This window comes from Ixodes scapularis, unplaced genomic scaffold (assembly GCF_016920785.2).
Source record: "Ixodes scapularis isolate PalLabHiFi unplaced genomic scaffold, ASM1692078v2 PGA_scaffold10__122_contigs__length_95168666, whole genome shotgun sequence".
Taxonomy (NCBI): domain Eukaryota; kingdom Metazoa; phylum Arthropoda; class Arachnida; order Ixodida; family Ixodidae; genus Ixodes; species Ixodes scapularis.
In genome coordinates, this window is record NW_024609836.1 from 13,896,403 (window position 1) to 13,968,491 (window position 72,089).

The 72,089-nt window shown below is 46.4% G+C and overlaps 3 protein-coding genes across 3 annotated transcripts; all 3 read left to right on the forward strand.

Annotated features, from left to right (window-relative positions):
* Nucleotides 1-3,611: 3,611 nt before the first annotated feature.
* On the forward strand, nt 3,612-5,141 carry LOC121834733. Its single transcript, XM_042288487.1, has one exon. It carries the CDS (start codon nt 3,612-3,614, stop codon nt 5,139-5,141), a length of 1,530 nt encoding a protein of 509 aa, XP_042144421.1.
* A 2,119-nt stretch (nt 5,142-7,260) lies between these two features.
* Nucleotides 7,261-42,277, forward strand: LOC121834734. Its single transcript, XM_042288488.1, has 2 exons — nt 7,261-7,398; nt 41,726-42,277. Exons 1-2 carry the CDS (start codon nt 7,261-7,263, stop codon nt 42,275-42,277), a joined length of 690 nt encoding a protein of 229 aa, XP_042144422.1.
* A 257-nt stretch (nt 42,278-42,534) lies between these two features.
* On the forward strand, nt 42,535-43,053 carry LOC120841655. Its single transcript, XM_040212592.1, has one exon. The coding sequence runs from the start codon at nt 42,535-42,537 to the stop codon at nt 43,051-43,053; it is 519 nt and encodes a 172-aa protein (XP_040068526.1).
* Nucleotides 43,054-72,089: the final 29,036 nt, after the last annotated feature.

The window sequence follows — 72,089 nt, forward strand, 5'->3', positions numbered from 1 at the left end:
ATCGTCCCATCGCACTCACAAGTTGCTTAAGGAAGACTTATGAGCGGCTTGTGAATCGTCGTCTTGTCCATTTCTTAGAGACTGAGAATTTTTTTTAATGTAAATTAGTGCGGCTTTCGGGAAGGACGAGCGACCACCGATCATTTGGTTCGCCTAGAGACCGCTATACGTGAGGCATTTGTACACCGGCAGCATTGTATCTCGGTGCTTTTTGATTTACACAAAGCATATGATACCACATGGAGGTATGGAATACTTCGTGACTTGTACAACTGTGGTGTACGGGGCCGCATGCTTCAGTGCATACAAAGCTTTCTCAGCGAAAGAACCTTTCAAGTCCGATTGGGCTCCATACTTTCAGATGTTTTTTCTCAAGAAAATGGTGTTCCTCAAGGAGGAGTGTTGAGCGTTACCCTCTTTGCTGTAAAGATTAACAGTCTAGCTAAGGTTATGCCATCATCAGCAACTTACTCTCTATATGTGGATGATGTGCAAATCTCTGTGTCTTCCTGTAACCTCTCCAGTTGTGAACGACAATTGCAGCTTACAATCAATAGAATGTGTAAGTGGGCAGACGAAAACGGCTTCAAATTTTCTCCTGAAAAAACAGTCTGTGTTCCTTTTTCATTACGCCGTGGATTGTCTCTTGTTCCTTCCTTGCATCTTAATAGCATTGAGATATCAGTCCAACAAGAACACAAATTTTTGGGTGTTATTTTTGACAAGAAACTTACCTTTGTACCCCATCTGAAGTATTTGAAACGGAAATGCTTGATGTCATCAAGCATCCTAAAAGTGCTATCGCATATGTCGTGGGGTGCTGATAGGCGCTGTCTTCTACGACTGTATAACTCCTTAGTTCGATCCCGCCTCGACTATGGTGCAGTAGTATATAGGTCAGCGCGGCCATCCGGTCTTAAGATGCTTGACCCAGTACACCACCTTGGACTACGACTTTCTACAGGTGCATTTCGCACATCTCCTGTGAAGAGTTTGTATGCTGATACGCATCAAATGTCCCTTGAGAAACGGAGGCAGTACCTCAGCGTCTTTTATGCTTACAAAGTATTTTCAAATCCAAAGCATCCCTCCTACAGTGCCCTTCATGCTTGCAGAAGTTCACAGCTTTTCGAAAACATGCCGAGCATTGTTAGACCATTAAGCCTCCGTTTGCAAAGTACTTGTCAATCCCTTAATATCCCCCTCCATGAGATTCCCTTGCTTAAAAACACTCATAGGGTTGCTCCATGGGATGTTCTGCCGATTTTCTGTGACTGGTCACTTGCAAAATACAGTAAGAGGGTCATTTCACCACAAATCCTCCGGCAGGAGTTTCTCTCCTTGCAACAAAAATATGCAGACTACCTGGAGTTTTATACTGATGGGTCCAAATCGTCGTCTTTTGTAGGGTGTGCTTTCTATTCCGCCTCCTACAGCAAAGCCACACAAGTTGACTCTAGGGCAAGCATTTTCACTGCAGAGCTTTATGCTATTTTACTAGCGGTCGAACATATACTCGACAATAGTATTTTGAAAGCTGTAATTTTTGTCGACTCACAAAGTGCCTTATTGGCTGTGTCCTCCCTGATGCCCACAAAGCACCGCCTTGCACAACATCTACATGGTAAGATCAATAGCGCCCTGTGACGCGGTCGGGACATTAAATTCTGCTGGGTGCCAAGCCACGTTGGGATTTTGGGCAATGAAGAGGCGGATAAATTGGCCGTGTCTGCCCAATGCTCGTCTATAACATTCAATTGCTTACCTTACCAAGACTTGAAACCACTTCTGAGGAAATCTATTTTTCTCAAATGGCAGCTGGAATGGGATACAGAGAGCAACAACAAACTTCACATTATCAAGCAAGTTCTGGGCGTTTGGGAGAGCTCTTACAACAGGGAACGTCGTGTGGAGGTTCTTCTATGCCGTCTAAGAATAGGTCACTCCTGTGTGACACATCAGTATCTGCTTCGTAGTGAGGATGTTGCACTATGTGAACATTGTGGAGAGCTTCTGACCGTGTTGCACATTTTGTGGCATTGTTCGTCCCATCAACCACTCCGTCAATCATGTTTTCTCGAACTTCTTAGGGATCATCTCCCATTTCATCCCTCTTTTTTGCCTGGTGATAAACCTTTAGTTCCATTCAGCCGTGTCTTAGACTTTTTAAAACAAACTGGATATTTATACCATTTGTAAATATGTAGCCTCAAAGTAAACTTTTGTTATAATATGCTCGAAATACGTTAAGTTTGGCGCATTATGGCCCTCGTTGCTGCTGCGCCCTCGCGCTGCAGAACCCAGGGATCCTGGGTTCGAGCCCCACCCCTGCCCGTTTCGATCTGGATGAGCATCGTACCGGCGTGTGGTCGTGTATCACTACTGCGTAATGCACGTTAAAGACCCCAGGGTAGCGGTTGTACGGCACTGGCTAAATTTCTCATCTACAGCTGAGAGACTCGTCGCCCCTCTGCGCCAATAAACTCCTAATCATCATCATCATCACCTTAGTCTTAACGTATTCAAACAACACGCCTAACATTAACAACATTCTAAAAAAAACATTTTAATATTATCTAACAAAGAAAAAGGCTGAGCAATATAATCCCTTCTTCACCACGCGTTGTATTCAGACGTCGTAGAAACCAAAAAGATATGATTGTGAGGGCCAGGACCACCCCGGTGGAGAACATTGGGAGCCGACCATGCTTGAGTCCGCGATGTGAGGTTTGCCCACTCGTCTCCCCTACCCGGACAGCTAGGAGCACGGGATGTTATGATCGGCCACCCAGAGAGCAGATTCGGCTTCCTGGCTGCGCCATCGACCACCCGTCGAGTGACCAGAGTCTCGGGCTCGGCATTCTGGCGCCGCCGAACATGCCGACCGACGCGGCGTGGGTGGGGTGCGGCTTCCGGGCGACGCCGAGCGGGCCACCCGGCACAGCGGGAGCTGACCCCCCTGACACCCCGCTGAGAAACGGGGGCCCGCTTCCTCGGCCTTCGGACCGGGTGTTTACGGACGATGGAGACGTTTGGGTCTCGGCGTGTGATCGGGAGAGCTGCCTGTTCCCGCGTTCTTCTGGGAGACGGGACGAGAGGGATGCTTGGTCCGGGGTGTGACCACGTGGGAGGTCCGCGTCCCGGGAGACTGCAGAGACGTCTTGTGGTGGCGAAAGTGCCCTTTCCCCTCGCGGGACCTTGGACAGGGACCCCCTCGCCCCTTCAAGGAGGCTACATTAGCCGGTGCTCGGACTCGTAAAGAGTCCTCCCTTCTCAGACACCAAAACTGAAAGATGACGATGTAAATATTCCTGTATATAAACGTCTTCTCCTCTCAGTGAACGCTCCTCAGTATCTTCGGAGTCCACGATGCTTGGAAGTGGGAGCATGCTCGGCCCGGAATCGTAACAACTGGGTGGCAGCGGTGGAATGGTCTGTGCAGAGTCCTGGTTGCTGTGTTGGTGACTGTTCAGCTTTCTCTTCTGATTTGCCAGGTTTGAGTAGATGGTGAAGTTTGCTTAAACTTGGTGATATAGCTGCCGGGGTAGTTGGCTTTATTCGGGTATTCCCCGGGAGAGAGTAAAGTGAAAGATTGTCACTCGAGAACAGCCATGGATTTGAAGAAGTTGCGCAGACCAGATCTGAATCTTTTGAGTAAAGAATTGGGGCTCGATTTGGGGGGAGTCCAGAGAAAACCTCTCATAATCGAGGCTATTCGGGCGAGTGGTGCCGACGACGTGGAGCTTCGGGAGTGCTGGGAGCTAATCGAGGAAAGGATTAAGAAAGAGGAGGAAAGAGTTAAGAAAGAGGAGGAAAGACAAGAAAGGGAGATCGCAGAAGGAGAGAGAGAGCGTCTTTATTGCAGAGAATCAGAGGAAAGGGAGCTGGAACGGAAAACGTTAGAGCTTCAGATAGCTCACGTGGAGGCAGAGCGTGCAGGCCCAGAGACACAGAGTTTTAGGGTGTGTCAGGCTACACCGCGGCTGAAAATGAAAGATCTCCTACAGCCCTTTAAAGTTAAAGAAGACATTGGCTTGTTTCTTGTAAATTTCGAAAGAACATGTGAGAAGATGGACTATTCGCGCGACACCTGGCCGCTATGGCTCTTGACAGTTCTGCCGTGCGAGGCCGCCGACGCGGTGGCTCGGCTGGAAAGAGCGGAGGCAGACGATTATGACAAGGTCCAATCGGCTCTCCTGAAGAAGTACCGCCTTTCCGCCGACGCCTTCCGTCGCCGATTTCGCACTGAGAGAAAAAAGTCGGATGAGTCCTTCTCCGAATTCGCTTACAACCTGAAATCCAATCTCGTAGAGTGGCTGAAAGGAGAGGAAGCTTTGGGAGACCACGGCAAGGTGGTCGAGTGTATCGGTCTCGAACAGTTTTATAACTGCTTGACGGAGGAAACCCGCCTGTGGGTGCAGGACAGACCAGGGGTTAAAACGTTGGAGCGAGCCGCCGATCTGGCAGAAGAATTCGCTTTAAGGCGCGATGCTGAGAGAAGCCGGGTTTGTCTCGGGGCAAACGCAGGCGGGGAGCCTTCCAAGAAAGTTGGTGCGCACGGAAAAGAAAATGCCCAGTCGCAAGGACAAAAGAGTGAGAAAAGTGGGGAGATGTCCGATAAGAAAGAGAGCGAAGGGAGGACAAATTTTGGGAAAAAGAGGGCGTTCGAAGCAAGAAAACCTTTAGTCTGTTTTTGCTGTCAGGAGCGTGGACATATCAGTGCGGGTTGCCGAAAACCGAAAGTGGTTTTTTCCTTCGTTGATGACGATGACGAGAACGCGCGCCTTCTCGAGCCCTACCTCCATGACTTGCTTGTTAATGTTAAAGCATGCAGAGTTCTCAGAGATTCTGCGGCGACGATGGATACCATTAGATCTGAGTACGTCGGAGAGAATGATTTCACTGGAGAGTGCGCCTGGATTAGTCAGGTCGTGGAGGAGAGCAGTGTCTGCCTGCCTATCGCGCGTGTCAAGGTAGAGGGGGCCGTTCGGGATGTTGTGCACAGAGGCAGCGGTGTCGCAAAACCTTTCCAAGAGGTATCCCTATTTGTTTTCCAACCGGTCAGATCGAATGCTGAGAGACAAGGGTTTGAAATTTTGCGAGGGAACCGTCCATGCACTTACCCGATCCAAGGTTCGTGAACTCGCGGCGCAAAAGACGTGCGCGGACGGAGGTGTTTGTAACGATTCAATAGATAGAGGCACAGTTAAGGCGCAGGACATGGGGGAGCCGGCTGCGCCGGAGCCGCAGTTAAATCTGTGTGCCGTTGGCGAGGCAGAAGAGACTATGCCTAATTGTCCAGATGAAACGCTTGAATCAATGACATCTCTCGTTCCGCCGCACTCGTCTGGTCTTTCAGGCCTGCTGAAAGTGTATGTAGAAACGCTGTTGGCGGAACAGGCACGTGGCCCATCGCTTAAAAGATTTTGAACAATCATATTAAAGAGGGTCTCTCAAGAGAAATGTAGCATTTCAGTGTCGCGCGGGAGCCCTGTATCGGCGGGCCAGAGACTCAAGGGGGTTGCACTTTGATCAGCTGGTAGTGCCGAGCAAGTACCGGGACGAACTGCTTTCTTTGACTCACGGAGGCGGGTGGTCGTGCCATCTGGGCATCAAGAAGACAAAGGACAGGCTTTTGCGCGAGTTTTGCTGGCCCGGCTGTTTCAAGGATGTCGAGCGATTCGTGCGGACCTGCGACACGTGTCAGAGAGTTGAAAAGCCTAAGGATCAGAGGAAGGCCCCTATGAGGCTGGTGCCGCTGATAAGTTAGCCCTTCCGCCGCCTGGTCGTGGACGTTGTGGGACCGCTCCCGGTGACCCAGTTTGGGTATCGGTATATCCTGACAATGATTTGTCCGGCGACAAAATTTCCTGAAGCGGTGCCATTGAAGGAATTGAACTCCGTTGGAATCGTGGATGGATTTTTGTCAGTGTTTTCCCGCCTTGGATTCCCTGCTGAGTTGCAGAGTGACCAGGGAAGTGTTTTTACCAGCGCCTTGACCACGACGTTCCTTCAGAAGTACGGCATTCGTATCGTACACAACTCAGTTCGTCACCCACAGAGCAACAGCGTCGAGGCGTGGCACTCAGTCCTAAAGCGAGTGCTGCGGGCTTTGTGCTACGAGCATAGCAGAGATTGGGAAGCTTGCCTGCCCGCAACTATGCTTGCTTTGCGCTCCGTGCCGCACGAAACCACTGGGTTCAGCCCTGCCGAGCTTGTGTACGGGAGGTCCCTGAGGTCCCCACTTCGAATGTTGCGAGAGGCTTGGGAAGGGCGCGGCGAGGATCCGACTGTTGTCGAGTACGTCTTAGGCTTGCTTGACGGGCTTCAGTGCTGTAGGGGACTTGTGGAGAGAAATATGCAGGCAGCTCAGACCCGAGCTAAGTTGTACTATGACCGGACGGCCCGTCAGCGCACGTTTTCGGCAGGGGACAAGCTAATGCTGCTAGCAGCCTCGAAGAAAAACAAATTGGATATTAGTGGGAGGGGCCTGCAGAGGTTCTCGAGAAGTTGTATGACACCAACTACGCTCTTAAAATGCAGGGAAAGCGCAAGGAGGTGCGAATTTATCATTCTAACTTAATGAAGCCGTATCACGAACGCCAGGCCGTTGTTCATCTCACGTTAAATGCACCGGAGGAAGCTGATATCGAGTTCGTTTTTCCGACAAGCAATCAGGGCAATGGTTCATTGGAGAACGCGCTTGTGCGAATCAGGGCTGACTCGGAACTAAGTCCACAACAAAAACAAGACCTCGAGGCACTTCTGCAGGAGTTTCATGAGAGCTTCGCTGACCGACCTGGCCGAACTAGCCTAATTGAGCACGATATTGAGTTGACTTCGGACGAACCGATCCGTTCCAGGCCGTATCGGGTGTCGCCAAGGCAGAAGGAGATCTTAACCTTCGAGACCAATCGCATGTTAGAGTTGGGTGTCATCGTGCCCACAGAAAGCGAATACACTTCACCCTTGATTCTGGTTTAAGTTCCGGGCAAGGACCCGAGGCCTTGCGTCGACTACCGGAGACTGAATGCAGTTACCCGTGATCAGGCCTACCCTATTCCTAACCTCGAGGAAAGGGTTGAGACAGTGAGTCGTGCCGAGTATGTGTCCACGCTTGACTTGACTCGCGGATATTGGCAAGTCCCAATGACAGAACAGGCGAGCCAATACTCCGCATTTATTTCTCCGCTATGCACTTTTCGCCCGCTAGTTCTCAGTTTTGGCTTGAAGAACGCGTCCTTTTGTTTTTTTCGCTTAATGGATCGCGTGTTGCGTGAAGTGGATCACTTCGCGTTACCCTACTTGGAAGACATTGCCATTTTCTTGGACAGTTGGGAAGAACATCTCAACCATATAAGAGAGGTGTTGACGCGCTTGCGGCACGCGGGGCTGACGGTGAGAGCGGAAAAGTGCCGATTCGGGAAGGCAGAAGTAGATTACCTCGGGCACACACTCGGCCGAGGATGTAGGCGCCCATTGGAGGTAAAGCTCGCAGCGATATCGGAGTACCCTAGGCCGGTCACGAAGACGGACGTTCGCTCATTTCTCGGGCTCACGGGATACTATCAACACTACACTCGGAACTATTCTGAGATTGCTAGTGCGCTAACCGACAGCTCGCGAAAAGGTGAACCAGTTCAACTGGTTTGGGATGAACCGAAGGAAAGGTCGTTTCGCACTCTTAAGGCGGCCCTCACTTCTCAACCAGTTTTGCGTGCGCCTGATTACGCCCGGCCGTTCGTTGTCCAGTGCGACGCTAGCGACCGTGGCCTTGGTGCAGTGTTGAGGCAGGTGGACGAGGGTGGCAATGAGCACCCGGTAGTATTTATCAGCCGAAAGTTAACTACCCGGGAACAGGCATACAGTGTATCCGAAAAGGGGTGCGCTTGCTTGGTCTGGGCAACCCAGAAGCTGCAGTGCTATTTGGCAGGGTCGCACTTTTTGATCGAGACCGATCACTGCCCCTTGACTTGGCTTCGCAATATGTCTTCCAAGAATGGACGACTGCTACGTTGGAGCTTAGCACTCCAGCAGTACAATTTTGAAGTCAGATATAAGAAGGGACAGCTCCATGGAAATGCGGATGGTCTCAGCCGAGGGTTTTCAGCCTAAATGAGCCAGAGGGAGGTCTATTTTATTACTTGTATATTTCTTTTCGGCTTCAGCAGTTTCCGCTGTTTGTGCATGGTCGCGCACACACTTTGGCCGTTTCGTTGGTTATGAGAGATTTCCTGAACCAAAATTAGAAGCCGGGCGCTTCATAAGCAAAGGGTTATGTTTGTGTTCTGTAGAAATTCGATTTCTGTAAAATGTATTCCTTAATTCAGGGTTCTCTTGAGTGACAATGTTTATATTTTAGTTGTCTACTTTAAAAGGACAAAGTTTGTGTCAGTTATATAGTAATCTGGCAGATCCCAAGGTTGGCTGCGCACTTGCGGACCTGCGACCTTGGGCAATGTGCGGCCATACCGCTGTTTGTTTCATCTGGTGCACTGAGGAGCTCCCTTGAGAATGTGACTGCTGCGGTCCCCGAGAGACACTCGGCGAGCGACTACGGGTTCTTCGGGATGCAACGTGGGTTGCAACCCTTTCGACCCCTTTTCCCCGGCGGCGGAGGAGCTGTTATGATCGGCCACCCAGAGAGCAGGTTCGGCTTCCTGGCGGCGCCATCGACCACCCCTCGAGTGACCAGAGTCTCGGGCTCGGCATTCTGGCGCCGCCGAACATGCCGACCGACGCGGCGTGGGTGGGGTGCGGCTTCCGGGCTACGCCGAGCGGGCCACCCGGCACAGCTTGAGCTGACCCCCTGACACCCCGCTGAGAAACGGGGGCCCGCTTCCTCGGCCTTCGGGCCGGGTGTTTACGGACGATGGAGACGTTTGGGTCTCGGCGTGTGATCGGGAGAGCTGCCTGTTCCCGCGTTCTTCTGGGAGACGGGACGAGAGGGATGCTTGGTCCGGGGTGTGACCACGTGGGAGGTCCGCGTCCCGGGAGACTGCAGAGACGTCCCGTGGTGACGAAAGTGCCCTTTCCCCTCGCGGGACCTTGGACAGGGACCCCCTCGCCACTTCAAGGAGGCTACATTAGCCGGTGCTCGGACTCGTAAAGAGTCCTCCCTTGTCAGACACCAAAACGGAAAGATGACGATGCAAATATTCCTGTATATAAACGTCTTCTCCTCTGTGAACGCTCCTCAGTATCTTCGGAGTCCACGACGCTTGGAAGTGGGAGCATGCTCGGCCCGGAATTGTAAATGGGATCAAACTTCGCCTTCCGAATTCGGGGTGATCTGCACTGCTATACCGCCAACGTTGTATATTCACTGGAGTGTGGGAAATGTCACATGCAGTACGTGGGCCAAACAAAATCTCCATTCCGGATGAGGTTCAATAATCATAGATCTGACACCGAAAAAAAAGCCCACTCTCAAAACACCTAAAACTAAAAGACCACTCATTTGATAAGTTAACTGTCACATTTTTAGAATCCGTCTTGGTTCACATCGCGAGCGGGAACAGAAGAAATCATTCCTAATTAGCGAGTTCTACACACTGCGAAGAGGGATTAACGAAGACGCATGACACGCCAAACCGGTTTGGTGGTTAAACATTTCGAAAATAAAAATTTGTAATTAGTTTGCGACAAGTAGAAATCCTTCACCAAGCCGGATAGATTCAAAATTATGTCTGCGTTTGATTGTGGAAAAATAAGCTTCAGTGCCACTGCCGCAGGTCATTCTGAGCTCGGTCAATTAAATATACGTAGCCGCTCGTGTGGCTTCACTATTCCTGCTTCGCACCTAACTAGAGTATCTGGAATGCTCACCTTTGAGAAGAAATGAACTGGTGCTTCTTTGCTTGTAGGCCGTGGAAACTGGAAGAGAGATTTGCGGTTAGTTGCGTTCAAGTAGCAGTTACTTTGAGTAGCCACGTAAAGTACACTAAGTCTGAAAGATTCAAAATTACATTCGCGGGACATAGATATCCTCTTGCGACGTAACTGGGCACGTGTTAATGTCGCCCGCTTGTATTACAGAAAAATAAGCTTCAATGCAGGAGCTGCCAGTCGTTCTGAGCTCCGTCAATTAAAAATGCTGTACCGGTCGTATGGCTTCAGTATTCCTGCTTCGAAAATCTGGAATTCTCACCTTTGAAGAAAAGCAAACTGGGACCTGATGGCTCTCAGGCCTTGGAAACTGCCAGAAAGATTTGTGATTAGCTGCGTCCAAGTGTCAATTTCTTTGACCAGCCACATACAGCACACTAAGCCGGATAAATTCAAAATTACATGTGCGTGATATAATTAGCCTCTTGTGACAAACCTGGGCACACATTTTGTCACCTACAGCAACACTGAAGCCAGACAGACAAGCGGTACGGCACATTAAACTGACGGTGCTCAGAACGAGTAGGGACGCTTTCACTGAAGCTTGTTTTGCTGCAATACACACATGTACTGCAGCAAAACAAGCTTCAGTGAAAGCGTCCCCAGTCGTTCTGTCAATTAAATATGCCGTACCGCTTGTCTGGCTTCAGTATTGCTGCTTCAGAGCAATCCAGAAAATCTAAAATCCTCACCTTTGAATGAGAACGACCTGGCGCCGGCTGGCTTGTGGGCCGTGGAAACTGCAAGAGAGACTTGCGATTAGTTACGTTCAAGTAACAATTTTTTGGGGTAGCCACCTACAGCACACTAAAAATTACATGCACGGGTCACAGATGCCTCATGCGACGGAACTCACTTCGTCCTTGTTTTCTGTTAAATATGCTCACCTCCACCTCACGCCTCCAATTTCTGCGTTACTTCTTCAATCTCAATTCCCTGGTTCCCAAAGGCCATGCCATGGCTTGTGCCAGTCACGGATCTGTGAGCTCTGCGACTGGCGCTATTGTGGCAACGACGCCACAGCACCTGGCGCTTGATGCGTTCTTTCAATATTTTGAGCATGGCTCAAAACAGGTGGATGGGTGTCTGGTATGCCCTTTGCTTATTTGCGGATCGTTCCGAATCAGAGGGTAGGCGCTTCTGCGACCTGGGCGCATACTCGGTATTTTACTATAGTTGAAACCAAACTCTGTAGGAATCTTGAAACATGATAAACATAATGTGCACGCCAAAAGGCATGGCAAATGAAACACCCACCATCTATCTATTTTCGTTTCTTGTCCGCAAGAACCTGTCGTGTATGTGGCCTCCCTTGCTTAAGCCGTTCCTCCCTAGTGTCCCGGTTGGGTCTCGTCCTGATGAATCGCCGGTGGAGACCTGAGGAGCGGCCAAGATCAGATTAGACCTTTTTGAGACAGAACCATATATTGCTGAGAGGAAGTACACCCAAACGAATCTCAGGCATGTCATTTATAGTGTGTTTTAAATTGAGACGCATGATGTAAAATGAGACGTCAATACTGACGCAACCCTTTTGCGAACCCAAAATTTTGAAGGCCTTGTCCCCCTCGCTAGGGGGACAAGGCATATGAATACCGGCATGTGGATGAAATTTTCACCTTAACATCCCGACTCAATGCCCATCCCCGAATATTCGACCACCACACTTTTAGAAAAAAATTTTTTTTTTTTTTTAAACACCGAGTCATCTACCACTCCAGCAAAAGCCTGAACCAAGCATACTCGTACCGTGGGTTGTTTGCTCCGTGCCGCCCCCGAGCTAATTCGGGCTGACAATGTTTTTTTTTGTTCTTTTTTTTTCAAATGGAACCCACATTCTTAGTTTTGGTTTGACTTGTAGAAGCAAGTGGATACTTTTATAAAACTTCCTCCCTATGCGCTTCCGAGTCAAAATTTTTGCAATGGCCAACCCCGGGCTTTTATTTTGCGCTCCTTGATGAATGCTGAAACTCATATAGGCGGCAATAGCTCGCCTTGAAAATACTTGCTTTTGGTGGCCGAGAACAAACTTGTGTTCCTCATTGGCAGCCACTTGCTGCCAAGAATTGCTGCACATATCCTAAAGAATCGAGTCTTAGTCTAACACGGATGCTTTGGCCGGACAGAGACACAAAAGCCTGACACAAGATCGCTATACAGACAGAAAATAGTGTCTGTGAGGAATGAAACAAACAACTCTGATAGGCATCAATCACTCACCTCGAAAACACTTGCCATGCGCGGCAAAAAGCAAACATCTGGCCTTGATTGGCTAGTTCTTGCCACCAAGACCTGCATGTATAAGAAACAACCCGGTCTTAATTAAACTTGGGCGCTTTTGCAGGAGAGACAATAAAATACTAATGCAAGACCACTACACATAGGAAATGGCATCCAAAAGGAATGAAACACAAAACTCATATAGGCGGGCAATAGCTCACCTTGAAAATACTTGCTCTTGGTGGCCGAGAACAAACACGAGTTCCGCATTGGCAGCCATTTGCTGCGAAAAACACCTGCACATATCCTAAAGAACAGAGTCTTAGTCTAACACAGATGCCTTGGCCGGTCAGAGACACAAAAGCCTGACACAATACCACTATAAAGAGAGGAAATAGAGTGTCTGTGAGGAATGAAACACACAACTCAGATAGGCATCAATAACTCACCTTGAAAACACTTGCCATGCGTGGCAAAGAGGAAACTTCTGGCCTTGATTGGCTGGTGCTTGCCACCAAGACCTGCATGCATAAGAAAGAACCCGGTCTTAGTCAAACTTGGGTGTTTTTGCAGAAGAGAGAAAACAAAATACTAATGCAAGACCGCTAAACATAGGTTATGGCATCCAAGAGGAATGAAGCACAAAACTCATATAGGCGGGCAATAGCTCACCTTGAAAATACTTGCTCTCAGTGGCCGAGAACAAACTCGTGTTCCTGAGTGGAAGCCATTTGCTGCGAAGAATACCTGTAGATATCATAATGAACCCAGTCTTAGTGTAACACAGATGCTTTTGCCGGACAGAATACAGAAGTCTGATACAAACCACAAAAAGCGGGAAATAGTGTCTGCGAGAGATGACAAAAAAACCAAGTGCAGAGGCTCGTTCTGTTTCACCTTAGTCAAATAGTGTAGCTCATTTTGCTAAGACGATGCATATTTGCTAAAAAAAAAGTATCAATATTTTGCCCCATTTAGCAGAGTTTACTGCCAAGGGTACCTGCACACCAGAATAAGTCATAATTAGTCAGTTTTTTTTCTTCTTTTGATGAGCGACAACAGAATCCTAAAGAGGTGATGAAACAAAATAAGAGCCCAGCAAGACAGGCTAGTTTGCCTTGATGCTAGCACAGTGCCTCGGTCAACCAAATGAGGTTCTATTCTTTATCACTTGTCATATTTGGTGGAAATAGTAAAGTAAATGAAAATAAGGCAATCTCTCTTGCAGCCGACAGCTGCAAACAAAATTCATATACCTCGATGAACGACCTGGAAATAAAATTGGGTGGTGGCCAAGTGGTTTCAGGTGTCAAATTTCAAACTTACAGACTGTAGTTTTGGTTTAAGTCCTCCTGGTGTATATTTTTATCCTTACAATTATATTTACATTGTTTTTTGTATTTTTGAGGCACAAGTACTTAATTTATATGCTTATTCACCTTTAGAAGCGTTTTAATTACACTCCGTGCCTTTCTAGTGCTCGTAATTGATTCTTGGTGAAAGCGGTCTTAAATTTTTCATTTCTTGCTGTCGCTGCTGTTTGCTTTCTCACCTTCAGAAAGCTAACAATTTGACACAAAAGTAATGAAAAATGTGCTTAAAATGTCATGAAGATCAGCATTTCCAAGCTGTACCCCTGCTTCATGCTCTGACCATGCCACCATACCTTAGCTGAGTGCAGTGACAGATGGTCCCAGGTTTGTCACCCGACCGTATATGGGCTTACGGTGTGGCGCGACTCATGCAGCACCTATGCTTAGTGATGGAGCCAGTGAACGAGGTGTGACACGCAAGAGCTGTGCAAGCCACAGCTTTACAGCCTGCAAAGCGTGGGAACATCCCTCTCCCTTTGCAGAGCTGGTATTAGCTCACCGAAAAGCTATTGCAAGCACTAGAAAGCCACAGAGTGTGAATAAAAGCGCTTCGGAAAATGAATTAGTGTGTAAATTATGCGTCTATATGTTAAAACTTAAAAAGAGGATATATGTATATATATATATATATATATATATATATATATATATATATATTTAAATACTAAAAAAAGGCAAAAAGAAAAAAAATGTTTCCAGGTGGGCTTGCACCCAAAGCTCCAAGGCCCTTGAATACAGTTCCCTAAAGCCCGCTTCAGACGGGGCAATTTCGGCCAGCAACTTCATGTCGCAACACCAGCAACACGGGCCGCCCGTTTTCACATGCTGCAACCGAATTGATACGACCTGCCATCATCATCATGAAATTTTATTTTTCTTACAGTATTTAGATGCACAGTTATATCCTAAAAACATGTTTTCTATATCTTTAAATTGCTCTGAGAATACTAACTCATCTTTTTGAAACGGTTTATTTTCAAAAATGATCCATTTCAAACCAGAACTAAGTCCTCAGTTCTCATCGTCACGACCACAGGGGTGTCACATGAAAATATTGCATTCCTGATTGGCTGCTGCCGCTTCAAACATCTCCGAGTAGTCAGAGTTGCTCGTCCGCTTCGAGCCGGACCCGATCTCAGCAATTCATGCCGATCTAGGGAAAACTAGGGAACAACCCGCCAGCAACCCCGAAATTGCGGGGAGAGTTGCACTGGCTCAAGCGGGCCTATACTCCGTTTCATACGTAGCGTGCAACGCAGTCAAAGCTAGCGCACCGGTTTGCATTGCTGACTGTGCCTTTGTTCGCCCCATAAAATAGTGCGTCCCCTGCAAAAATTTTTTAAAAAGTCGGAAAATGTGTCTCCTCGGGGCTTGTAACTGATAGTGGCGTTATGATTTCGACGGAGCACAAATGTTTTTCAAGAAACAGGAAAAGATAATGTAAACCACCTTAAATTGTTTTCGTGTTCGTCCGTGTGGCAGCCGCTGTGGGTTTTCGGGTTGTGTGGCACTGGCTGGTTTTGAGAAGGTGGCGTCTTACGCAGCAAGCTCAAGTACCTCTCCTGCTCGGATGTTTTCGAAGATTCGTTGTGCGAAAATCTTGAAAGAGTGCAAGCAGATGATTGCCAACACCTCCCCGGAGAATTCGGTCGTGAAGTCCTGGAGACGGCCAGTAACGACACTGGAGTGTGCCCTGTACTGTCGCGAAGTGCAAGGCGCAGTGCCTATCTGGCAAGGTGGCGTCCCCGAAGCGAAGACCTCGCAACGCGAAAGTTTCAAGCACGGGGACCGTCAAGCATGATGAGTTCACGCAGAACGCCATTCGTCTGAAGGTGCATCGCAAGTGCTCCGAGAGGGAGATTCCTACCCTTGACAGCTATTTCAAAATAAACTGTACAGGCCACGACTATTGTCGATTAATGTCTTATTCTAAATTTTGGGACAAGGCTGCTATCAGGGCGATTCCTCATTCCACACTGCACGAAGGAAAAATATAACTCGGTGCTGGAGGCAAATAACACTTGCAAAGCGGCAGAGCAGATGGTAGAAATCCGGCCTCTCGGCGACCTATAAATAAAAACCAAGAAAGAGGAATTGAAATGTACACTTCGTCAATGCGCACAATCTTGCACGAAAAGTATGTCTAAAAAAGAAAAAAACAAACCAAAAAACTTTGCGCGTCAAGTGGGTTCGAACCACCGCCACCGAGACGTCAGTATCGCCAGAGCAGCGCCTTCTACAACTCGTCCACGAAACGCGCGGAGTAACACTTTTTTTTTTCTACTTTTTCATGCGCACCACTTTAGTACCTTTGACCGTGTTGCATGTTAAATATGAAACAGAGCATAAGACACCCTATTGTCTGGTACAGAGACCATTTATGACCGCTTGGGTGTTTAAACGATGTACTACACATTTTCCAAAAAGAAAAAAAAAACATTGGGTGTTTAAACGTGGTACTACCCTTTTTTAATAGAAAAAAGCAACAACAACAACAATAAAAAAAACATTTCAGAAGAAAAAGTTAAAGAAAGGGAATGTACCATTATGTTCATTGAACTTCGGTGACAAGACTCGGGACTCGAGCAGGAATGCCGTTATCCTTGGTGTGACCCCATGAGACTGTCTTGCTGCCTCTGCTGGGGTTTATCTAACTGAAGTACCTGTACGAAAAGTAGAAGAAACACCTGTGCATAACACTCATTATTCACAAGGAAATTTGTCAACGTCCAAAATGTCCCATGAAGAAAATTATGCGAGGAATTTTTCGGCTGCGGTGGCCGAGTCACCTCTCGTGGCCAATGTTTCATTGCAACTTTAAGTGTAGTGAACACTATAGGGTATATTACGAACAAAAAGAATTTGGTTTTGTAGGAAACTATAACACACAAAATGACACTTTAATACAGTATGTTGAGGTACCTCTAAACAATCTCCAGGGTTTCATGACGCCTTTTTCAGATACCTGATGTTGAACACGAAATATGTGCACCAAGGAGTGAGCAAAGAGCGACTTCAGATTTGAGAACACCAGCGATATGTCGACAAGGAGTGCAACGTGTAGAAGGTCGTCTAGAACTGTGCCAAGATGAAAAAGCAAGATGTAACGATATCAGAATAAGGTCACACAAAAAACACACCATTGTGGTGAGACAGTTTACGATGTAGAGACAGTAATCGGGAGTCAACCGACGTACGGCCGCGATTTACTTTGCGTTGACTAAGGTGAAACATGGCAAAAAAAAAATTAAAATTAGAAAAGTCTTTTTTTTTATATTATTCGTTGAGCGCAGCCGGTAGCAGAGCAGTTGGGCGGCGTCACGAAAATCTGACAGACTCGCTAGCTTTTTTCAACTTCGTACGGCGCCAGTCGGCACCACAGATGAATGGTCGGCACTCTTAGTCTACCAGGGAAGAAAAAAGTACGAGCTCAGAGCCCAGCGTCGATCGCAACTTTCGTAAAGAGAAGTTCCGGTAACACTTCGGCGACTCGTGAGCGTTAAACAACCAACGCCTCTTCGAACGAGCCCACGAATCCAACACGTCGAACGGTTTGCGCCGGTAAGCACGCTGGGAGCCAGGGGGCTGGAGGCTGAATATGCGAAAAAGACGAGGCGCTGGTTTCTACGTCTATTTCGCACATGAGATAACAAGATAGCGAAGGTAGCTGAGTGTAAACACTGACTGATGTTACATCAGAGTACACGCAGTCGAAATGACTTCTGCAACAGAGCACGGCCAGACGCTTTCAGCAGCGGACACATGCGTTCAAATAAGCTGCGATTTGAAAACATCATGTCTTCCTTCTATCCTTCAGTGTTCACTTTGATCTGTGCATACCAAAGCACTCAATGCTGCAAGTAATAAAGTCGTCTATACGTACTTTTCGATGCGATTGAAAGTGCTTTGGTTTCACTTGGAGCCTACAAGCAAAGTGCGCGACGAACTTGAGCTGTCATCCGTCGGTTCCGCCCTCGCCGCCGTCTCGCCGAGTTGGCGCAGTCGCGGTCGCTGCGCATTGCGCAATCGCGCAATCTCGGCGGCTCGGCTAGGCTTTGCTGGGCCGGCGGGCTCGGCGGCTCGCTCAGACGCTCGTCTGGCTAAAGTTCACTTTAGTCTCGCTCGATGGGCTACTGTATACACTGCAGGCAGCGCATGCGGGCCGGCTCGCTGGGCTCACGGCTCGCTCGGCTCGCCTCCCTTCGGAGTTCGAACTGCCTCCAAAACTCGAGCGCTGGAGCTTTCGCGCGCGCGGGTTGACGATGGAAACTTTTCTCATAAAACGAGTCTGTAACCTTTCGTTTGATGGCGCAAATGCACGTATTTTTCCCGTAGTTTTTTACAGTGTGTGAATCTCGCAAAACAGGCGACGAAGAGTGGTGGGTGAAATGTGCTCGTATGTGGTCGTGGATTTTGTGTACGACGTAGGATTACCCAGAAAGGTGGGTCAATATCGATAAATGTGCGGGTAAGAAGCACGTGACCTTTCAAGCCCATTAATCCTCATTATTTTATCGTGCGAACTGACATTGTCACGTATCGCGTTCGATTTGGGTTCTAACATCGGTAACCTAACTTTTGTTGCATTAAAACTGCAATAAACATTTGTTTGAAAACGATCACTCCAATAACCACGTCGTTATTGGGTTTTCTCATTGAAAGGTAGGTCGCGGGTGTTCCAGCTAGTTATTCTGAATGGTTTGGTGGTTGTCTAGCATTTCAAGCGCTCGAGGTTGTGTGTACTGTGTGCCGTACGTACACTTGCACTTTCGATAAATGCGAATGTGTTTGCAACGCGGAACGTTTGTGTTCTGTGTGTATCCACCTCCAATATCGTTCTCTCGTAGTGCCGTATGGTAACCCCTACTGTTCTACGATATCCTTCACGCGATGTCGTATATGTGGGCGTACCGATATCCACATGTTGCTTCACGGGCGATCAATATCGTGTTACGTTTCCTCTTAGTCCGCGGTATATGCCGACGTAATTCATATTGGTAACTTGGAATTCCTTCTGAGATTTATCCACGCGATATTGTATTCTCCTTTGGGCCCGTGATCGACGACAAATATTTATATATCGGTATATATTTATATACCGGGCTTATGGGATTTTGAGTGCGGAGCTGGGCGTCGCGCCGTACGTCGCTCCACGCAAGCGCCGCGACGCGTCTCTGCCTCGGTCCGCGTCGACTGCCGCGGAAGACTCGTCTCCCGCAACTCCGCCACCGGAGCCACCTGGGCGAGTAGGAGCTACAAACTGGTGAGCGTCCCGTTCGGAAAAAGCTGGGCCCCGTCGCCGCATTTCACTCGAACAGTGAAAAGTCTGTCACAGCACTAAGAGAAAATGAGGGTTCCCCTGGCTCCTCTTACTGCTTTTAGTTGACCGGGACCGGGGGCGCACAAGTGAAAATACGATGCGCGTTGTCTGCATGGATCACTTGTCGTCTGCTCGCGATGGTACGTCGCGGACGCTACTGGGAGGCGCGCATGAGTGACAAGGCCAGGGTGTAAGAAAGACAGGTGGGGAAACGGCCCATAGAAACCTACCGCAGCGCCGTGACCGGATTGTGTACTCGTCTCCTTGCGGGTGGCTTGCGGGTACCCCCGATTTGCGACAGATGGCGCTGCGGCGAAAAGAAAAAAATTGGAATCGATTTTGCATGCAACTCTATGGGAGAGTGCGCCAAATAAACTGAGAGCATGACAGTCCTCCATTGAAAATCCACGAGAAACTTTCTCCATCAGTTTAACCGGTCGCCAGCGTTCGCCCACCTGGAGCGAGAGTTCGCGGTGCTCAACATAGATGGCGCCACAGAAAAAGAGAAAACCGAGGGGGACACAATCCGGTCACTCATTTGGCTCTCGTTTCACCACCTGTCTATCTTACACCCTGGACAAGGCGTTGTTTTCGCCCTTTTTGAACTTTACTTTGCAACATTATTAGCTCTATAAAAATGACTTGTTAGAGAAATAATGACGGTGAACGTGTGATATACTTTATTTCGCTTCAAAATTCCTGGGACGGCTCTCGCCAATCACGAAACCCAGAGAATGTGACGTATACTGAAAGGGAGCGCCGTTATGAGCGCGCATTCGGCACCTCGCGGCGCCACCGTCGGAGGAGGTGTTTCCGAGTTGTCAAATTAAAATATGATGCGCTAATATTTTCAAACTCTTTCGTTGTCCACTGGGTTTCCGGGACCACTAACGTGTAGAAACCGCAAAAAAAAAAAAGTAGATGCTCAAATACTGTTGGAGGGCCCCTTTAATATGCCGTTCCAGCGCACTCAAATTTGTTTTCCTCTTCAAATATGTATTTTTGCAATCCTTTTTTTGGATTAAGTTTCCTACACATGTTGAGGAGCAACATATCCCAACTTCAACAAAAACAAAAAAATATGTCCCTCCTCGCGTGCATATCTTATCTGAACAGAGCAGCACACCCTTTTAACGTGAAACGTTCTTTGACTAGTTGCTCCGGACCTCTTGAAGCCCGATTTCATGGAGTCGGATTTCCTAACACCTTGGCCTGTGACGCCACATGACTTTAGTTTCCCCGCTAGATTAACCGGGATAATTGACGTCACGTGACCTGAAGACTGTAGAGGTGCGTGCCTCTACATCACGTATTTTATTTACAATATCTACAGTTTGGCTTACGCCGTTCTGAATGTGTTCTCGCTGCTCGCGATCCTGGTTTTCGAGTCCCGTGACCGCTCCTCTTTCTTCTCTTCGTAAGCGGTCACTACAAAACCAATTTAGTTTCTCCGCTAAATTTAGCGGGAAGACTGACGTCACATGAAGTTTTGTCACGTGACCTATATAAATCTACACCTTCCCTGTTATGCTTAGCGGAATAATTGGCGCTACGTGACCTCAACACCACTTCAGTTTCCCCTCTAAATTTAGCATAAGAAATGACGTCACAAGACATCCTGTCACGTTGCCTACATACGCATTCAGTTTCCCCTCTAGATTTAACGAAAAATTGACGTCACGTGTCTTCAACGCCAATTCAGTTTCTTCGCTTAAGTTTGTGGGAAAATAATGTCACATGACTTCGTGTCACATTAGCATAGACGAATTCAGTTTTCCCGCTAAACCTAGCGGAAAAATGGCGTGACGTCACATGATGTCACCTAACCTATACACAAATTCGGTTTCCCCGTTAAATTTAGCGGGAATATTGACGTCACTTGACGTGGTATCACGTGACTAATACAACAATTCAGCTTTCACGAGACACTTTGCGAGCAACTTACGTTACCTGAAGAAGCTGCGCATGCCGGTGCAGCCACGAGATGGAGCTGCACCCAGCAGTGTTGGCGAGTTGCTACTCCAGAATTTGGAATGATTCCGGAAACATTCCGTACTTTTGCAACCGCGGAATAGAAAAAGATTGGAATGGGAATTTAATGGCGGCAGCGCTAAAGGAATGGAACGGGAATGGAATTAGATATCTTTTGCTCGAAATAGGGTGTGAATGCAATTTTCTGGATTCTTACGCGAGGTGTGTCGATTTTCATTCAGGGGCCTACGGGCTGATGGCGCAATTCGTTAGAGCATGAAACGTGGCTCTTGAAACAGCACCGTGGCACTGGAGGTGTTTGGCGGATTGATTGTGTCACTGGTGTATGCTCCTTCGAGGATGAAAAGGGCGGGCCCTCAGTGAAGCAAGCAAAAACTGAATAGTTCTAGACGAACAAGGTGTCTTTCCAGGTGCTGCGACACGCGACAAAGCGGCTGTTGCAATCATGGGCGATTAGCATGTAGCTGTTACACTAGGTGTCGAACCGAACCGAAAACCGGACCAAAACCATTAGTTTTAACTGAACCTCAACAAACCTGCAACGAAATCGAACATTTCATAGTAAACACAAACCGAAACAGAACCGTGATCCCACTGTGGCGGTAACCAATTCATTGGAAACGGTTCGGCGTAATGAAATGTGAGTTGAGCCTTTTTGCGGGCGGCAGCGCGAAGTCAATTAAATATTCACTGCGGTGGCGTCGGTGGTAGCTTTGACTAAACAAACGACAACGACGATATCGAGACAGCTCAGTAATAATGCAACAAAGAAGTATATTTCACATCTATGTACAGCACGGATTCTCGCAAGCAGAGTCGGTGTGGAGGTGCACACTTGCGTACTTGGTTTCACCTCAGGATTAACCGCAAAGGATGCTGGTAGCTACCGGAGCCAATTCATAGCTCGGTGGGCGTCGCGTGTCCTCTCGATTGGGCGGAGCGACGCCGCGAGCGTGAAATCACGTGACAGGCTATGAACTACACATTGGCGCATGCAGCTCGTAGCAAATATGCACCAAATTTATTTTTTCAATATTTTTGTCGAAATACCTGTACTACCCCCTCATACAATGCCCGAAATGATGCTTTCAATTATTTAAATAAATTAATATAAAATGGCGTTCATCGCGGTACATTTTAATTAATATGAGAAACTGAGTATATCTGACTATGTCGAGAGTGCGGTGGCCTATAGATGCTAACAAAATATTCTTCGTGTGTGCGCGCGCATAATGGTTTGCGTTTGTGTCCCTTTCATGCTGCTAAGCAATATTCTCGAAGGAAGGAAAAAGCAACCATAAACGTGAAAAACAAAAAGTTGACAGCTCTCGGTGCGCGTGTTCCGCGGTAGCGAAATCTAGGGGCGCGAAGATGCAAAGCCGCGACGATAGCGAAAAGGCGGAGCCGGTCGCCGAGGCGTTAGTCGCCCGGAGCCCTGGACGCTGCCTAAAGTTATTTTGTGTGCGTGTGTTTCTTTGCGTGTGCATTTTCTAGAAACAGCAAGTCGTCTGTTGTGTATTTTGTACTTTTTTGTTTTAATCATGGTTCGATGGGCCTTTGCTTTCTTTCTCCTCTTCAACTCAGCCGTTTGAGCAAGTCGTTCGGGAGTCCGGTGTGGGTAGTTTGCCGTTTCCATCTGGATGAGCATCGTACTCGCGTGCAGTCGTGTATCAGTACTGCGTGATATCCGTTAGATACTCCACTCTATCCGTCGTACTCCACTGGATAATGGTCTCATCTACAGTGGGTAACAATGTCACCATATTCTTGCAGACTAAACTCCCGCTGTCTAAACAACTAAGGACTAATTTTTGTTTTTGAATAGTTGGCAAGTACAATGCGTGCTACCGTCACGCTGTAACAGTGTATGCTGGCTGATTGACATCACATGGGAGCGCTGTCTTTTGTTAATTTCCAAGCGCCTGTGTAACAACGTAACTTTTATTGAACAGTGTTCGCATTAAAATTTCAAGATCATAAAGCGAAATTAAACATGTATGTCTTTTACTGTCCACGCTTCCGCAGCACTTCTTCTGATGACTTTTTTTTTTCTTTTTTTACTGCGTATGAATTGCTTTCTTTTTAATGACTGGGAGTTTGGGTTCTTTTTGAACACGTTTAAGCTGGTTTCCGTTTGATGGAATTGGTATCCCAACCTTTATTTCAAACATATCACTAAATAAGAAGCGAACCGGAACAAAATTCAGCGCTACCGAACCCGAACCGAACCGGAATTATGACCAGTTCGACTCCCTGCTTGTAACCCCCGTTTACGTTTACGTTTACGTTTACGTTTACTATTTAAGGCAGGTTTTTATAGTTTGCTGTTACACTCCCTTGTGCTGGCACCGTATCCCGATTGCACTTTGTCAGCTCTTTTCTGGTCTTGCCGCAGTGCGTGGAGATTCGGGCAGCTATACGTGGCGTCGCTTCTAACGGCGCACTTGCGGTGCTTTTTTCCAAGTATTTGAAGCAGAGAGAAAGGCAGCTTCTTCTTGCACCACGCACAAACTAGACATTTGTAAAGTCTTATCAAGCAAACGACACGTTAACCATATATCTGTTTTGACTATAAGGTCCGTTTGAGAAGAAAATTGGTGGTTTTAATTTTTCGCCCCTGTTGCGACTCGCAAACCTTTTGCGCTTGAAAAACAAAAGATATTTGCAGTGACACCAAATGCCATGAAGCACTTTGTGGGACAACCCTTAGGCTTAGTAAAATAAATAATTTGAGAAAGCTTTTGCATACATTTTCAGTTGCCCCCGCGTTCGATAACGTCAGCAGCTTTCTGCTTTTTTTCCCCAGCAACACAGTGTGGCTGTCAATGCCATTTTTCCACTTTTATAAACTAAAGGAATGGAATGGTGGAGTTCAGCCACTCCAGGAGTGAGAATGAGCCCAATGATTTCTATGCGAGGAGTTGAAAGGAATGGAACTGTTAGAAGCTCAAATTCTCCGGAATGGAATGGGAATGGGATAGGGGTGCCCATTCTGCAACACTGACTCCCAACGGACGAATTCGGATAGCAAATTTTGTCAAGCATTTGTGAGATCCAGAGAACACCTCTCAAGTGTACACAAAGTACGCGTTAAACAATTCGATGAAGAGCGCCTTGAGTGTTTCGCTAAATGTTTGTCATGCTAGAAAGTTTCACCTCTGCAACAGAATATCCTGGAAACTTGCGGTAGTGCTATTTTTGTTTAATTTGGGTGCAATATGCTTTTCACTAGAAAATGGCACGGAAAATTGCTATTTTAATACCCTAGCGAGCTGTTACTGTGGCTAATTTCTCTATGAAGAAATGTCCTAAGTTAGCTGGCCTGCTTCCAATTGATCTGCAACGAATTGTCTTTCGACAAAGAGTCCTACAGCCCCTCGGCCCACTGACCGAACTACGTGGTGCAGTCTTGACTTTCCGATCACAACCCAACCTAGTAGAGTTATCTCCCTTTACTGATTCTATTAAAAGTAAACCTTTTGCTGAATAATGTTCGCGTGTAAATACGAAAGTTTTATGGGTATATTGCGCTGAATCATTACTCGATCGAAGTTAATTTTTCGCAGCACTTCATGCGAGAACCGACTTTTCTACGCCGTCATGCATCTCTCACGGCGAAGCTCCTAATTATGCGTTCAAACGACGGATACGTTTTTTCACAAAAAGGAGCAAGCATCATTACGCTTCGAGGTCAAGTACGCAACGTCACTCATGTTTGCTAATTCCCGTACTGCGCCGAGAGCTGATGATGGGTCCATCTTCTTGAGGAGAAAAGGGGATTCCGTCGAACGACAAGTTCAATAGCCTGTGCAAACAACAGGATGCAAGCTTAAAGTCCTCGCATTTTCACACCAACTGAATAGCATTTGGCAGTCTGACAATATTTTTTGGGTGTACTCACAAAACGAATATTTGCTTCAAGTAGAGTAGTAGAGGTAATGGAGATTTGATGTTACCGGATTTACTTCACAGATGCTGCCTAATCCCTCTACTTTGAAGGGAACAGAGGAAAATATGTTCTCGTTTTACAGATCACCCCATCGCTCTAGCGAGAAAAGAAAATGTCATCACACGATGGGTTCGATTAGTTTACAATGTGTAAACCACATGGTGGTGGATTGAGCCATCAACAGCGTTAAAATTGACAGTTTGACATTGATGTTGACGGAATCAGTATTTATCACAATGTCAGATTCTTCACCTTGGCGCTGTTGGTGTAAGGAGGCAAGGACTTCGAGTTTCCACCATGCTTTTTAGACACAATGTTAAACTTTTTGTTCGACTCCATACTATTTTTCTCAACCGAATGGTAAAACAATCCTCGGGTCTCGGTTCGGCTTTTTTTTTATAAAGCGCAGCGCGGTATTGACGCTGAAAAACGGCGCTGATGGAGCTCTGATATGAACCTCATCTTCGTCGACATAGTTCCACAGAGGAGCACCTGACTTACAGCCGACGTGCTGTCCCACAGTGGTCAGCAGCGATGCAGCGCGAACCATCGCTGCTAAACCAACTCGACACAGCTTTAACGCCGCATCGGCATCTTTTCAGCGCCGATTCGGTGCTGCGCTGTATGTCTGAAAAGGCATTTAAAAAATTACCGAGCATTCTTGACGGGTCTCACGTGACCTAGAAACATTATGACGTCTGTTCCTCACTGTGAAGAATATCGCCATTGTGCGAATACACCATAAGCAATTTGTTGTTGGATGCTGGAGGCTAATGCAACGGAAAGTTTAACTACCGCAAGATTCGCCTGGTGTTTTAATGTTTACAAGATATTTGCCAAACTTCTACGCTCCTCCAGACTTCAACGGGCAACATCATGGTCGGAGTCGAGTATTCAAATATTTTGCGGCGCAATTTGTTTCTTCGCGTTGTCCCCCTGATGTGTTTAGGTTTTCATATAATTATGTCAATGAGCAAGCGCTTCTCTCGTGGAAATGAATTGAGAACACGAAATTCCTCACAGCATTCGCATGGGGGGTTTGGGGGGGGGGGGGGGGGGTTGCTCTCTTCAGTCGCAATTCGATGGCGTCGCATGGGGTCACTCTAAATCTACCGTTCCACAACACTTCATTCATTCTCGGGAAGCACCTCAGCCGCACCCTGTCGGCATATTTGCTCAGGGGTTGAGTTGCAGAATTGTCTATATCATAAATAGGTTTAGGTTCCCAGTTTATGAGGCGACCTGCATGCGGAGAAGTATGCGGAATACCTTTTTGTTTTTGGTCTCAACAAGAAACAAGTTTCCCTAAACAAACGTAAAATTATCGTATGCCCAACCATATTTCGATTGGCAAACTACTATCATTTCAGTATATTGGAAGATATATTCAATCACAATGGTCAGATGGCAGCTTTTGAGGGTAGCTCAGGCAGTGATGGGCAGAGTAAATTCATAGGATCTTGGGAAAGTTGTACAATCGCATCCCGTGGCTGACAACGTTTGAGGTTGGGGCTGCATGTAAAAGAATGAAAATAATTGTCCTCTGCATCTGCTCCCGCCGCCAGGCGCCCCAGACTTAGCGCCAATTTGATAAAAATGAATTGGACCCTGAGATCAAGTGTGAATTTCATATAAAAAGCCAATCGGGAATTAATCTATTGAAAAAATAAAGCTGGGCGCCGCCAAGCGAACGATCAACAGGGAGAAAGGACGCCGCAGAGCCCGGAACCAGCCCGACGTCACGAAGGGGTCCTCGATAGAAGCGCCAGTGGGTCGACGACGGTTGAGGGCATCCCTGCGCCGACAACCGGCGCGTAGTGAATTCGGCTGTGCCCCTTCTCCCAAAGGCAAACCCTTGTCAGGGGCAACGTCAGGGACCCCCCCCCCCCCCCCTCCTAAGATATGAGGGGGGGGGGGGGCCTGACTGACAGCAAGACAGACAGATCCTAACATACTGAAGGTGAAAACCTCGCAAGGCGTCTGAGCGATCAGCATTGTTCCCACGACAATCGCCATTTCGGTCCTGTCGAATCTTCGAAGCTTTGAAAGAGTCGTTCTGGTACGCCTCGCCAACTCGTTATGGAGCGTCATTGTACAGAATGCGGTCCTCGACAATATGAAGGATTGACACCGTGTTGGGAATGATATTGTTTTTTGTATTTCAAAAAGGAAAATATTTGTCAAGGTTACTAAACAGCGCCTTGGCCTCGACAAGAAATGTCTTTATTGAACAATCTGTCAATGCGAATCGACTTCGGCTCACAAAAAAAATGCAGCAGAATGAAATTGCTCATTTCGTAGGCGAAAATCGAGATCATGTAGAGATTTGGGCCACTCTCTAAGCATCCATTTACATTGGGGCATGTCGGTGTTGTGGCAGCCCCACACGGGTAAAACAAATCCCACTGCTAGTGTGCGAAAGCGAAGGCCGCAGGGAAAGTCGCTCTCTATCCCGGCCTAGAAGACCATGGCAGGGCAGAACTGAGCATCTCGCTTAATTCTATTTCGCGACACTGATGGCGGCTACTTGCAAGAACTCGAGAGAGGCGCGAGGAAATTCACTGGTTTTGATCCTGGCTGCTTATCCTTAGTTGCTGATGACGATTCTCATGATCGCTGTAAAAATCACAGTGGAAGCTTGGAGTTTTCTCATTCTCAAACTAACACCGTCAAATTTGACCATTCGACATTATTCGTATTAAAATAAAGCAAAGCCAAATTAACCCAAAGTAAGACAACCCATCAAGCTTTAGGTCCATCTGCGAAGCTTTTCGGTAGCTCATGCAGCACGAGAAGTGTTTATTAGGCCCTTCTCCCGAGTGTCAGATTTGAATCGCGAAAACAGGCTTTCTCTTTCTAACCTGACCGAGATGCCCTTATATAGACGCTTTGCACACGCGCCAGATTACAGCCACCATTGCTGACCTTCTCTTGCCTTACCCAGAAGCCAAGCCAGTGAAGCGGACGTTGCCAAGCTCCCACAAAGGCCAATGCTTGGGACAAGGACGCAGTAGAATCTAAAAGAGCAATAACCTGCCCTGGTGTAATCACGATGAAGTCAAGTAAACGTTATAAGAGGAAACGAAAATGGAAGGTCGGTTATGGCGGCTCCCTTGCGCTGCTTCTGTAAAGCGTCTATAGAAATAAGTAATACAAAATTAAACCCAAGACAGAAATCTGAACAGAACAGCGTTGTAAATAGAACACATTCACCTGTCTCGCGACCAAAGGAATGAAGTGAAGCGTACGAAATAAGATGACAAAATGTGAAACTCAGCTATGATACCAACGCACAGCTGTTGAAGAGCACCTATTTGTGAATGACAAGTCAGCGTCAACATAGAAGTTCTTCTCATCACGTACTTCTAAAAATTTGTTACAACTCAACAGATAGAGAAAGCGGACTTAAAACCCTTGAAGGACGTGCTATTATGTTTATTGCTGACTTTAGACAAAACTGACAAACGTCTACTGATATCGGGAGCTGCAATATGTATATTCAATACTAATCTCCTTTTTTTATTTTTTTGCTTCAACATTGTTTGTTATATAGTCTAAACAACAATAAAAGTATCATTTTTTGTCCTGAGAGGTACATTTCCGGCTGAACTTTTAACTATTTCCATCCACAATCAAATCACGAAATTAAGAAGAAACAAACAGGGCAGCGATATGCAAACGAGCATGTTCTGAAGCTTGTCAGAACTTCGGATAGCTTTTGTGTAGGAACTTCTGACAAACTCTAACAAATCCAATGATGCGACTTTGTGAAATACGTCATGCAGTTCTGCTGAGAGGTGGTTGAAAGTAAAAGACTGCTTTTCGCCGTGAAATTTTGGGGCGACAAGTATGATTTTTGGTAGGTTACTTTGGTCTCCTTAGCGCAAATAATTAAGCTTTTGCCAAGTGACAACCATTCTTATACAATTATGTTGCAGGACACCTTTATTGTTTTAACAAACATTATAAGCCAAACAACACCATAATGGTGGCTATTACTTAAATAAATTTTGCGGACACCGCGACTGGAAGGCGCGACCAGAACTAGTGACAATTAAACCCGAGAACGGTAACGCTTCACATCCATCGCCAGTTGTTTTCTCACTACTGTGGTAGTTGTTAATGCCTCGTTCCGGCAAAATCCGCGGCGTTGGCTCGAAAAACCTCATGTGATCGCGGAGTGAGAAATGTTGCCGCCTTGCTATCACTCCCCCCATCACCATCGCGCCACTTACAACCACGTCATCTATTCCGGGACTCGCTACCGCTCCATTTTGTCGTTTTCAATTCAGTTTATTTTCCAGAGACTAGAGGGACTCTCAGAAAAATGCTGCTAATAGCAGCTTGACGGGGTCTGAGATCCCGTTACGGGGGCAACAGCGTCGATATGTCAGTTTTAAACTTCATACGAAATACAACAAAGGAATAAGTAACAAAGGAGTAGCTATTTAAAAACATAAAAAATAGAAAGAAAACATATCAAAGGAGCATCCAATATAACAGGAAAAATATGTATATGTATACGTTAAGCAAAATGTAAGTACTTCAGCACATGAAATGATCGCGTAGATTATCTTTTGAAAGTGCAAATACATCGCTATTATTATGAATCCATTCAATTAGAACTGTCGGGAGGTTATAATGAAAATATTGTAAATTATAATCTGTACTGCATCGCGGGACCATTCATCTCTCCGGGTGACGAGTACCCGTAATACATTCATTCCTTGTTCCTTCGGTAATACTAGACAACAAATCTATAAATGTTTTCGATGAAAGATGAATGGTGTAAAGCAAACGATATTTATGCATATTTTCGACGCGAATTACATTATATTTAGAAAATAAAGGTTCTGAAGGCTAATTATACGCGAGGTTTGCAATACAACGCAAAATCTTCTTTTGGAGCAAAAGAATTTTAGGTAAGTTTGTTGTAGTCGTGTATTCCCAAGCCAAATGACAGTAATTTAAGGCGGAGTTAAAAAAGGCGTAAGATATCTTCAGTTTAATATTGGTTGGCGAGAAATTGCGGCATCCGGCGATCACACCGACTACATGGGGAAACCTTTTACTTAAATAATTAATATGAAAGGTCTATGACATTTTGTTCTTAGCCCGAGACTGAGGCAGGAAAAGAGGAAAGTTTCAAAGTAGAAGAAAAATGAACAGTCGAGGACACGTCTCTAACACGGGATACGGCCCATCATCGTCACATGTTGATTCGTCATAGGGCAACGGTTAACAGGCCCGTTCGTCACAGCGGAACATTCGTGATAGGGTGATTCGTCACGCTGGCAGTTCGTCACACAATGACTTCAAGATTGTTAAACGTTTTTTTTTTCTTTTTTTTCTATCTTGTTTTCTTATGAAAGTTACGAAAGGGGCCACTTAATTAAATCCTTACAAGGCCAGTGAGGTTGACTACGGGAAACAAAAGCATGTCCCAATGACCCCAAGTTAAGGCAGCATGCAGCCTTTTGCCTGCGTATTGTCTTATCGGGGTCACCTTTCTTACAAAAGAACTTCGACAACATAAAGTTCACAATAGAAAAAAGCGCACCGAACGCGATTTTTTTTTTTTTGTTTTGTTTTCCGTTTTAGGTTTTATTATGCAGGTTGCCCTCCGATTATAAAAATATCACTCTCGATTTCTAAATGGAGGTAGTTACTACTAAGAGAAGTAGCGATATGCTTTTTCACGATGGACATTCCTACACTTGCATTAAGGTTTACGAAACTATGTTGTATTGGGCCTGCCGGCGAAGAGGAGTTTGGAAAGCTAAAATAGTCACCGATCACGCCAAGACTCGTGTAATCTCTTATTCAGGGGACCATACGCATGCATTTGACAACACCAAGATAAACATGCTTGGGTTCGTCATCAGATGAAGGAAAAATCTGGTATGTACCAAAATCAGTTCCTGCTCTTATATTCCCAAAACAAGGTCACTAATGTCCTTTATTCCAGCGGAAGGCCGTCTAGCACCACACCAAAAACTTCTGGCTGCGGTTGCCTGTGTCAGTGACGACACTGCTTTGCGAATTCCCGCACTGCCAACACTTCGGCGCACCATCCGGAAGCAAAGGCAGCGGGCAAATTTCGAGCGTATCATCTTGCAGAGCCGACATACGATCGAATGCCCACAGAGTTCAAAGCAAACTGTATTGCAGCGCAATATCACAGTGCGCGACATGTTATGATAATAATGACTTTTACCTGCATGTAGACCACAGCCAAAGGAGACTCCTTTCTCCTCCACGATAGCGGAGAGGGCGACGGCGAAAGAATCCTGATCTTTGCTACCGAGCGCAACTTGAGCTGTCTTGCTCAGGCGACTACGTGGTTCGCGGACGGGACCTTTAAAGTGACCCGGCACAGTTCTACTAACTGTACACGGAGCATGCCACCGTCAACGGCGTGGTAAAGCCAATGGTTTACGGCTTGCTGCCCAACAAATCTGAAGCTACCTACAAAAGGTGAGCATTCAAGAGCTCTGATAAACGTATAAAAAGAAACACTCGGTGGTCCTATTATTGAATATGTGTTCAAACACTTCAAAATATGTTCGCTTTTTTTAAGGTTTTTCGATGTCGTTCTGAGTCACATGGGGGGCCAACTGCCTTGAGGTGGCTTACATGGACTTCAGGATAGCGGCTATCAACGATACAGGGATGTTTTTTTCACTTATCCCAGTTGGGGATAGGAAGGTGTGCTCCAGTGGTCACCAGAGTCGCTACAATTCAGATGACCAGTTTGCTGTTCTGGTATGCAGCATTCTATTTATAGGTCTTATTGTCTTCAGGTAAGCCAATTGGTTACTTTATTTCTTGTTGATTTTCAAATGGGAATGCATCCCGCATTGGCCTTCTTGCCAATTGCCGACATTCCCGAGGCCTTCAAGGAACTTCTCGAGGTTTTTCCCACCGATGCCTCACTCGTGGCGGACTACTTCGAGGACGTGTATATCGGGAGACCCCGTCGAAACTGCTTGTCGTCGGCCACCTCCCCTCCTCTGGTTTGGTCAGTCAGAAAATCAACACTAGCAGAAAGGCCAACAAGGACGAACAACAGCATCGAAGCGTGGCTCCGGGGACTGCGCGTAAGAACTGACATAATCCTCTGAGAACTTGGAGGTTTTCTGTAGTACATTTTTGCAGTTGTGGCTCAAAATTTCAGTGCGTTGCCCACTCAAAATGCTTTCTCCACGAGTGGGTGTGCTCTTTTTTCTTTTTATCCTTAACAGAGATGAAGCTGGCTCAAGCAGAGGGCGGCACGACATCTTCGAGGGTGTCCAAGAAGCACGACGACATTAACCGGCGTCTTCAAATCATTGTGAGCCGCTACAATGGTCGCAATCGTCTAGAAACCCTGAGGGTGGCAGTTCGGAATATCGCTTTTTAATTTTTTCTTATTTCGCTCAATAAGTCAGTTGTTTTCTAAGTACAACGATGACTTGTTTGGATGTTCCCTCTCTTTAGTAAAATTAAATATACCGTACTAATCTTCATTGCATGCACAGCCAGGTGAATATATGTTGGGCAAATTCAAATATCCGGTTCGCACAGTGACAAACGTTCCTAGGGACAAATTCCCCTATGACGAATGATCCGCTGTGACGAACGGGCCTATTACCAGTTGGCCTATGACGAAAGCGCACATGACAAACGGGCCTACACCCCTCTAACACAGCTAAAGACAAGTTTATTTGGTCACCTTCTTATATACACTCCACGAACTTCACCACAGAACCTTCCCGATCTCGAAAGCCAAAAGATAACAAAGGTCTCACATCTTCCCACCACTATTGTCAAATGACCTTGAGGTTTTCCACAAAGCAACAACAATAGCTCCCCTCACCCGGAAGACACTTGAATGAATCCTTCGCGTACAGAGTACGCTCTCCCCCTCTACTCTCCGACCAACATTCACAAAGCATCCTGGTAACAGAAGATATCAATCCACGTAATACACAAAGGAGGAAACCACTTACAACTTCACATTCAACAAGCACTTTACAAAACTTTCAAATCCGTAAGAATGATTTTGCACTGCTGCTAAGCTGTAACGACACCTGACTAATGCAGTTGCCCATTGATTTTATTCTTATTGTTTCTTTTACAACCCTTTTAATGTCGTTTAGCTCCCTGTGTATTATCTCTGTTTCAGACCAGTGGGGTATACAATTATTACATTCTTGAACATGTTTCGCTATTTACGAATTGGCCACATTGTTTCTGACATTCCTTTTGTGTTCAGTCAATCTGTCATTTATACACCTTGACGTCTGCCCCGCATATTTAAAGCCACATTCCAGGGGGATTTCATATACCACTCCATTACCACACGGAATAGACTTTTCTCGATGCGTTTTTACGCATTCCTTTACACTTTTGTGGAAGGGTGTGAGCTTACTCAACTTATAATCCGAACTAAAAACCAGATCTACATTGAAGTTCTTGGCACAAGCCTTTAAGTTGTGAGAAATTTTGTGATAAAATGGAATTACAATAGTTCTATTTTTCGGCCTTTGCTTCGGTTCTCCTGTACATTTGTTTGCGAATTTTACGGATAACTGCTTCCTTACGAATTCATCCTCATAACCAGCACTGTTTAGCCTTCTCCACTGTCTTTCTACCGATTCATCCAAGAAATGTGTACATGATCTCTCCATTGCATTTGTGATTAAAGACTTTACAATACCCGCTTTCACTGTTTTTGAATGGCAACTCTTTTTTGACAGCAACGGTTTTGCGTTTTCTTTTCCATATTCCCAACACAGCCCTTTTTCATTGTGAATCATAAGTTCTCAGAACTGGAGTCTACCATTCGTAGGTCGTTCGACCTTAAACTTCAGTTCCGGGGCTGCCGATCTGATCAATGCTTCCAGAGTGTCAGATGATCCCTCCCGAAAAGAACAGATCAAAATGTCATCGACATTTCTTTTCACAAAACAAGACTCCGACGTCATCTCCTGCAATCTATCAGATACAATACAATCCAAAGAATTAAGGTATATTTCCGCTAACGCCGGTGCGACACTCGACCCAATGCATACTCCCTCTTTCTGTAAATACTTTTTCCCTTCATACTCTACTATCGTTGACTGCAAGTAATAATCAAGAATGGCAAGAAAACTGTCCACCGAAATGCCTGACCGCGATTGGAACCTTACCAAATTCATTTCAAGCACCCCTTTTACCCTTTCCATCAGCCGGCTCTTCTCTAATCAGTAATAAAGATCCTTGATGTCCATTGACAACACATCTCCTTCCTTTCCATAATGATCATCGAGTATTGTGATCAACTCACTCGAATTTCTTAGTGACAATGACATATCTAGAATTGCATGTTTTAAACCTTTTTGAAGATATGTCTATGACATATCTTCAGAAAAATATACACCAGGTGTTTTATATTCAGGGCCAAATTCAGTTTCCGTTGCTCCAAGTTTTAGGGGACAAGTAGCAGTCATTAACTTATTACCTGGTCACAATAGAATTGCTTTAGACTTTGATGTGTTATTTTAATCTATTCACTTTTGACTAAATTAAAAAAAAATTAAAACTCTATTTGCCATGCTTAAAAGGATATCAGCAGCGTCAGCAGTAGAAGAAAAGCTGGTATCATCCGCATAAATTATAAACTGACTTTGATCATCAATATTAACAATGCCATTTATCGAAACATTAAATAACAAAGGTCAAAGGATGCTTTCTTGCGGAACACCACATACAATGCTGGAAGGCGAAGATTGATGACCGGCACTATTTACACACTGCTCTCGCGATTATACAAAAAACGGTTTTAACAGCACAAATGGGGTGCTGCGAACGCTATATTTAGTCAGTATTGCAAGCAAGGTTTTGTGATTAAGGGGGTCAAAAGCTTCACTAAATCAATGAAAAAATCAAGTATTAACAGTTTCCTTTCAATATTTCGCAATATAATTTTTTTAGTCATAAAGTTGATTCTGTAGATATGCCTCTTTGGAAACCAAATTGAAAGTTTGTTAATAGAAAATGCTCTACAAAAAGAAAAATGTTCTCAGGCGCGTAAAAAAAGTTGTTCGAGTCCCTTTGAGAAAACAGGAAGAACAAATATAGGCCTATATTTGTTAAGCATGTTCTTTTATACCTCCTTTAAAGAAAATTGATATATTACCTCATTTCATATTTTCGGGAAATCGACCAGACGATAAGGATAAATAAATAAGTTAAGTTGAGATGGATACGCTCTCCGGCGAGTATACACGGCTCTCACTCGCCTCTCCCCCTTCAGACATGTAAAGAACGCGTGAGATTATTCCTCTGCTCAAGGAGCGGGGGTGGCAAGCGTGCCGCTGTCAGCCGAGTTAACACCACCAGGAAGAATTTAAGGCCAGCCGGGACTTCCTGCGTTTCCTCCGTTGAGATAAGACAAGTAGGATGGAGCAGCAATCGCACCCAAGCCTGCTGCCCGGCGTCCCTTCGATAAGTTGATGGGATACGAGGCGCAGCCGAGCGCTTCCGCCGCACTTGGGTACTGACTGCATTAGATCAATGTGATGAGTGATGGTGTCATCATTATATTGCACGGCCTTTGATTATTCTAGGCGGTGTTGGCAGAGCAGACGGAGGGCCGCAGACGGCATGGCAAAAGCGAGGAGCGCGCGGCATTGGCCCGGCACGTTGATTACAAGCATGCTGCTGAAACCGAAGCTCTCAAAGCAAATTTTCAAAACCAGACTGACTAAAGTCAAATTTCCTAAAGCACATCTTTTTAAGACGCATTAGCGGCTAGCTGTTAATGGCAAATCACTTCCTCTGGTCGATTGCAAATTTTATTATGTGTATTTGTGCGTTTCACGCTTCGTCAGCATGCCGGGATCTGTAATGATCAGGAAACCGGGATCTCTAATCACGTTCTTCATGTACAGAGAGACTGATTCTGCACGCCAGTATCCAGCAGCGTATGACATCACCCCCTTCCGTGCACAGTCGTGTGGAAAGTCTTCATATTCAAGCCAAATTAAGGCTACGCCGAGTGGAATCGTGGGAAACGCCTTCGAGCTAGAACATATCTGAAAGGAAGGAAAAGAGCACTGAAATAACGCATTCCTACGCAGGCACAGATGCTAGGCAAAGCAAAACTTAGAACTGGAATTTGGTTTGTTATGAACTTCTAAAGCACAGAATGAGCCTTATCAGTCGAATATCATGAAGAAAACGTCACAAAAGGCGCCACGTTAATTTTCCCGCAGAGCATATTGGCCAAATCATTAACACGCAAATTAAGTTTATTCGCCGAGTTCGGCACTAAAATTGACGCTAGGGACCATGTCACGGAACCTCAAATTGTGCGGTGCCGAATTTCCCCGCAACATTTAGCGGAGTCATTCAGGTTACGGGATGACGTCATGTTACCTCAAGTGACGTGGCGTTAAATGCGGGAGTAGCCACGTGGCAAGTCCCGGGCATCGCATTATCTCTCTGCAGCCAATCAGAAATCGACGTAAAACGATAAAGACGCCCAGGAACCAATCACGAGCCAGGAGTTCGAACATGATAAGCGTTCGAGAATGCGTGCTATAATTCGATTTACTTCAAGTCCGACGGCAGCCGAGGCTTTGACACGTTGGACCCAATCAAGCCGCGACAAAAGTGCATCTTCACGGCGCTCGTGGTCTTTGTGGGTATTTTATCTCCGAATTAACCAATCACGCAATTCAAGAAGCCATTCGTTGTGCGTGATTGGTTGATTCGCTGATAAAGGCACAAAGGCAATGAGCACCGGGACGACGCAGTTTTGGCTCTGCTCACATTGGCTCCATTGGATCGTCGAAATTCAGTGTTGGGCGCTAGATGGATAGACACGGTAAAAGCAATTAGCGCATAAATCACCAAATGAACGTCATGACCGGTGTTTATCGTGCACATAAACACGTCAACTGCAGCGTCCACATCGTGTGCGAGATCATGTACTCTTGTGGGAGAATTCATCTTGGCCAACCTGGCCGCGGCATTAATATAAGACTGCGAGAGCTTGAGCTTCTCTACAATCGCCACCATCAGGAGGCCGAACTAGACACGTCAGATTCAGTTTCATAGAAAAAGAGCCAGAGAGGTCTATGAGGAAAAATCCGCCATAGAGCAATGACACATGTGCATCAGCACACCGTCTGCAGCTACTCTCTGTGAACAAAATGCGATAGCTCATATTTTTCTAACCCAACCAGCTTTTTGTTTCTTTCTTTATATGTTATTCTTAACTAATTATTTGTCAAAATAATTTTTATACAAACCTTTTTCATTTAGTTAATTTTTTTTCAAACCAACAGTATTTACTTTCTTATTTAAATCAAATTATATATCACTTCCTTCTTGTCTTTTTTTTTCACGCCTTAAACAATCAGTTGATTGTAGCCCTTGTTTTTATTGTATCTTTGCTTGACCTTATCCGTACAGCTAATTATTTTCAAGATCTTAATTAACGTGGCGTGTGTGAAGAAGTATAGCGCTCGAAACAAGAACAAAAGGAGAGGAACTGGGATATACTGTGCATCAGTTAATAATAATAATAGTATTCAATCTGTTGATAAACCAGTGTTTAATATATTATTCAGGAACAACCAATCGGTCTTAGTGCTGGCGCACTTAAAAACAACTACAAAAAAAAATACACGCAAACACACAAGTGCAGGAGGGGAACGTAGTTCACCAGTCTGATAATACAAATATTACCATATACGAAAGACAATGAAATCAGCAAGGGAAATCAAACGCACAAAACAGAGACATTACCAGGTGTGAGAGAAAAAAGCAAATACGTGGATATAGTATAGACAAACATCAACCCTTCAAGTGACCAGCCCTTTTCTTGCAAGCGAAAGTCTCGAACAGCGTTTCCGAACATGCTCCTGCATGAGCGAAAATATCAACTATATCAGAGTAGCACTATAACACTCAGTCGGTTTTTGAATCGCGTTAAAATGCTTAAGGTTTAAGGCCCGATGGGCCCTGAAGGTAATGAAGTAAATAAATAAAATACATCACCAAGGTGTGAAAGCAAAAAGCAAATACTGATTATTGTACTGAAAAATATCAACCCTTTAACTCAACAGCCCTTTTCTTACAAGAGGAAGTTTCGAACAGCGTTTCCGAACTAGCTGCCGCCTGAGTTATGATATCAAGTGTATCAGAGTAAGAGTTATAACACTCAGCCGATGATTTGGATAGGGTGTAAGTGTCTAAAACATCGAGCCATATAAAAAGATAATATAAGCCGTGTGAACTCTAAGGCTCAGATTGAACAGAAGGCTGGGATGTTAGTCGAACCGTCCAAGGTCTTAAACAAAAACACCTTCACCCGACGCTGCTGCAGGCTTAACAAGTTGACGAATATCGCGTTACCTCCAATGTTTAAACAAGGATCACCTTCCTGAAGGTAACGATGTTTAAAAATGGAAATAAATTTGTTTTCGATTCACTCGACAAATAAAATGTTAGTTTTGGAAATGCCGTTTCTAAAAACCTAGGCGTACTCTAGCTGGGATTTAACTAAGCAACAGTAAAGCCCGAAAAAAGCGGACGGGCTTTAAATTTCCCTCGTTATCCGAGATACGGCACCTAACCTGCGCAAAGCCGACTGAACCACATTGGTAACATGAGTGTCAAATCTAAGGGTCGAATCAAAAACAACACCAAGGCCCCTCAGTTCACTTACATCTGACAGTAGTTCGCCATGATTAGTATATGGAAAAATATATCATGAGTTTCGCGAGAATATGTCATTGCTTTTTTTTTTTTAAGAATGATTGAAACGGAGGTAATTTTATAAAACAGAAATGACCGAGGAGATATGCGTCATTCTAAGCGTGATGCAATCCTTTAAGGTCGATATTGTTCTCTAAAGTTTTATATAATCAGCACACTGCAGAAATGAAGAGTTCGAGATTTACTGAAAGACATCATTTACAAGAAAACGATTGAAAAGGAGAAGGCCCAAGACAGATCCCTGGTGACCTCCAGACCTTGCCTTCAACAAGGACGAAGTATTATTGATGACACGGACGTACGCTTGCCTATTGAACAAATAGATTTTAACAAATTTTTTACCGAGCCACATACTCCGTAAGAGGAAAGCTTGCGTAAAGGGATATTGTCGATGACAAGGTAAAAGGCCTAACTGAGGTCGAAATAAGAAACGTCATGCTCACCTCTATTGCAAACTACTCCAGGTGCAGCACACGCAAAACATATGAGATTGATGAATTTCGATTTGCCGCACATAAAGCCATGCTGGTGAGGAAGGATTATACTGCGAAATTTGAAGGAGAGGAATTGATTGATGACCGTTTAAACATAAAATTGGAAAAGTATGACGGAAGAGAAGCTAGTTTAATTGAGAACGTCTCAACTATTTCCAGATTTCAGGACCGGAACAACCTCTGCAACATTCCAGTCGCCAGGGAATATTTCTGACGTCAAGGAGTTATTTAAACTTGTGCACAGTATAGGCGTAAATACCTCAGATAACCCTTAAAAATTGCAGCGGGCATACCGTAATGACTAGAGGCCGGATCTTTAGGCAAATGCCTATTTTGTTCCTTTGGTCCCTATCGTGCCTTTTCAATTATGAGCACGAATCATGAGTTAAGAAGCGTTTTAGGAGTGGTTTTATCGTGCCTATAAATGCCTATTTCGGCGTTTGAGCCTAAATTACCGTTCCCCGCCTATAAATGCCTATTTCTGATTTTTTTTTTTTGCTTGGCTACCCTAAATTGACTTGTTCTGTTTAGTTTCATTTCAAGCGAACTATCTTCCATCCTGCTGCGACGCATGGCAACAGGTTGCTCCAATCTCTGTCCCGCGATCCAGCACAAACATTGTTTTTTTTTTCTTCACGCCTGTAAGCCAAGGCGCAAACTGTGCCTTCCTTCTAGTAGAAGGCCTTTCCCGCCCTTCCCCACGCATCGTCCTTCTTTCTATTTCTTGCCGCGCCTTTGCTTTCCCCCATCTCGCTTCCCCAGAGAGAAGCGGGTTTGTCGTCTTAACATATCTGGAGAGTGAAGCTCTCGAGCTGCCTGGAGGCTGGAATTCTGGACCTGGCTGATGTACTCCGTTTCGCCCTAAATGGACCAAAGTGGATGCTGGGAGCGTCGCAGCCAGTCCAGCGCTGGGAGAGTTGCATGTGACCTGGAGTCTCCGCGTGTCGCTCCGCCCAAATGGAAGCTCCACTGACATCCTCGTACTACTAGATTGGCTGGGATGAGGGGGGGGGGGGGGGGGGGGTCTCGTCCTAATCACTGCGGTTCATCGGAAGATCGGCAAACGTAGAGTAATGCGTGTGTATGTGCGCGTGCGTGCGTGTCAGCCTACAAGTGAGGTGAAGGAAATAGGAAGCCGCGGCAGCCGCGGTTTGCTCCTTTCGCGTGCGCGTCGGTCTCTGACGTGTGTCCGGTGGTTTGCAGTTTGCTGCTCTTCGCTTTCGCTGCCTGAAGCTGCTGAGCAATGCCAAAAAGAAAGGTCTCAAAGAGCGTGCTGATTCGGCAATGGACCCAACATTCCCTTTGCTACTCGACCGACGGGGTTATGGTCTTCTGTCAACTGTGTGGAAAGCAGGTAAGAAGACACCCTTAGGTACCTTGCTTCGGAGAAAACCAAACCTTTATCGAACGACGAGTTAGCGAATGAAAACGAAACCACGACGTTTCATCGAATGACTCTGTAGCGAATGGCAGCTTCGTTTCCCCTGATCGACAGCGAGGGGTAACTGCGCCAGTTTAAAAGCCTAGCTCGCGATCGCCACCGCCGAAAATCACCCTATTTGCTAAAATGGCATTCGCAAAAACGTTCTCCACTCAAATATTTTCTAATCGCGAAGACGTCATTCGCTCTTATAATATGGACCAAGAAAAACACCCGCATCGTTATTGAAGAGATGATGTAGATGTATTTATTTAATGAAATGTATACTCGTCTATGGGTTGGTGAAGGATTTCCCTGCGCAAAGTCCACAAGCCTCTACAAAACTGTGTCTTCCTGTCCCCTCGGCCGAGACAGGCGCATACATTTGTAATACAGGAGTTTCCTGAATCCTGGCGGCATGATCCTCCAAAAACACTTTAAGTAATTTTTTATTTGACAGATACGAGTCACAATCTTTTTCGAAATGTATTAGCCCCGAGAACGAGTAAAACAGTTTCTGTAGTTGCAGGTTGCTGATTGGTTGCTGTGTTGTCTCCGTGACGTCACAGTGAGAAAACCGACATTGTTCCCGCGATATTAGGATCGCGCGGATTCAACTGTACGCACGATATTCAAAGACCAAGCAGAAAGAATATTCGAAGTTACCATATCTGCCATTACCGGACCGTTCGCAAGGTGACTCGGGAAAAAATTTATCTCCGTGACGTCCTGGAGAAGGACCACCAAAAGGAGTCGCACAAACTTCTTGACGCTAATTGAAATTTTAATTAATAAATTAACTATACTCAGTAACAAGACAAAACGCAGTTTCTTTCTATCGCATTATTGATCTCCAGTACGTGATTGTTGCCTCCAGTCATGCTTTGGTTGGGCGTGTACTGTTGAAACTCGCGCTGGGGCCGAGGCAACTGAAATACCCCTTATCTCGCGCGACATAATCGGCAAACCAACTCTAAAGAGATGAATCGTGCAGGATCTCACGATGCCCCATAAACAGCACGCACCCAGTTTGGGCACGAGTCGTAGTTCACCCAGTAGCCCTGCGCCCTGTTACCTAAGTGGGAGATAGTCTCGCAAGAGTGAGCTTTGGCAGCGGAGCGTATGGCAGCTGTGTGCTCTGATGCTAAACAAGCTTACACAATGCGTAGGCCTTTTCACCATTGTAAAACACTTATATATTTTCAGTGTCGGTATATTTAAAGGTGTTAGGAAGATATTGCTTAAAGCCGTCCCCGCTCAGGACGGCGCACTACGCTGTTCAATATATCGTAATGTTTTTTTTTGTTTTTTTCACAGATTCCGTGCGATAAGAAGTGCCACCTGGCACAACACGAAAAAACAGCGGGACATCAAGCGAACGCAAAACGCCACGTGCCCTCACTGTCTAGGCAGTCATTTTTGAGAGAAAACCTCACGGATGGAAAGAAGAACGCATTCTACGCAGACTTGTGCGAAGCCTTAGTAGCCGCAAATATTCTGTGGACGAAAGTAGAAAACCCAGTTTTCAAAACATTCTTACAAAAATACTCCAGTCACACCGTACCGTCGGAGTCGACTCTGTGCAAGAACTACCTGCAGCCCATGTTCGAGGAAACATTGAAGAAAATCAGAGATGAACTTGAGGACTCATGCATTTGGGTCTCCGTAGACGAGACGACAGATGCGACTGGACGCTTTGTCGCGCACATCATGGTTGGGAAGCTCATAGCAGACGAGAGAACAACGCCTTTTCTTGTGTGCTGCAAGACGCTAGAGAGAACAAATGGGGAGACCGTGGCGTACTTTGTTAACACGTCCTTGAAGGTGCTATACCCTACTGGAGTGGAAGACAGCAGGGTGCTACTTTAGACGGATGCGGCGGGTTGTATGCACAAAGCTGCCTTCCTCCTGAAGGCTTTCTACCCGCGGAGCTAAGAAAACACTTCAGGCATGTAAACGATCTCGTTGCTGCTGTGAAGGCCGTGTACCTTAAGTCACTGTCTCGTGTTTGTGCATATAAGGAACAGCTACCAGGGGTGCCTCTTCCACCGGAACCCATAATGACGCGATGGGGAACGTAGCTTAAAGCTGTAGAGTATTACAATACTAACTTTGCTGGTGTGAAGATGATCATTAACGGGTTTCCAGCAGACGATAGTGTCTCAGTCAGAAAGGCTCAAGATGTCCTGCGCGAGGACACTCTCGAAGGTGACCTGGCGTATTTGTGCTCCAATTTCACGTTTCTGGCGGACACAATCAAGAGCCTCGAAAGTGCTGGCGAAACTCTGGCTCGGAACGTCGGGCTCATTTCGAAGGTTCAAGAACTAGTCGACGACGTCCGCGCAGGCCCCGCTGCTGTACAAGTTCGTTCAAAGCTTCAGTCCGTCTTGAGCAAAAATAGTGGGTTTTCTGTACTCAAAGAAGTCTCGAAGGTTCTCTCCGGGGAACACTCCAGGGTGCCAGAGGGTGTGGAAGCATTGAATATTTCTAAGCACAAGTACGCCCCGCTCACATCAGTTGACGTGGAACGCTCTTTTTCAGCGTACAAACTGGTTCTAAGCGACAAGAGGCAGAAGTTTGAACCCAAGAATCTTGAGATGGTGCTTGTTTTTTATTGTTTTCATAATTTTTCCCATTGTTTCTAGTTGGACTATGTACAGCATGAGACAGCTTAGTACCGGTGCGGGCTTGAGTCGACTTTTTTTTTCGAATGTTGGACAAATTAAGTTGTAATGCCTATTGTAATATTTTATTCTGTTTTTGTTTGAATGGCAGAGGCCCTAAATGCCTTCAGGAACACCCTGTGAATAAAACTGATTGTGCCTATAAATGCGTATTACGAAGTTTTAGTCCCCTTTATAGGCGCCTAAAAGTGGATTTTTTAGTGCCTAAACATCCGGCCTCTAGTCATGACCTGCAGACGATTTTGGGTCTCATTTCCTTAATACATAATCTAAAATATTTCTCATCGACAACAACAGAGCCTAAAGGGTCACCAAATCCATCCCAGTTAGGCTATATAGCTGAGGAGCAGTTATTATTCTAATTGTAGACTGACGCAATGTGATCCGCAAACAACTCAGACATGCCCTTCGCACTGTCGCTGTGCTGATTCAAAACGATTTCGGACTCAGTAGTCTTCCCCAAGCGGAATTTAGCGTACATCCACATTTTTGGGGGATCTTTAAATAGATCTGATTCTATCAAGTCACAGTGCGCCTGGCGATCAAGGTTTAAAAGGTTCTTCTTTTGTTTTCAGCAAATTTTAAATTCAACTTCCCACTTTGGATGACCACTTTTATAATAATAAAAGTAACAATAATATTATACATAATAATATTGAGGATAATATTAATATTATATAAAAGAATAATATTAATTATAATAAAAGTAATAGATCATTCGAAATCGCTTCAAATTACAAACAATTCGCGTACCAAAAGCACTCGCGTGCTTAAGCTTGAGAACGACAAATCCATTCACAAATGCATAATTGTGAAATCTGCAAATCTCTTCTCTTCCGTCTGTCCTTGACTTCTATCCTTACCCTGTATTTACAAATTCAGCAGCTACTAGCACAGCCGTCAGCACTAGCGCTGTTTGAGCTTCTATGGGCATTTTCTTTTGTTATTACTTCAATTGTAGGTAAGGCTACACAAGGAACGAGTAGTAGCGACGGAATATTAGCAAGTGATATTTTAACTCGATCTGGCAAAAACAGCGCAACATTTGGTGCCACCCCAGCGTGTTCAAAGTGCACAACTGGCGGCAAATTGGTGAAAACGCATGGTCCACTTTGTGATTGACAGCTTCGACAAATACAGTGAGAATTTAATGTATGTAGGCTAAATAACGTGTAATACTACCGTGAAGTTTCGTTATTCTATCGAAAGGTCGTGTTTCTTTAAACAATAAAAAAAAGATTCAGAGAAAAGAATGAACAAAAAAAAATTGTGAAGACATTTTACTTTTAGTTTGGTGGCGGCGGAAGCAGCGGACATTTTCTCCCAGCCTCGCGCATGCGCCCCATCAGCCCTGTTCGGGATGTCGGGAAACGGAACCAGGGGACGTTTATCTTTGAAATTCGAATCTGCTGCTCTTGTCAGCTGTTCTCACCAGTCAGTTTGAGGACCTGTGTTTTTGTTTTGTGTTTGTTACCACAGCAGTCGCGCTTGATTGGACGAGTCCGTGCGTGCTGCTGTCGTTACCCGAGATACTTCGTAGGCCTAATAAGCCGGACTCGCTTGCCCGAAATGCCGGCAAATGCTTAAAGCTGGACGACCATCCAAAGGTAGACTGAGCTCCGATTGAGGACTAGCTGATGTATACGCTGTGGATGGTCATCTGCTAGCCCTACACGCCGGTAGCCGTTCCCTCTGAGAACAAATGCCAAATGTCGATTCGTTGCTAACAAAAGCTGGCCGGCGGATTTGTGCAATGCGACTTCGACGGTCGCGGCATTGTAATCTTTTTCCTCCGACATTTCTGTTACGTTCGGGTGAAAATAAATGATTCTTTCGAATCGTTATTACTATAATTTTCTTATGTAAGAGCTCAACTCTTAGGCGCCCGTTTCCGGCTTGATTAGCGGCGTCGCCGTCACCTTAAGCGTAACCACGCGGTGCATTATGGGAAACGTACCACATCGCACCGCGCCGGATCGTCACTCGTGCCGAAACGCCACCATGAAGAAACGTCAACGTGACATTTTGGTGTGCGTCACGTGTCGAAACGTCACGTGCCGTTTCGGCAGAACACCGAAACGTCGCGTGACGATGCGCGTTACGCGCGTGAAAGAGGGGGAGGGCAGGAGGAGGGGAGGAGGAGGGGGTACGGATGGGGAGGACGGGCATACCCTCCGCTCAGTACCGTCCCCTCTTCTTCCTCTAGGGCTGCGCTCTAAATCGGCGTTACAGGAAGTTGTAAACGTCTTTCATTTTTTTTTTTGTTGAAACTACCAGGATGTAGGTAAACTCTGCCCCGATTCGCTACTTCGACTGCAGCGGTCCTGTTGGTACCGATCAGCGGAAGAAGAAAAAGCACTATGGATCAGAGCGCACATAGACCGCGCTGGAATCAATCTGTTTGGACTTTTTTAAACGCGGCGTAGTGGACGACGTTGGCACGATCGCATTCGGAGGCTGATTTTGTACTCCGTTTCAGGATAACTTTACGAACTCTGAAGGCTGATGTCCCCGCGAAACGCTGAGAGCGTCGCTGCGAAACACGTGAAACCACGCCTCCGGAGCATTTGTGGCAAACATCCAGATTTGTCACGTGCCGTGCTGCGACGCTCTTATTGGATCGCGGGGGCCTTAGCCTCCAGTGTTCGCCAACTTATCGTGAAACGGAGTATTGACGCTTTCAGGCAGCTGTGCATGGGCGCCGCCATAACCGGCCTTCATTTTTTGTTTCCGCTTATTCCGTTCGCCTTACTTCATGATTGCCTCAGTAGGACAGGTTATTGCCACTTTAGGTGCTGCGGTGTCCTTGTTCCCAGCACAGTTCCTTGTGGAGGCTCCTCAACGCCCGCTTCAGTGGCTCGGCACCTCGGTAGGACGTGAGAAGGCCGGCCATGGCGGCTCAATTTGGCACGTGTTTAAAGCGTCAATAGGATAATGCAAGGGGCTATGGTGACGAAGCGTACCCGCCCAAGGCGCAGCAGCCATGAACCTGACTCGCAGCCAACTGACCATCCGCATTGCTCCAATCCTTCAAATAATGAATTTTTATAATACGTCAACGGTCATAAAATGTATTGCTTCTTTTTGTAATCTTAATTAGCATAAAACTCGCAAAATAAGTCGCATTTCCAAAAAAGTGAAAGGTTTCCTCAGAGTGTTTACGTTCGGTGAGCAAAATCTTAGCGCAAACTCCTAATTAGTCCACGAATCATTAAAGGGCATCTTTAGGCTCACGCCCCACAGCAGTCATCTCAGAGAATCTTCAAATTCTACGCATAGATGGTGACACCAATTCGTGTGGCCGACAAACTGTGTTATGGCTCTTGCCACCAAAGGTCCTCCTCCGTTATTAAAATGCCTTTCTTTCAGCTAATCGACCGTGCACGTTGCACGTTCGGCGCGTGCTCTCGTCCGCATACTCTTTGTTTTTTAATAAACATATATCAATAACATTGTCACAATTAGTAAAGAGGCAAATATTTTTTAGGTATGCCGATGGCACCAGTTTATATTTTTCTGCGCAAGACAAGGAAAAGCTGCCGCAAGTCACAAATCTCAATCTTGACTCGGTTCACAGATGGAGCTCTGTAAATTCACTCCCTATTAACACTTCCAAAACTAAGGCCGTTATTTTTAAACCGAGGAATAAGTCTATGGTTTTCGACCACAACCATGTTCTTGGGCCCTCCATCACTGAGATAGTACCCAGTACTAAAACCGTAGGCGTGATTTTTGAAGAAAATCTGTCATGGGATTTTTACATTCGAAGTCTTATTCGGAAGATTTCGAAAGCCGTTGGCATTCTTAATAGGTTTCGCTTCGACTTCCCATTAAAAATTTAACTTCACATTTAATTTTCATTTTGATGTCAAGAAAATACAGTTGTATAAAAATACAACTCTGTATTTTTCTCACATCTAAATCATTGTCATTTGGTTTGCGGAACCACAACATCAAAAACATAAACAATCCTTATGTCTCATAAAAATACCCTACGGAGTATCGTCAATACCCCATATGATTCGTATGCACAGCCCCTTTTTAAGACTCTGCATACCATTCCAATACCGAAACTGTAGGACTACACAGTAAGTTTAAGATACACAGCGAGCATTAAACTGAACAATGCTTTATTTCAAGAAATCACTGGTCAAGCACGAAGTATAAATTTTTATGCTACTCGTAATGAGGATGTCTGGAAGTACCATTAAGCAGAACAAAGAATGGAATGCAGATGTTAAGACACCAGCTCCCATCATTATTGAACAATCTAAGGAGCAAGAACTTCACCATGGAAACACTAGCACCTCGTGCCATCAAAAGTACGTTTCTGACGCTCACTTATTTTTGTCTAGTGCCTTATGATAACATTGTTATATTTCCAGGTTACAAGTGTCTATATGCTTTTCTCACTCCTCTTTCTGCTGCATGATTATCGATTTTGTTTACATTTTGTGACAATATGCTTATCCACCTCTTCCAAGAAAACGGATGTGGGGTGCAGTCGAGTCAACATGTTTGGATTTTTCCGATGCCCCTGTCGTCTGTACATATAGAGAAAATAAAACTGATTCTGAATCTGATTCTGATCATGCGCTGCCAGCTCAGGCCCAGTTGGGTCGGCTACTAAGCACACGCAGCTAGCACATCCGGCTCATTTCTCGAAGGATGCAAATCTGGGTTGCTTTTCTTTTTTTGCTACAGGGGCTTCTGATCCAAGGATCAAGAATTTCCACATGCTCTTCCACAAGTTTCTTGGGCATCAGCGCCTCGGCGCATGCACAAAAATGAGAACATCAGCAGAACTCACTAAGGGCAAATTTTTTTAGATGACAATCGTAAAATACCTCTAAGAAATAATTTACCTTTTGAACGCATATAATTTTTCTGTCGATGCTCCACGTTCTTTTTTTTTCTTTTCCAACTGAATTTCTGAGGGCCACATTCACAAATCGATCATAGAGACTGCTGCCTCTGTCGAAATCTTGTAATGTTGCAGCGGACTGCGATTTCATGGGTACCACAAAACTCAAATTAATCTGCAATTTTATATCTCCTCGAGAAACATCTATTCTACGCAGTGTTCCAGAAGGTTCTCCCTTACCATGTAAAACATCACCAATTGAAAAAAAAGACATAGTTTGACCTAATATTTGTTCGTGAACCAAATAAATATTTGCTCGGTATGAACTTCACACCACCTTCACAGAGTGGAAGAGCTCAACATTTCATTCAACGTTCACGATGGGCTCACCTGGTTTTGGAATATTTTCGCAAATGCATGGGCAAACAAAACCTTGCAATTGAAAACCTTGCAAGCAGCCAACTCAAGCTTCGAATAGCACAGAATAAAATCATCATTTAAATTTAGTGAAACGTTATTTACCTCTAGAAGCTTAAGAAACAAAAAACCTGCCTCGTTATGCTCACGCCTTTTTTTTTCAGTTCTCACGCCGCCATGTCATGGCGGCGTCAATAAGATGCACGTCAAAATGTCACGCACTGCCTTCCCTAAAGGCCGACCAACAAGCAGAAAAAGGAAAACTCTCCTTTAATTCGTCCTTTCCATTCGAGAAAGACGGACACTCTCTTCCTCTCTACCCGGAGTAGTTCAGAGACTCGCTCCGGCGTGGACAGGAGGGGAAAAAGAGAACGAGGGGGAATGGGGAGAAGGAAACTGGGAACCGGTTTTTTCCAGGCAGAAGACGATTCTGTAGGTCGGCCTTTAAGTTGTAGAGAATTTGGTGTTTTGCACTCACTTTCCAGGTTATGGTATCGTTGCTTTCGTAAAGCGCAGCAAACCACTCGTACCGGTGGACGGCACGCATCACCCGAACGTCGGAAATGAGGTCAAAGTCGATGTCGGCGCTCATTCCGCAAAGCTGCGTTTTAGAAAGGTGGTCTTAGTAGATCGTCAGGACACGAGCAACACCCATCGATGAACTCTATGTAAGAAACGTTTTGCGCACCACGCCCCGGCCCTCTTTACTCAGCGGCAAACGCTCGAACTCCGGTTGGCGTTAACAAGGGACGCTGCGCTACCCTTCCTTTCTCCCGCACGACGGGCCGAACTCACGGAGCAGGCAGAGTACATGTAGCGGAACCTATCTTCTACTCGCCAATGGTGCTTCGAATATTCGTGACTGTGTGTCGTGTTTATATAAGAAATTGTCTTTTGATGACGTCAGCTGTCGGGATCGTTAGTACCGCTTAGAACGGATCCCTGACATTAATGACCTATGAAACACGCGTTCGTTTTCACCCCTCGCAACAGAAGTCCCAGAAAAAAAATTAAAGAAAAACGAGCAGCGTTCACCCCCTCAACTCGCAGCCAGAACAAGCGGCAACGTGATCTGGCGCCGATTATATGCCGCCAATGTTGATCAGAGCCACGCCCTGGGGTTGGCAAAGCACAGGGCACGCGCTTAGTTCCAGATATTGCTATGACTCGGCTATTGTCGTCGTTGCAGCGATTGGACACGGGCCACTACCCGAATGCTTCTCAAGCTAGTAATTATCACGAGCCCAAATCGATTGCCGACGCAATGCTCGGGTCTAATCTATGAACAGCATTCAAATATCCTCATGAGGGTGTACTGCGATACCCACGTTACGTCATGAAATTTTGCAAAGGAGAGATTGATTGAAAATGATCGCTTTATTCCCTGAAATTGCACTGCAACAAAGGAGTTTCTTGGCCATCAGAGTTGCGTGCGAGTATGCTTGACTCCCACTAGTGCCATTAAATTCGTGTATAGTGAAAAACATTCCAACTGAATATCGTTGCACAGCTCCTTTAAGTTATGGTTTTGCAGAAGGCATCGAAAATAGTCGATAGTTTGCGCTGGATTCATGCACCGAAATTATGCATTGCTGGCTGTGGTTGCGAAAATTAATTGGGTCTGTCGTTGCGAGAATTAATAAATCGGAGGTCTGCTTCGTTGTCGCAGCGCACACTGCCAAAGCTCACATAAAATGCACACAAAAAAAAATCGCACTGCCCGTGAATTGTGTCAGACGCCAGAGGTTGTTGCGGGAATATTTCGTAAGAGGTTGTACCAACTAAATAAGAAAAAAATATTCTTGGAAATTCACTTGCGCCCGCGCGGACACGCAGCGGGCTTAGGGCAACAAGGGCTTAGCCTATATATTTGACAATAAAAAGGGGCCATGGATATCATTTTGTTTTGGGGAAAATGATTTTAGATTGGGATTTTACTTCTTACATATCGTTTACCTGGCCGAAAGATAGAATATACAAAGTAAAAATTTTGTCACCCGGTGCGAAAATTTAAAAATCTTGCGAACCATTTCGTGCTTTTTTCCTTCGAAAGCTCCCGGCCTTTTTATTGTTATCCATCCTGGGTACCCAAAGTACGGAGCGGCCTTCTACTCAAGCATTGAACACGAGCACCGCGTCACTGGGACGTACGCGCTCCCCAACAATCATAACCGTCGATGAATATTTGGATACCCGTTCGTGGCCAATAAATTTCGTGACGACACTTATTCGTACTCAGCTTGGAGACATCTCACCCATGTCCAAGCACGTCACAAATGCGTGATTTCTCGTTTAGTTTTTGATTTGAAGATCAAAGCTGAGGATCGAGAAGTTGAAAAATTATTTCAAGGTCCCTAAGGGAGTCCGGAGATTTGAAATCCCGCGCTACTTCTTATAGCCGCGCAGCTGATGAATACTGTGCTGATTAGAACGACGTAGAAAAATTCTCACAACAAGAAATGGATCACATAACTTCCGTTCTGCGTTTTTTACGCTCTCGGCGAATATAGGAGCAAATATCTCCGTTTCATCGTTGTCTTGCCACTGCCATATTTGAATCTATCATCTTCTTGTGCACAACTTTGCACAGGCAATACATGTCTCTTTCAATCCTTGGATCGTGCAGCGACAACAGATCAAGGCCCGCAAGTAGATTTTATACCGTAAAAGCGACGTCAGTCGATGTGCCTATGCTACAAAATTCGTATAAATTTATGTTGAACTTTTTCGATTGAATTATTCCGTTACACCGCGACAGAGTTCCATGCCACCAAAAAGAATTGAAGGAGAGATATAACACCTAAACTAAACAGGCTTAAATGACATTCATTATTACGAATTGTTCTCGTAAACCGCGAAATGACACCCAGGTTGAGTAGACCCTGCTTAACAATGCGTGAAGCATGTAGACGAGAACCTAATCCAAATACTACGAAGACGTCAAGATCATGCACGTAAAGTACTCACCTTTTTTGTTCATTAAAAAAAAACAGAAACGAAAACTATAGTCTCATTATTCGTAGTAAGGGACATTAACATCCTCTTTTTAGGCTCAGTTGCAGCCCATTGATCAAGCAACATTGCTCAACAAAGCGAATGTCGTTTTGTACCAATAAGAAGTCATTCTCATTGTCTAAATTGCGAAACAATTTGAAATCACCGGCGGAAACTAGCAATTTTAATTTTCTAATATATAAAGGTAAATCATTTAACAAAAACCAAGACGGGACTAGGTAAGAACCTTGTGATACGCCAGATAAAGATGCGAATGGCTCGGACACGCAGTCTGAAAATGCGACCTAATTTTCGCGACTATCAAGATAGCTCCCAAAACGTGCGCAATACAATGAGCGTGACCCATGTTTTTTCAATCCCAATGGGCTCAGAACTTGATCATTGCAAGTACCGCGGACGAGGACTACGCCATGAAGCTGAGCATGATCACCCAGATACAGCTAGGCGCGGCCTTGTACGAACTCATGCCTTAACTAAAACCGCTCCCGGGCACCGTACGAGGAGTGGTGCACGGAATAGAAGCAGGAACAACAGAAGAGGAACTTAAAGAACTTATCTCAGTCAACGGCTACAGCATTCTGCTCGCAAGAATACTCGGAAATTCCAGCTCGGCGCTACTCACGTTTGAGGGACCGCACGTGCCAGTCTACGTGAAAGCGGGTAGCGTGTTCACCCGCTGCCGGCCCCACCGCAGATCCGTGCAGTGCTGCAGGGCCTGCGGGAATGTCGGCCACAGACAGGACGTCTGCCCCAACCCGGACACAAACAGGTGCAACCGATGCGGAGCGGAAAATCTTCAAGACAATCGCGAGTGTCAGCCTAAGTGCAAGCTGTGCTACCAACCCCACGAAACGGCAAGCAAGGAATGCCAGAAACGGCTCAAACCAAGTCCCCCACCGTTACACGTGAGGGAAAGAAGCAAATCGCAAAGTAAACAAGCCGCTTGGACGGGAGTTGCAAACGACCGCCCTTTTGAGCAGCAGCAACAGACGTCATTGCCGCAGGAGAGAGTGGTGAGCTGGCCCCAGCTGGGGTCCCATTCTCCCAATGCTCCAGACCCCTTTCCCCCACTGCCGGTCACGCAGCAGGATTCAAGTAACGCACATTTCGGGCAGACCATAGACACACTTAAGAAACAGAACGCGGAGATAATATGGCGCTTAGAAAACAACGAAAAAAAAGCTAAGGCTAGGGAACAGGCCCTAGAGCAAAAACTGCAACAGTTTATAGAGCAGATGCAGAAACAGCAGCAACTGCCGCAAACACCGCCGCAAGCTACGACACCTCTGCCGAAGGACGTCGAACAAAAAATGGAATATCACATGAACAAATTAGATGAAAGGATCGATCAGAAGATTGATCAGACAATGAGCCAGATGACAGAAGCAGTTGAACATAAAATGAACAAAATGATGGAAACCGTGAATAAGGTGTTTGAAAAACTTAATCCAACCATCATCCAAATGAGTACGACCCTCCACGCCAAGATTGATCGATTGGAGAAGACCCTCAATGCCCAGATGGGCAAGATGAATGATCAGCTCAACCAACGTATTTCCGACCTTGAGAAGGAAAGGGAACAAGCCCGAAAGAAGCCGAAAACATCGCCAGGAGGGGATGCGCTGACAGAAGAAACTATCAGAACCCACAATGGAGAGTAAAGAGACGGGAAAGAAAGACGCGGCCCAAATCCTCAAAATCTGGCAGTGGAATTGCCGATCGATCAACCGGAAACGACAAAATCTACTGCAATTTATCAACCTTCATCAACCGGATATAATCGCGCTACAAGAAACCGAAACATACACCATAAAGATACGGGGCTACGAACACACATAGCCGAAGGAAGAAACCGGACAGCCATCCTCACCAAGAAACACCACACAACAAAACAACACCAAATCAGCCACAGAATTGAGCACACTTTGATGGAAATGATGCCGCAAAAAAAGACGCTACAGAGTCTATTTATCCTGAATGTTTACAGCCCGCCCTCGGACAACCTAAGGGACTTCGATAAGTTCCTGCGGGAGGTAAAGAAAGTTACAAAAGGGCAGAAGATACTCGTAGTTGGGGACTTCAACGCACCGCATCTAGCGTGGGGATATCACAAAACCAACAATAAGGTCACGGATGAGCACAACGCGGCTCAGCACCACCAACTGACGCTGTGGAACGACCCTCAGTGTCCAACCAGGATTGGAAACAGCATCTCCAAAGACACAAGCCCCGACTTAACTTTCTCGAAGGGCATAGGGCAAATCGAATGGATGAGGCTGGAAGAAACCCTGGGAAGCGATCACTATATAATTCAAACCGAACTCCGACACAAGACTCCATTGAGAACGGGACAAGCGAAGATCACGGACTGGACCGCGTTCCGAAAGGTGGAACACCCAGCGGGCGTGGACGATATTGAAGAATGGACCAGGCAGGTGATGGAAGAGGTAACCAAGCACACCAAGACGATACAACTCGCTTCGGACAACCCCGAAGTTGACCCGCACTTACTCCACCTCTGGGAGGCCCAACACGGCCTCCTAAAAAGATGGAAGAAACAAAAGAGAAACCGCAAGCTCAAGGTCAGCGTTGCCCTATTGACCAGGCAAGCTGAGGAGTACGCAGAAAAACTCGGAATACAAAACTGGAATCAGCTATGCGACCGGCTACAGGGTACCCTGAGCAATCGCAAAACATGGGCAATACTTAAGTCGGTGTTGGCAAAGACGGAGTCAAAGAACGTCACGTGCCAACATATTCAACGCCTCATCCACAACTATCAGGGTTCAGAGGAAGACGTGCTCGAAGCCATCACCGAAAAATACATTGACAACCAACAACAACAACAGACAACGACGATCACTCAGCTGGAGTACGAGGGCAAATCCAACCCAGAATTGGATCAAACCTTCAGCAGGGCAGAGATAGTGGCGGCGCTCAGAAGCTTGACGAGAAAGACGACCCCAGGACGGGACAGAGTTAACAACAAGACGCTCCGTAACCTGGACGACGGAGCCACGGAGTGTCTCCTTAAGCACATCAATGAGAGCTGGGAGACCGGGAAGATACCGGCATGCTGGAAACACGCGGATGTGACAATGATCCCAAAACCGGGCAAACCGATCACTGTGCAGAACTTGAGACCAATATCCCTCACATCGTGTGTGGGGAAGCTATTCGAGCACAAGGTACACAACAGACTATCCCCGTATCTCGAGGAGAATGAATTCCTCCCTAACACGATGTTTGGGTTCAGACCTCTTCTATCGACCCAAGACATCCTTCTTCAACTCAAAGAGGATGTAATAGACAACCTCAGCACACAGCAAAAGAGCGCAATTCTAGCAGTGGACGTCAAAGGGGCGTTTGACAACATCTCCCACAGAGCGGTGCTAGACAGCTTACAAAGGACAAACTGCGGCCAAAAGACTTATAATTTCGTCCGTGACTTTCTCACAGACCGGACAGCGACCATAGGTATGGGAAACCTAAGGGCCGAACAGATCAAGGCACCACAAAAGGGAACCCCTCAGGGATCGATGATTTCACCGTTGCTCTTCAATATTGCAATGAGGGGTCTACCGCTCCTTCTAAAAGACATTAAAGGTCTCAGCCATGCAATCTACGCGGACGACCTTACCATATGGACGACGTCGGGATCGGCAGGAATGGAGTAAGACGCTCTGCAAGAAGCGGTGAACAGGACCGAGAGATATCTGAACGATTGTGGTCTCTTGTGCGCCCCGGATAAATCGCAACTTTTGGTACTAAGAAAGAGAGCGAGAGGTCGTCCTCCACCGGAAACACCAGACCCCGTACTAACTCTACATGAAGATAACATCCCACAAGTCGACGTGCTCCGTGTCCTGGGACTAGTATTTCAGAATGATGGTGCAGGGATCGCCACACTGCAGAAACTCCAAGAAACAGTCACACAAGTTACGCACCTAGTAAAACGGGTAACAAACAGAAACCACTGCCTCAAGGAGCAAGACACTTTGAGAATTATTCAAGCACTCGTCGTCAGCAGAATAACGTACGGGACTCCGTATCTGGGGCTCAAAAACAGCGAGCGCGAGAAGATTAACACACTCATTCGCAAGACATACAAACTGGCCTTGGGGCTTTCCCCAACAACCTCCACAGAGAAACTACTCCGATTGGGTATGCATAACACATGGGAAGAGCTGGCAGAAGCACACAAGGTGAGCCAGGTTGAAAGACTTAAGCTCACCAGGACGGGCAGGGACACCCTAAGAAGACTGGGCTACGCAATCGAAGACGAGTCAAGAAGTAAACAAAAATTCCATTACAACGAAGAGACGATATCACAGTTGCATCCATTCCTCGCAACATGCATCCAGAACACAACAAAGAACGACGAATGGCAAGAGTGAGAGCACTGAGAAAGATCTACGAGAGAGACGATGACCGCGTGCGGTACACAGACGCAGCGAAATACAAGGGAAAGAAAGCAGACGTGATTAGCGTGGTAAACAACAAGGGAGAAGAAATCGCGGCGGCCTCTCTGAGGACCCCGGACACGGACTCGGCAGAGGAGACGGCAATAGCTCTTGCGGTGACGACAGGCAAGGAACTCCTCACGGTAATAACAGACTCACAAGCCGCCTGCAGAAATTATCAACTAGGCCGAATATCACCATTGGCCCTCGAAACGTTACAAAAAATCAAAGATCCCCCCGAAATAGTCATAGTCTGGACCCCAGGACAGGAAACCCTAGCGGGTAATCTAGCGGCGCATGCCGCGCTGCCCGAGAACACTCTCTCCGGGCTACCTCGCTGGGCGACCGTGCTCCAGCGGATACAGACGAGGGCATTCCGAAAAGATACACCGACATTCTAGCGCATTAGAGACTAGGGAGGAGAACCTCCCCTCCCCCACACCCCACAATATCCAGAGAGGACGCCGTGACACTTAGACAGCTACAAACTAACACTTTCCCACACGGCACACTATTTCACGCAATGTACCCAACTCAAGATGACTACGACTGTAAAACCTGTCGAGTGCCTAACACTCTCTACCATATGGTATGGGAGTGCAAGCACAACACCTCCATACCCCCCATTTCCCGACCAACCGCGGAGCAGTGGGAGGACCAGCTGACCAGCTCAAAACCTGAGGACCAGTCCCGACTGGTGAACAGGGCCAGACTGGCAGCGCGGGACCATGGCATCCTGGACTAAGGCAGCCACCCACCTGGGGACGACCCATAAGCTTTCGTCTGCTCAAGTTATAATACAGTTTATTCCTCCTCCTCCTCCCATAAAAAGTCTCTGGGGTTAGTCCTCATCAAAAGCCTTTGTCATGTCAGAGGAAATTGTGTACACCTGAGTGATGAAGTACATTAATAGGAGACGCGTTCCAGCCACCGTAATAACGGATTGGTCTAACGATCCGGTTCGCAAGATCGACGCATCCGCGTCAATAAGGATCGATAACTGGGCGAGTTGGTGCGAGTTCATGTTGGAAAACAGCGCTTTGTCTTGTGTCCTCTTTATCTCTGTGTGTCCTCGTCCCAGTCGCGCTGTTTTCCAACATGAGCATCCGCGTCACCATAGTTCCGCGCCGGGCCGCCAGATTGCTCTATTAGCGACCTTGCAACGGGCTTCTGAGTTCTCATTAACTGATTTGGAAAGTGCAGTAAGCACTAAAAAATATTGGCACAAGTGATCGACGGCCGGAGCGGTAAAATCATCACACCAAGGCGTTGCGTTGCCACGAGTTTAGTGAGAGCGGAATTACCCGGGCCGTTCCCTCCTTTCCATCTCGGAGAAGCTCAAAAGGCAGAGGTCATTGCCAAAAAAATTACATTCATATATAATTGGCAATTTAGCGCTTCATATCAAATCAAAAACAAATTAGTTTTATTCACAAAATGGATCAATACGCTTAAACCACTAGTGACGTTAAAATATTGTATCGTATATATATATATATATATATATATAACCAGCAATATATATATACCAGCCAGCGATATATATATATAAACCAGCGATATATATATGTGTATATATATATCGCTGGATTCTGCGAGCAAGAAAAAAAATATCATCCTTGTGCACAGTTATGCAAGGCCGGAAACGGCCTAAGTGGTGGTTCGAAAGTTCTTTTTCGTAAGAGTTGTTGTGGAGCGCTGTATGCGCTGTGTATGCGCGATTGCAGCACCGCGTGTTGCCCATTTCCGGGCCAGGCAGTCGCTGGGTTGTGCTGATCTTTTCAGTGCCGAGTGTGCATTAACATGCCAACCGTTCTTCACAAACTTTAAGCATTCGTTAAAAGATGGATTACTTGCTCGCCTTTTTTATTTGGTTACTTACCGTCGGAAGGTGATGCCAAATAAAATGGTTGCACGGCCTTCCGATATCGAAGCGCCTTGGGTCCTTATTTCCGATTGGGTAGATCCCAAGGACGGCCAATGAAAACGACAACGCCAGTGGTAGTCCCTTAAATTGGGACTGCCGGCGTTGCACATAGTGTAGGGCGTCAACCTGAGTAAAAGTGTCGAGATTTGTTTTATTACTTTTCTATATCTTATGTATTTTATTTAATTTAACTGGCAGAGCCAAGAAGGCTTTATTGAAGCGAAATGAGGAGTATAAAGATACAAATGTTCACAAGTTGTCGAAGACAGATGCACAAATCTGTAATCACAGAGGTGCCGTCATTAGTAAACATCGCTGTAAAAAAAAATCAAAATATAAAAAAAAACAGCAAATAGTTTCGTTTAACAATAAATAAAAGACGCAATTTTAAAACATTGAAACTACATCACAGTGTAGCCATTCCTCTTCTTCCAGTGTATACGGAGAAATGTATTTGAAATCATCAGTTGTACGGTCAAATTTTCTAGCTTTGTGAGCACGACCTGCCTTTGTGAACTGAAATATGGCAGACACAAACACCTATTTTTGTCCATATTTTTCGTTTGATTAGGGAAAAATGTTACACAAGACTTTGCCCCAGTCCCAGGAAATATTGAACGAGTCAATTGTTGAACCACTAGATGGTGGCACCGGTCCGAGAAAACGAAAAAATGTGGTATGATACGCGACACTGATGCCTCCGTTCTTAATTTCCTCTATTCTGCTTTCTCCTTGGTGCACGTTGCACGTTCACCGCGTGCATTTGCCCGTGCCACTCGGTGCCAGCCCTGCCTCGTTTGTAGAGCAAGGCCAACTAGAGTTTCTGTATGGGCTGCCTGTGGGAGCCAGAGTTGCGCGTCTGCCGTCCACGTTCCGCCGCGCCGTGAGGAGCAAAGAATCCAGCGCCACCCAGGGAAGCAAGGTCGCTTAGCCGACGTTGCACGCGCCCCGGTGTATGTTTCTCTGTTTTCTGCACCTTCTACTTTCCTGTTTTTTTTATGCGCGGCAGCGCGCGCAACACCGCTATTCCCCCAATTCAGTCAGTCAACGAACAAAACATCCAGGGTTGTGTAGAAAAGCCGGCACTGCGGCCATTTGTTGATGAATAACGCGAAACTCCGTCACCGCCGGTAGCAGAGGTCCGCGTTTACAAGGGAGCTCTAAGCCCAGCTGTCCCAGCCAGCTCATCTATCGGAGGGTACCGAGCTGAGTAACTTCTATATTTTCTGATATGCCTTCTGATCCGCGCAGCAGTGATTGCCACACGCTTCGGTGAAGATATGACCTAGTGATTACAGATATTGAGGTTGGCCTCATTTTTATTTCTTGAATTTAAATAAATACTTACACGGCAATATTGTTTAGAAGACTCTTAGCCTCCAAGTGCTAGGCAGCCTCATGTCTGGCGCGGCCAGTCAAGCAGATGATATGCATTCCCGCATGCCATACTAGGCGCTACGGAGACAGACAAACACGACCACGGACTGAAGACCTCGGGACCTGCGGTGACCAGACTGGCAGCAGGACGGTGATATTAGACAAGCTTTTGCGTTTAGTATAGTCTCTATTTGCTACAATCAAGGTTTTTGTTTGTTCTCTAATTCACAAAAGTTTGCTGACGACCACAAACTGGAGACCCTTGGCACGCGCCACCTCCGAGGACCCTCCTCTACTGCACCAAGGCACTCGGGAAGCAGTTCTGATCGCCATTGCGAATTTCGGAGTGCGTGCCGGTTTAGAACTATGAGCTATCTACCTCCGCCCGCCTCGATACTGGCCAGCGGACCCACAGGACTGGTTCGCCCAGGTGGAGAGCCAGTTTGCTACTTTGAAGATTACCGAGGACGCCGCGCCCGCAGCTGACAAATCATTCAGCGCAATTGTGGCCTAGAATACACTTCTGGCACCAGCACGAGACGGACATACGTGTTAACATGAGATCCGTTGCAGCGGCAAAAGCGGCCACGCTCCGCCGCGGTACCTCTGTTCGTGAATCTGTTGACGCTTATCAGGTTATTCTGCCCTTGCTGCCAACTCGATACGTCATAACTAACGCTGTTTTTCTGCACCGTGATGTGAAAGGACGTCCGTATCGGATACAAGACTTTCGACAAGAACTGCAGCGGCTGGATGTGATGAAAAACCTGGCGACCGCGGGCTTCGTCAAATGAAGCATGTATAGATGCTCAGGCTGCACTCGCTGTCGGCAAAACAGAAGTTGTCGAGGTGAAGGAGCTGAAAATAAAAGGTGGGCGGTGTCTCGTCATCGACCCGGCGAACGCGGCAGTGAAGCTGAAGCTTTACTGGGTCCCGTGCGACGTTCCCAACGGTCAAGTGAAGAAGGAGCTGGAGCGATACAGCAAGGCCTCCGACTTCACCAGAGACCTGTTCCAAGAGAAGGGGTTCGAAGCTGTGGAATCGAACACAAGAACGGTACGCCTGACCCTCAAAGGAGCTTCTTATACAATCTTGTGCGCAACAAAGACGAGGACAAAAGCAGAGAAGAGGACACAACAAGGCGCAACTTTCAACTGAATTTTATTGAAAACGTGTTCCGGTATATATATAGTCTCAACCATCGTTACAATGACAACAAAAAAAAGACAAAAGTATAGGAAGAAAAACACCATGACAGAGCATAACTGGGAAACAACACTATCTCGTTCTCAGGAAAAACAATTCCTTCTCCGATAATGCGATCGACGGCATAGCAACACAGATGTCTCCTAAATAATCAATGTGCTCGGCTTCTATGATTTCGCGTGTTACCGCTGACTTGCATTTCCCAATTTTTACACATTCATCCAACAGTGGGGTACAACCGCATGTCCTGCAATGCAAGTCAAGAAAGCCACCGTTCTTTTTTTGCACGTTGTTATTGTGCTCGCGAAGCCGATCATTTAGGCAGCGCCCCGTCTGCCCGATGTAGTGGCTGCCACAGGACAACGGAATGCGGTAAACCACGCCATCTGTACAGTCGACAAATTTCGTTCTGTGCTTCTTTTCACAACCGTGTTTGGCACGCACGCCAGGCTTTGATAGTTTGCACAGTTCCATGAGCTTATTGGGCGCAGAAAACACTACCTTTATATTGGATCGCATTGCTATTTTCTTTAGATTGTGCGACACTCGGTGTACATACGGAATCACAACAACTTTTCCTTTTTGTCTTACCGGCTGGCTCTCATTGTTTTCTACGAGACAGCGCTTTCTTAGAAGGCCTTCCGCGACCGCAACAAGAAGGTGTTTTGGATACCCAGCTGCGAGCAAGCGCAAAACTTGCTGATTAAAACCCTGGGGGATCAAATGCTCACAGGACTTTTTAGTACATTGGTGAAACACAGGTTAACAATACTCCTTTTGACTAGCTTCGAGTGGGCTGAATGAAAGGGAAGTATCGGCTTCGCGAGCACAATAACAACGTGCAAAAAAAGAACGGTAGCTTTCTTGACTTGCATTGCAGGACATGCGGTTGTACCCCACTGTTGGATGAATGTGTAAAAATTGGGAAATGCAAGTCAGCGGTAACACGCGAAATCATAGAAGCCGAGCACATTGATTATTTAGGAGACATCTGTGTTGCTATGCCGTCGATCGCATTATCGGAGAAGGAATTGTTTTTCCTGAGAACGAGATAGTGTTGTTTCCCAGTTATGCTCTGTCATGGTGTTTTTCTTCCTATACTTTTGTCTTTTTTTTGTTGTCATTGTAACGATGGTTGAGACTATATATATACCGGAACACGTTTTCAATAAAATTCAGTTGAAAGTTGCGCCTTGTTGTGTCCTCTTCTCTGCTTTTGTCCTCGTCTTTGTTGCGCACAAGATTGTATAAGATGTCAAACCAACTCGCCCAAACAACCACTCTTCCTCAAAGGAGGTCAAGGCTTTGACAGCCTGTCCCACGAAATCCGTGCAAACGGGTTCAAGGTTCTGATCCTGGTGCCAGGACGAGCCCCGCTCTGCCTTTGCTGTCGTCTTAAGAGACAAATCCGCCGCAACTGTCGCGTCCCCCGCTGCACTGACTGCCATCGTTACGGTCACGAAGCGGAGGTCTGTGTCAAGACTTACACCTCGATGGCCCGTGACCGCAAGGTGGACGATCAGTTCGATTTCATCATGAACGACGCGGAAGCGCAAAAGGCGGTCTGAGCATCGTCGCTGACCAAGTTTAAACTGAACGAGGGCTGCGGAGGCAGTCGCCAGTCAGCTGGCTTCGGCGCCCTGTACGAGCAAATCCGAGTGCGTGCCGTAATGTCCAGGAGTTGAGGGCGAGAGGACAGTGGAGCCACCATGTTAAGAACAAGTGCATTTTCAGCGGGCAGCAAGTCCGGCGAAACACAGCAACGACGACGAAGGCGGTCGTGACCCCGCGTCTGACGTGTCGGTCACTGACGTTGAGATCGGCCAGGTCGTGAAGCGACTGCGAGACCCAGTGTCATCCCTTGAAGATCCCACAGCGGAGCAAACTGGCGTGCAGCTGTTGCTCAGGACTGGACCCAAAAAGATACGTGTTAACGTCAAGTCGCACGTCACGGGCGATCGCAGTAAGAACTTGTGACAGTTGTAACAAGGGAGCTGCAGGTGACTAGGGGGGTAGCCGCACGTCAATGGACTAGCTAGTGAAAAGCCAGAAGAGAAAAACGACGGGGCTACGAGGGGCTTGGCAAGTGCTGCTGTGCCGGTGAGCTATCAACCATATTTTGTTATCATAACAACTGGTGACGAGATTAAGACTACGAACCATTATAACAAGTATTTGACCGCGTTCCGGCAAAATCTACCGCGAACATCATGCAAAAGGTAGAGCCGTTCACGGGGTAAGGTGGTCAGGAATGGGAAGAGTATGTCGAGATTGTGGATCAGTTCTTTATTGCGAACAACATCGTCGCAGACAAGCAACAAGCAGTGTTTCTGAGCAGCTGTGGCAGGCCAACGTACTCACTGCTGCGCAGGCTGCTGGCACCCATAAGACCTTCGGAGGCCCCTCTCGCCAGAAGTCTTAAGTTGCTGACAGAGCATTACTCCCCGCGACCGTCCGTGATTGTACAACGGTATCCTTTCTACTGCCGCACACAAGACATCGGGGAAACCGTGAAGGAGTTTGCCGCCGGCCTGCGCCAATTGGCCGACCGGTGCGAATTCGGGGCGGAGTTGGCGAACAACATTCGGGACCGCATCGTGCATGGCATCAGGAATGACGTGATGCGGAGGAGGCTACTGGAAGAGCCTAACTTGACGTTGGATCGGGCGGTGGAGTTAATCACAAGCATGGAAGCCGCTGCAAGAATTGCTGAACAGATCACCGGCCGAGCGAGCGGGACAGCCGAAACAGCGGTGAACCGCGTGACAGCACCGTCGACATCGGCGTAGTCACCGGAAGAGCGACGCAGCTGTTTCCGTTGCGGCGGCAAGCACCGGGAATCAACGTGCAAGTCTGTAAATAGTGTTTGTTTCAAATGCCGGCAACGAGGTCATATGTCAAGACTGTGCCAGAACAAGACAAGCCACGAAAGCAGAGTCAGCAGCAACGACAAAGATCGCGAAGGAAAAACGAAGCAGACGCTGAACCCGACTCAGACACCAGCGAACCACTCGGTGCACGTCATGGAAGCTCAAGACAGTGAAGACTCAGATTCGAGCGTCGTGGGGGACCTCTGGCCTTTAAACCCGAGCGAAAAAATAGCGCTACTGGGAAACGGCCGAAAAGAGGCACCAGTGTTCAAGGACCCGCCAATTTTTGCAGAAGTCACGATACAAGGAAAAACTGTGCAGGTGGAGCTGGACACCGGAGCTGTGTTTTCGGTTATGGATGAGATTGAGTTCGAAAGACCGTTAAACTGCGGGGCTACTTCGGTCAGCTGGCTGCCGTAGTCGGCAAGGCGACGGTCAAGGCGGAGTTTGGCGGGAAAGCTGAGCTACTACTTTTGTTTGTTGTACGAGGTGGTTCCCGGGCTCTCCTGGGACGGAGCTTGGCAAGGGCTTTCAACATGTCTCTAGATCAGCTCGTCAATGTGCATCAGGTGAGCGGCACTGAAGAGTTGGCAGGCAGATTTAAATCCGTGTTTTCTGAAGGATTAGAAGCGCTGAAAGGAATGAAAGCAACTATCAGCATACCGGAGGGAACCAAACCCAGGTTTTTCCGACCGCGAACTGTACCTTTTGCGTTGCAAGACCTGGTAGCGCAAGAGTTGCAACGCTTACAGCGCGACGGGATTTTCACCCCCGTACGAACGTCAGAGTGGGCGGCGCCTATCGAACCTGTATTGAAGAAGGATGGTAGGATCCGAATTTGTGGCGACTTTAAACTCACAGTCAACCAAGTGGCTATTACAGAAGTGTATCCGGTACCGAGAGTGGAAGAGATGTGGGCGAAGCTTGCTGTGGGAACAACGTTCCCTAAGCTAGATCTCCGCGATGCGTACCAGCAGAATGAACTCGAGCCGGCAGTTAAGAAGTTTGTCACAATTAAAACGCAGAAAGGACTGTTTCAATACAACAGGCTGCCTTTCGGAGTAGCGTCGGCTCCCGCCATATTTCAAAGAGAGATGGAAAATCTTCTACGAGATTGTAAAGGCACCATTGTCTATTTTGACGATATCTTGGTCACAGGGGCAACAGAAAATCACCACTGCTGAATCTGGAGGCAGTCTTAAAGATGTAGAGTGAGGCCTGGTTGAAACTCAAACTGGCTAAGTGTTCACTTTTCCAAAGAAGTGTGGAATATTTGGGACACATTATTGACGCTGAAGGAATTCACCCCGCACCCAAAAATATCGAAGCGGTAATCGAGGCGCGAGAACCGTCGAATATCAAAGAACTACAGAGCTACCTTGGATTACTGAACTTTTACGAAAGTTTATGCCAAACGTGTCATCGGTTTTGTATCCCCTCCATAAACTGCTGAAAACAGGGGAGGCCTGGAGTTGGGGTGCTGAGGAAATAGCAGCGTTCAATACAAGCAAAGCGATGTTAACGTTTGCATCAGTGCTACTGTATTATGACACGAGCCAGCCGGTGGTATTATGCTGCGATGCGTCACCATGTGGTGTTGGTGCGGTATTGGCGCACATAACAAGTTCCGGGGAAGAAAGGCGTATTGCTTTTGCATCCAGGCGTCTAACCGCAGCTGAAAAAAACTACAGCCAACTAGATAAAGAGGCCCTGGCCGTAATATACAGAGTGACAAAATTTAACCAATTCGTGTGGGGTCGACAATTCGACATTTGCACAGACCACAAGCCATTGCTCGGTCTTCTAGGACATGATCGGGGAATCCCACGACAGTGCTTTCCTCGAGTGCTTCGATGGGCGTTAACGTTGAGCGCTTACTGCTATCAACTAGTATATCGACCAGGGGTCAATCTAGGAAATGCAGATGGGCTGAGTCGGCTGCCACTGCCTGGATCCTCGTTAAAGGACCACGTGGCTGCGGAAGTGTTCATGCTGGAAAAGGCGTTTCTGTCGTTGTTGTCGGCAGCAGCAGTAGCACAGGCTACAAATAAGGATCCCATAGTGTCGACAGTACGAGAGGCTTTGTGGTCTGGGAAGCGTCTGCCGGCATCGCGGTGTTGAGCGTGCTACACGAGACACATCCGGGTATTGAGAAAATGAAAATGGTCGCTCAAGCCACGTTTGGTGGCCAGGCATAGACGAGGCTATTGAAAACAAAGTAAATGGTTGTACCATATGCCAAGTTCACCGGCGGGCACCGAGGTCGGTGCAACAAACACCATGACCGTTCCCGGAAAATGCATGGTCACGTCTACATGTTGACTTTGGAGGGCCGTTTGAGGGCACCTATTTCTTGGTCCTAGTTGATGCATTCTTCAAGTGGGTGGAAGTGCGCCGGGTGCCCTCGCCATCGGCTAAAGCCACAGTGGATTGCTTGAGATCAATCTTTTCCACACACGGCCTACCTGATGTGGTCGTCAGTGATAACGGCCCGGCGTTCGTCAGTCCGGAATTCAAAGAATTCCTGGCAAGAAATGGAGTTCGTGCTATCACTACTCCACCCTATCACCCTGCCTCAAACGGCGCTGCAGAGAGGGTGGTATAAACGATAAAAGAAAACCTGAAAAAAGCTAAACCAAGATGTTTCGAAGTCAAGATTCCAATAATTATTTTTAATTACAGAACGACGCCAAATCACCTGACCGGACCAACACCAGCAGAGTTGTTGATGGGGCGACGCCTAAAAACTCCACTGGACCTGCTGCACCCAGATCTCCGAGTCAGAGTGGGGTTCAAGCAGCTACAGCAAAAGGAGCGAGCGGACAAATCTTTAAGAAGAGACGAATTACCACAGCGTGGCGATTATGTCTGGGCTCGAAATTTCAGGCCAGGAGATCGTTGGGTCCCTGCTATAGCTGAGCATCCCAACAGTGCATCGTCGGCACAAGTGATGCTGGAAGAGGGCGGCACCTGGAATCGCCACGGGGATCATCTGAGGCAACGAACACCAGTCCCACCACAAGACACCTTGTATGTGCAGCAGCCATTGGAGAGTGTAGTGAACATGCCTCTTGGACAACAAACTTTCATGCGGCCCGAAGACAGCGTAGCTAGGCAGGCACCATTAAACAGTGTGGTAAACCTACCTAGTGAGCGTGTGCGTGACATGGGTGGTTCTTGTGTGTCTAGAGCCGATATACAGACTCCGTGTGCGGTGCTGGAACGCTCAGGACAGGATGTGCAGGCGGAACCTGTGAGAAATGACACTTTAGACGTTCAACTAGACAGCGCAGACCTGCGATACGGTACTGTCCTTGATTGACACTGTGAGTTGAGGGGGAGGAGTGTGACAGTTGTAACAAGGGAGCTGCAGGTGAGTAGGGCGGTAGCCGCACGTGAAGGCACTAGCTGGTGAAAAGCCAGAAGAGAGGGACGACGGGGCTACGAGGGTCTTGGCAAGTGCTGCCGTTCCGGCGAGCAATAAACCATATTTTGTCATCTTAACAGAACTCATAGTGCGTGTCCTGCCATGTAAGTCCCGGTCTGCATGCCTCTCCTTTTTCTTGGTTTCTGTTAGAAAGTCCCATATTTAGCCGCGTGTATGACGCCTTATGCCTCGCGCTCATTCGTTCTTCGCGAGCCTTTCCGATTTGCGACTCTAAATGTCCAAGGCCTGAACTCGCGTAAGACACAGTACCACCTACAACTATTACTAGCTCACGAGGAAATCGATTTTCTTGCATTACAAGAGACAAGAATTTCCACCGATAGCGACATCGAGAAAGCGCTGCGGCCGTTTCTTATTAGCTACGAAGTGTGTGTAAGTCATATGGTCAAAGTGTCAGCGGGTTGCTTTTTTCCTTGGAAAATCTGTACCTTTTCGAAACTTGAATTGTTGATGAGTGAGGACGCTTTATATTGTGCGATTTTCTTTTGTTTAACCATGACTGGAGAGCAAATTGCGTTTATGAACCCAACAAAACTGATGAAAGAAAAGGTTTCTTTGAATTTTTGGAAACCTCCTTGCAAGTTGACAGGGTTGTCGGAGTCATGGCATTTTTAATTGCGTCTGTAGTCCGGGAGTTAAAACATCACCTGTGGTGACCCGAGACAGTTGTGCAGAAATGCTGACTAATATACTACAAAATCACTTTCTGGAAGATATAGCGCCCGCGAGTTCCAGCCCGAGACAGGCTTCACTTCACCCATTTTCAACGGACGTCCCACTCGCGATTGGATCGTATCTACGTTTCCGACGAAGTTATCAGTAGTATAACAGATTACTAAGTAAAACCGCTTTTCTTTACCGACCACTGCCTTGTGAATGTGACGCTAGGAAAACTAAAACATGGATTGAAATAAATTCAAATGGCAGTTTTGTAAAATAAATAATACTCTCTTGAATGACGACGACTTTGCCCAGGGCCCGTTTTCTCGAACGCGAACCGTGGGTTAAAGTTAACTATTGTCCCTAGAAGGGGGAATTCTAGGTCACGTGACTGGGCGAGCAGGGGCGCCGAGGGAGGAGCAGTACCTACAAGCAAAATGACCGCGACATCGCTGAATGAGGGCTAATAGTTCTGCTTGGTTCTGCTGAACATTCATTTCGATCCGGTTGTTATATTATTGACGCACCATCAACCTATTAGAACGTCAAGCAAAGCGGTAGTTCAGAGGGACTACTAAACTAACCGACGGCAGCATTCTGCGAACCCATCACTCTTCAGCAGTCCGAGATCCAAGACATGACGGTACATAACGCTTGCAAGTGTTTTTATGGTGATTAAAGAAATGTTTGGCGAACGAGTGTGGGTACATATTTATACTAACACGTTTAATTCGTTACACTATGCACACCAACTCGTGAGCAGCAATTACTTTGCGGAGAAAGGGGGTTATCCTCGATGAAGTCTTCGTTCCGGGTGAACAGCTGGGGCATTGTACTGTTTTTTTGTTCGCAGTGCACCTGCAGTATGTCGACAGCATCGAGGTTTCTACATATCCCCGGTGGCCACCATTTCAACGGTGACGAAAAGCTTAGCTTCTCGTCACCGGTGGATCGGTTGGGCAAACAGAAGAGAGGGAAAACAGTTGAGATCAGCAGGAATCGGAGAAACGTGCGTCGCAAGGAACAAAAACGAGACTACAGCACCAGCGTTGCGAGACTGGAAGGCATACGGGAAAGTTATGCGTTGTTTATGGCGAAACATATTGAAGGAAATGTTTCTTGCATTTTCGAATATTCGTCAACAAACTCTAGCAGAGTAGCTAAAATTTTTTGGTACCATCTGAAGCAAATAAATTGGTCTTCAAGTACAACAACCCCAAGATTCTCGGACAGGCGAGCGCCGTTACTACTTACGCCATCTATCGGCCGCCGCTGCGCCGGCGCCTGTAACTCAATGGACCAAAGCGATCTTTTTTTATACAAAGAACACTAATCACTCAATCCCTTTGCACTTTTGTGTCACGTTTTAATACGTTGCCCTCAACCTCCACGAGAAGTTTCGTGGTCCTGGGTTTATATTAAGTCTGGCCAAAATGCAACCAAACTTTTACTCATTGGTTCCCATGGCGAACCGCAGAAAAATCATACGTCTTTTCAACATTCGATGCAAACCCTAAGAAAACCACACGATCAATTTAGTTGCATTCTGCTATATATATAGCCAATGACTCTAGCTCCATGGAAACAGTTTTTATTTTCAAATTACTTAAATTTAATGTGGTTCCTCAGGGCTTTAAATACCAAAAAGAATCCGCAGTTGGTGAAGAGACTCGAAAATTCAGTGACGTTGTTGCGTTCCTAAATACATTTTTTTAGCAACATATGTAATGTATAACAAAACGGCAACTACACTGAATATTTTCTTAATTGATAAACACAAAACCTAAATGCAGGTTTTTTTTTTTTTGTTCTCTTTTTTTTTTGTTCTTATCGCGTAATTATCCCAAACACATTATACTTAAAGCGCTGAATAATTAGGGAGTCAAAGCGTTTTTTGATCCGAACTATCTTTTACAAAGTGTCCAAATTTCATTTCACCAGCTATTCCACTTCCAAGAATGCTATTAAAAATAAAAATGCCAAAATGAGTGGGCGTGGTCCACACACTTTGGCAAACGGGACATGAAGAGTACCATTTATGGCGACATTTAGCACGCTGTTACTGCTAATTAATCAATCTTATGTAGGTTTGCTTCGCGTGCGACCAAGAGCTTTTGAAACGGCCCAGTATCTCTTAACTCATCACAACCTCAGACGTGAAAATCAGGCAAAAAAGGGGTGTGTCCCAGAACTTTGGGCATACGCGCCGCCAATTGTACCATCAGTGGTGACACTCAGTACTCTATAAGCCATAATAATGCATCTCCTCCAGTTCTGCGACGCATATGCCCGAGAGCCTTTGAAGCGGCCCAGAATTTATTTAGTTATCACTCTCCAAAGCTTGCCTAGACCGTCAAAATCGGCCAAAAAAGGGGCGTTTCCCACAAATTTGGGCATACGCGCCGTCCATTGTACCATCAATGGCGACACTCAGCAGTCTGTAATTCATTATAAGGAATCTGCTCTAGGTCTATGACGCGTATGCCCGAGTGCTTTTGAAGCGGCCGAGAATTTATTTAGTTATCGCTCTCCAAAGGTTGCCTGAGACGTCAAAATTGGCCAAAAAGGGGGCGTTTCCCACAAATTCGGGCATACGCGCCGTCCATTGTACCATCAATGGCGACACTCAGCAGTCTGTAATTCATTATAAGGAATCTCCTCTAGGTTTATGACGCGTATGCCCGAGTGCTTTCGATGCGGCCCAGAATTTATTTAGTTATCGCTCTCCAAAGGTTGCCACAGACGTCAAAATCGGCCAAAAAGGGAGCGTTTCCCACAAATTCGGGCATACGCGCCGTCAATTGTACCATCAATGGCGACACTCAGCAGTCTGTAATTCATTATAAGGAATCTCCTCTAGGTCTATGACGCGTATGCCTGAGTGCTTTTGAAGCGGCCAAGAATTTATTTAGTTATCGCTCTCCAAAGGTTGCCTCAGACGTCAAAATCGGCCAAAAAGGGGGCGTTTCCCACAAATTCGGGCATACGCGCCGTCAATTGTACCATCAATGGCGACACTCAGCAGTCTGTAATTCATTATAAAGAATTTCCTCTAGGTCTTTGACGCATATGCCCGAGTGCTTTCGGTGCGGCCCAGAATTTATTTAGTTATCGCTCTCCAAAGGTTGCCACAGACGTCCAAATCGGCCAAAAAGGGGGCGTTTCCCACAAATTCGGGCATACGCGCCGTCAATTGTACTATCAATGGCGACACTCAGCAGTCTGTAATTCATTATAACGAATCTCCTCTAGGTCTATGACGCGTATGCCCGAGTGCTTTTGAAGCGGCCCAGAATTTATTTAGTTATCGCTCTCCAAAGGTTGCCACAGACGTCAAAATCGGCCAAAAAGGGGGCGTTTCCCACAAATTTGGGCATACGCGCCGTCAATTGTACCATCAATGGCGACACTCAGCAGTCTGTAATTCATTATAAGGACTCTCCTCTAGGTCTATGACGCATATGCCCGAGTGCTTTCGATGCGGCCCAGGATTTATTTAGTTATCGCTCTCCAAAGGTTGCCACAGACGTCAACATCGGCCAAAAAGGGGGCGTTTCCCATAAATTCGGGCATACGCGCCGTCAATTGAACCATCAGTGGCGACACTCAGCAGTCTGTAATTCATTATAAGGAATCTCCTCTAGGTCTATGACGCGTATGCCCGAGTGCTTTTGAAGCGGTCAAGAATTTATTGAGTTATCGCTCTCCAAAGGTTGCCTGAGACGTCAAAATCGGCCAAAAAGGGGGCGTTTCCCACAAATTCGGGCATACGCGCCGTCAATTGTACCATCAATGGCGACACTCAGCAGTCTGTAATTCATTATAAGGAATCTCCTCTAGGTCTATGGCGCGTATGCCCGAGTGCTTTTGAAGCGGCCAAGAATTTATTTAGTTATCGCTCTCCAAAGGTTGCCACAGACGTCAAAATCAGCCAAAAAGGGGGCGTTTCCCACAAATTCGGGCATACGCGCCGTCAATTGTACCATCAATGGCGACACTCAGCAGTCAGTAATTCATTATAAGGAATCTCCTCTAGGTCTATGACGGGTATGCCCGAGTGCTTTTGAAGCGGCCAAGAATTTATTTAGTTATCGCTCTCCAAAGGTTGCCTGAGACGTCAAAATCGGCCAAAAAGGGGGCGTTCCCACAAATTCGGGCATACGCGCCGTCAAGTGTACCATCAATGGCGACACTCAGCAGTCTGTAATTCATCATAAGGAATCTCCTCTAGGTCTATAATGCGTATGCCCGAGTGCTTTTGAAGCGGCCAAGAATTTATTTAGTTACCGCTCTCCAAAGGTTGCCTGAGACGTCAAAATCGGCCAAAAAGGGGGCGTTCCCACAAATTCGTGCATACGCGCCGTCCATTGTACCATCAATGGCGACACTCAGCAGTCTGTAATTCATTATAAGGAATCTCCTCTAGGTCTATGACGCGTATGCCCGAGTGCATTTTAAGCGGTCAAGAATTTATTTAGTTATCGCTCTCCAAAGGTTGCCTCAGACGTCAAAATCGGCCAAAAAGGGGGCGTTTCCCACAAATTCGGGCATACGCGCCGTCAATTGTACCATCAATGGCGACACTCAGCAGTCTGTAATTCATTATAAAGAATTTCCTCTAGGTCTATGACGCATATGCCCGAGTGCTTTCGATGCGGCCCAGAATTTATTTAGTTATCGCTCTCCAAAGGTTGCCACAGACGTCCAAATCGGCCAAAAAGGGGGCGTTTCCCACAAATTCGGGCATACG

Excerpts from the sequence above, each read along its gene's own strand:
- LOC121834733 (XM_042288487.1), top strand. The coding sequence starts at position 3,612 with ATGGATTTGAAGAAGTTGCGCAGACCAGATCTGAATCTTTTGAGTAAA.
- LOC121834734 (XM_042288488.1), top strand. The coding sequence starts at position 7,261 with ATGGATCGCGTGTTGCGTGAAGTGGATCACTTCGCGTTACCCTACTTG. Across the intron at positions 7,399-41,725 it reads TGCGGCACGCGGGGCTGACG|ATTCCGTGCGATAAGAAGTG; the intron begins GTGAGAGCGGAA and ends TTTTTTTCACAG.
- LOC120841655 (XM_040212592.1), top strand. The coding sequence starts at position 42,535 with ATGATCATTAACGGGTTTCCAGCAGACGATAGTGTCTCAGTCAGAAAG.